This window comes from Cyanistes caeruleus, chromosome 3 (genome assembly GCF_971803275.1).
Source record: "Cyanistes caeruleus chromosome 3, bCyaCae1.hap1.1, whole genome shotgun sequence".
NCBI classification, from domain to species: Eukaryota; Metazoa; Chordata; class Aves; order Passeriformes; family Paridae; genus Cyanistes; species Cyanistes caeruleus.
The window spans coordinates 45377552-45449640 of record NC_141703.1 but is presented as its reverse complement, the minus strand read 5'-3'; the positions used below and the strand labels follow the sequence as shown (position 1 = coordinate 45449640).

Sequence of the window (72089 nt, the reverse complement as noted above, 5' to 3'; positions counted from 1 at the left end):
ACTATCCTCAGAGATACATCTGGAGCTGCCCCACTGCCCCTGGCTGTCTGGAAGATGAGAGTGTAACTGGACTGACCCTTCTGTCAGGGTCTGTCTTTCCCATCCCACTACCCCTCCTTATGTCTCAGAGTGCTTCCTCCACCCCAGGGCTGACTGCTGAGTGAGCCCACCAGCTCTCCTGAACTCATCATGAACAACCTGACACAATCACTTGCAGTTCCAGCACCAAGTGCCCCTGTCACATTATGTTCCAGTTTGTTCTTCCTGCCCTTGTTCCATGTCCCCTGGGAGAGTTGTTCAACAAACCACAGCAATTAAATCTCCCTTCTGACCCAAATCTGTGTGCCCTGACAACATGCTAAGACTTTCAGATAATGTAGGATGTAAATCACCTGATCTCTCTAAGACTCACTATATATATATATATATATATATATATATATATATATGTACATTTATAAATTTAACACTGGTTAAATTCACAACAGGTGACTGGCCTCATCTGTGTTATCACACTCATAAAACCCCAGATTAAGGCTGTCTAATTTACATGCCATGTTGGTAGTGGTAGCTGACTCCTGTTATCTCTCACACTCTGTGTCAGGGACTAAGGAGTTTAGGCAGAGTACAGAGACAGAAGTCAAGGCTGTGAGAGGAGGTCTGGGCAACAATTAATTAATCCCTTAAATCTAGAGAAGTGAAGACTGAGAGGGGGTCTCATTAAAGCATGTAAATATCTCAAATAATAGTGTCAAGATGATGGTGCCAGATTCCTTTCAGAGGCGCCCAGTGACAGGACAAGGAGCAATGGCCATAAACTGAAACAGCAGTTCCAGTTTAACACGAGGAAGAACTTTATATTGAAGGTGGCAGTGCACTGGAAAAGGCTGGCCACAGAGTTCATGGAGTCTCCCTTTCTGGAGACATTCAAAACCCACATGTGCAACCTGCTCTAGGGTGACCCTGCCTTTGCAGGAGTGCTGGACTAGAGAATCTGCAGACGTCCTTTCAAACCCTAACAATTCTGGGTAATCCCCTGGATCCTGTGGGCACAATCCCCGCAGTACCCAGCCAGGAAACCAAGTCCAGCATGTAGATGGTGATAGGTGCCAGTCAGGAGCCTAGATATTGTCAGACAAGTCCATAGTGTCCAGGTAGACCCAAATTTAAGCTGGGAAATCAAGGCTGGTTTCAAGAAGGTGAGCAACATTGCTTAGCATGCTGTCAAGCAGCTCAGGCAAGCTAGGAAGGAGTTTGAGTTCTGAGCAGAGAAAAAAAGACCCTTCTCAGCCTGCTCTTCCTGAGTAGCCTGATCCCAGATGACCCAACTGCACTATACTAGCAAACCCTTGCAGTGAGGAGAGAGTGTATATGCAACTATAAAATATGCTTAGGACCATGAGCCACTGATTGGATATTGCAGAGCAACAACTGAATAGCAGAGAGAGTAATGCTGCAAAGCATGATGTTTTGACATCACTCAATATGGCAGTACAGACAGGTGTTTTAATTCTATGGATCCCCTTATCTCAAGGGGTGTCGCAGGAGAAAAATATTTAATGCTCACACACTTGTGAAAACAACTAAAATTCTCATATTTTCTTCCTTGCTAAAATAAAATCCATGTAATGGCAATAGATCTCCTACAATCCAAGTATAGAGGAAGTTCCCTGGAAGTAGCATAGATACTGCTTATCCAGACAATATGGATGGGTAATCAGCTTCATCTTTGTCTATATTTCTAACTCTATTTGTAGCTTTTTCTATATTTTCTATATTTGTAGTAGTTTGGTTACATGATAATTCTACTCTTTCTCCACAGATAATTTCCTCCTTTTATGTGAAACATGAATTATAAAACAAGACCATAACTGTCCTGGGTTATCTCTTCATGGGTATCTCAGTTAATGAAGACCTATTAAGCTGCCAGCATAAATTGTTCATTTCTTTTCCCATATTCTTCCCATAAAGAATTTCTTCCAGTTTTCTCTTTCATATACTCAATATTCTTGTCCATACAAGTGTTTCTCCCTTCATCCATGATGCTTTGAAGAAAAAAAGTCTTTAAGGTTTCTATTGTGGAGATTATATTTTGGTAACATCCATAACACATTTTCTTCAGAAATCTTGTCTTGCGGTTAATTTCCTTAAGTCTAAAAGTGAAAGTTTTGTGTTGACTGATCTGTTGTAGTTGGGATTCACAAAACCATTTTCACTACTCTTTTAATGAAGAAGCAAAGGTAAATGTCTTGGAGCCGTTTAAGCCACAGAAAAGAATGAAGAGGCATATTTTATAGTTGCACATATATGAACAAGGAAAAATTGATCTGTGTTTATATTGAACTCTTCTTAGATTTTAATACTCAACTCCAGGAAGAAGTAATTTTTTTGCATGTGGTAAAATCAGCTTTATGGAAAAAAATTCTCATGATTTTTTTATAAATTTTCATCTGAACAACATGGGTCAGTCTCTGTATCACATAATATTTTCACTTAATGAAGAAGAAAAGATTAGTATTATGGAATAACTTTTGCTAGAGAGCATTTGTACAGTGAAGAGGAAATTATTCTTATCCCTTTTGTTCACTGAGTGTGAAGGTAAGATGTGCCAATGGGTCAACATTTAGTGAAAGACAGTGACTGTTCTCTCTGAAACCGCTTTCACTACAGCTAAAGGCTAGGGAGTTCAGCATGACACTGTGTGGCCCATGCTTTCTTATACTTGTCCATATTTCAAAGAAGAGCTTAGAATATGTGGGTTTGTCTGGAAAAAAGGAAACTCAGACATAGACAGGATGAAAAAATATTACAAGAAAAAAGATGGCCATGAAGAGGTAAGCTTCCTCCTTCACTCAGAACAGAAAAGTAAATCATTGAAGTGAGACAAAAACCTGTTACTATGGAAAATAGTTGAGAAAATTTTTAATGAATCATATGATTAAAACACAAAATTAGTTTTTTAATAGTTTTGGATGTTCCAACAATAGCGAAGAAATATTTTAAGGAATGGATAGAAAAATACCTGCAAGAAAAAGATTACTTACTTAAACTTATGTGATTCTACTTTCATTGAGAGACAGATTAGCTCTGTCTATCAGACTAGCTGATGCCTTAAGATTCCTTCCCATTCTATTTAAAAACAGTTCTATCATAAATGAAAGGATATTTACAAGGTTTTTTGGTTTTTTGGGTTTTTTTTCAGAGCATGTTCAAAAGATACACTTTGGTTTAATTTTTGGTTTGTGGATTTAGTGTTTATTATTTTTCTTTTGGTTGTGTTATCGCTATTTTTTTTTTAAGATGTTTTTACTTCTTTTTTAGCTTAGTTAAGATATACTCTCGCCAGCCCAATATGAGAACATTGAGTCAGTTGATGCAAGAATAATATCGTCCAACTAGTTCCATAGAAATGCTTGAATATCAGCTTGAGTCATAAAATATTAGATGGACCAGTGCATTTGGTTTCTAGGATGAGCTGTGTGTGGGTTCAGCATGTTCAAGATCTTCATAGTTTTCATTGCACATTTCATTTCATCCCAACAAAATGCCTCTAAGCTAACATCTGCATCAATCTCCTTGCAATCCTTGAATGTTTAAGTAGAAAAATAAATGGGAAAATAAATTCTACTGTGTATAACTTAATAAAGCCTCAGCTAAGGCTCTACTCCTTACATTGTTTATGTAATTTTGCATTTGACAATTCCTGGGAACGAAATCAAAACTAGTTCTGTAGTTGTGCACAGAACCATTTTACTTTTTTTCCCCCATGTAAATAAATCAATTTTTCCCTGTGTATTTTCTTTCCAAGGAAAGATTGCTACACTTTCTGTGCTGCACCATCAAAAAGCATCATATTAATCAAAAACTGCAATTTGTAGTATGCTTGGTGCTCATTCCTGACAGAGATTGAACCCAACATTGTCATTTTAAAGCTCAAATGTGATATTTTTTACCCCTCTAAGAAAGTTCTGGAGTTATATTCGTTTGAGTGTAAATTTTCATCCAAGGTTTAAACCTTACAAATGAGCTAGTGTCAGAAATACACATTTTCCTTAATAGAGCATAGGCCACTACCAGAGGCATTGGATCAGCTAAGAGTAGCTATAGTTCTATCCCAGCAGGCCAACTCTTATGTTATCTGTGTAAAGAATTCTATATAACCTCAAGTGAAAATAAAAATCCTTGTTCTACGCAGAGGGCACCATTATAAAGTTAAATTACTAGGAAAAGATTTTTTGTTCCTTTTTGATTCCCAAAGAGGTATATCAAAATGTTAGTGTATGATTTTGGTGAAGAAAAAGATGATAAAACACTCTAATTTAAATGTCTATGAGAGTCCCACTAGTGCAATCACAGAAAATACAATCGTAACAGGGGAAAACTTATAATTTGCTTTGAAAAACAGAAAATGGAACTGTGTTTGCATTAAGTTTAACCTCAAGTCTATCTGTACACTGATTTAAAATCCTAAAGGATAATATGCTGCTGTTGGCAGAACAAAAAAAACATGGTGTATTGTAACTGAAATTTGCATTTAAAAATTGTTTGGGGTATTTTTTAATAACACAATCAGAGCTGTTCCACTTCACCGAAATAATTCAATATGCATCCAACAATAGAAACAGTATTTCCTAATACAAGTAACCTTCCCAATGCAAATCTACACAATCTCATAAAATTTTACATTGTATTCTTCAAAGCTTTGCAAGGTAAGAGATGTTCAAATGTGACTTTTGTTCTACACCATATTTCTTCATTAATGCAACATTTTTTAGCTTTCTGAATATGAAGGAGTTTTCTTTCATGATATGCTTCTTGGTTTTGTTTGTTTTGGTTTTTTTTCTGGAGGCAGTCCACAATTTTCCTATACTTCCTAAAATGTCCAATAATAACCATACCAAAATAAAGAGTGACATTAGATATCTGAGTTTTTTTTTCTCTGTTATGCTACTGTTGTCAGTCCATATAAAACTGACTGAAAGGGTAGCACTACTATCAGGCTGTTTTAAAAAAGTGTCTAGGATGATGTGGTAAGGAGTATGTATATGATCAGACAGACATATGGCTGTCCATTAAAAGTTTTGAAAGGAATCACTAGAGAGCACTTAGCAGAAGCTACAAACATCCTCAGTATTGAACAGATAAGGTTACCCAAACCCTTTAATGCCATCTCCAGAGACAAGCCTGAGAAAGCTGATTGAGTTCAGAATATTTTAGCTTTTATGTTGACAAAACTGATGTTACTAGAACTGTAAAAATGAAGCTTAGATGACAAAGTTGGCAACAACAGCATTTTTCACAGCAAAGGAAGCATTATCTGCTTACTATAACTAAAAGAATAAGGAGCAAATGGGATATAAAGTAAATCTCAAGCTGCCAAAAATTTAAAAGAACATTTAAATCACACAGTCTGTTCATTCTATCTTGTTTTCAGCAAGAGTTTTTACATTAGTTGTACCTGATTTTCTGAGGTTTTTGTTTTGTTTGCATTAACCTTGATTGAAAACATGACAATACCAGTACTGGAACATATAGAAATTGGTTTAAGATTCTGAAGCATTAGTTTTCACTTTATATTACCATAAACTCTAAGATGTCTAAGACCATTTTTCATTTTTCTTCTTCCTGAAACAAAAACTAGCTGTTCTCCCAAGGAACACCACCAGTGACATAACACCAAAACTATTTTTTTTTGTATGGTGTACAACTCTCTCCCCTCCATAACTGACATTTCAGTATAATTTCAGTATCAGTTTTGGTTTTTTGAATCGTTGCAACAATGAGCTGAAGGGGAAACAATTTAACACATAAACTCACTCTTAGTAAAATACATAATATATTTTATCATTTATGTAATTTTACTTGGGTAGAAGAAAAATTTATTTTTCTAGTAGACCTCTTCATCATGAAAAAAAAAACCTTAATAAATGTTTTATAAAAGTGGAGAATATATGTCTTTCATATTTTTTCCTCTATGACTGTCTATCTATATATGTGTGCATAATATGTGGCAGGAATTTATTCTATGACTAGGCTGTGGAGACATTTGGGAATCCAGTAACATGCAAAAGAACATCTGTCTTGATATCTGTCTTTTTACTTTAAAGTAAAAATTTCAAAAAATTATCCATTTGTGAAGAATTTCAAGAACAATTATCATGAAGTGACAGAGAATTTCTAGTTTCTTCCCAAGAGAGAAAAATTACAAATAACACCTTGTAGCTGTGTAGCTATTTATAGAAATTATATGTCAAGTACCATTATTTGAAATACATCTCTGCCATCTGCTCCAGTCCCAGAATTCAAAATGGGAAGATTCTGCAGTTATGATACACAAGTCTAAGACAAAATGTAAAAATGTGTCTATAATCAAAGCATTCCTGTCCAGCCTAGTCTAAAAAAATTATGTTCTTATTAGTCATAGCCCTTATGTTTGCATCACAGACAGCAAGATTTTTATACCTTCCAAATATCAAAAGTAACTTTATTAAAATGAAAATTTAATGCACCACTCTATTACAGAGTGGGTAAATAAATGCAAGTTTGCTGCAAGGTTCCTAGAAGAGTGATCTCCAGTATTATGTAGTATGAAAAATAAACAAGAAGATTATTTCCTGCAAGAGATTACCATATAATTTGAAAAATCCTTCATCAATTACACTTCCTATTTTTCAAAAAATCCATTTTATGCAAGACATTTTTTAACTCAATATTCTGTCTTAGAACAAATCACTTCATACTGCTTGCTGATTATATGAGTGTTCTGAGCTACAGATACAATATCCACTCCTACAATGACATCATAAGCCACAGGAAATTTGCTGTTTTGTTTGAACCTGTAATGTTTACATCCATTCTGAATCAGAAATTAACAGGTCTAGATCCATAAGTTCCCTCACAAAAGAACAAGAGCACATGAAATCTACTTTTTTTTTTTTTTTCACTTTAAGTACCTTATTGTTAAATATTAAATAGGTTCATGTTTATGCCATAGAAATATTAGATTGAGAGTTTCAATAAAATAGGGTCAAAGCAATAAACAATATAACTGCTAAAAACTACAAAAGAAAAAGAATCTTAAAAAAAAAACGGGGTAGGTAGATCCTTTTGAAAAAATCTGAGCTGCAGCTATATGATTTGACATATAGTGGTGACTGTAAGAAGAAAAATACTGGAGCAAAAATAGAAAAAAACTGTGATATAGAATTTAAATATATATATAGTTTCAACTTCTGTTTAACCTAGGATATTAGGTATTTTCATGTGACCAATGTTTTTTGCTAAAGCTGTAATATCCATAGCTTTTACAGCAGAGAGGGGAGAGCAGTCTTGTTGTTTAGGGGTTTTGGGTTTTTTTCTTAATTAGTCCCATAAAGCTTTAACATTAGGAAGACTTCTCTTGACAGATCTGAGCAGAAAACCAACCATTTGTGGGATAGTTCCCACAAATAAATATATGTCTAATTATATATATGTACATGGTTAAAACACAAGTTCACTGCAATTCCCTAGGAATAAAGTTCAGTTTCGGAAAAATTTTGCTTCTAAGTCACTTTTCTTCTAACTCCTAAACATCACTGCACTTTCCTCATACATCTGTATTAGTGACAGCATCAACAGATCTCAAAATTCCACTACCCTTTTATACACAATTTCCTCAGTGTTGAAGAGCAATTCAACATCATAAATCATACCTGAGTCAGTGCAGAAAACCTGAAAGCTGTAATTCATGCAGTATACCTCACAGTATAGCGGCATGGCAGGGGTTCTTGGTAGTGGGCTGAGTCCTTTCACACAGTAATAGCTAATGAGCAGTGGCTTACTTCTCCCTGTCAAAATGGAGAAGGCTTTCTGCAAGAACAATATTTATTACTACATGTACTATAGCTGCTGTGTTCCCTTCCCCCTTCTTCACCCATTGTGTGAGATCTCAAACCCCCATTTCAATGCTCCTCTCAGTGTGAAGAACTCACCTTCATTATCCCCATGAAAGGGCTCCAGCTGTGCTTTCAAAGAAAAAGGCTGCAACTGCATTTCACTGGGAATTCAATCTTCCTGTGGTTTAAATATTTCAGCAGTGAGAATACCTAAGGGTTCTCTAGTTATATTTTCAGAAAAAAAATAACACCAGTCACTGATTACTGAGAAGGCAATCCCTAAAACACTCAGTTCATAATATAAAACTATTCAGAAACTTTGAAGCTGAACATGAAAGCAACTGCAAATCTATTGACAGGGATAAGCATCAGTACAGCAGGTTTTTCCTCCCCTTATGATTTTTGGAATCTGCACGCTAAAATACCCAGGAGGTTATTATTAAGTACTTAAATCCCTTGATAAATCTAAAAATCATAGAATACAGCAAATCTAAGGTTGCAGCTGCACCTTAATGTTGTTATTACTATGATCCTTCACTTGACTAACATATTTAGTCAGGAAAGAGTCTGGTGTTTTCCATATTACATTTTCTTCCTATGTAACAATACTGCAGCAAATAAAATAAAAAAAAAAATCTCATTTGTTCATCAGCTGGGTTATTGTAGAAAGCTTTGCAGTGGCATGTAATAAACTGTGTATGAACATGGCTCCCTCTACTGACTGCCTTTAGAGGCTCCACGAGTTTGTTTCCCGGGCTTATTTTTTGCCTATAAGTTTATTACAATAACTACAATCTTCACAAAACAAATAGAATTGCTGAAGTTTCTTCTATTCTGAAAAACAAGGATTTTCTTTTCTTTGTTGTTTTTTCTTTGTTGATTTTTTGTCGTTGTTGTTTGTTTGTTTGTTTTTCTTATTTTGATTTTTTTTTTTTTCCTCTTAGTATTACACACTCTTTGGCTAAAACATTTATTCCTCTAAGTCTAAAATTCCATTTTGCTGGTAGGGCACTTCTTCCAATTCATAAGAACTTTTAAGGAGCCTCAAAAGGGTATCTAACAAGTTAGTTAGCAGAATTATATTTCCTACATAGTGTCTGCAATCTCTTTTATTCAAAAATGTTTAAATATAAAGAAGCCAAAGGCTAAAATCTAACAGAAAAAGAGATGGATAAGGAAAATCAGTAATTAAAAGAGTTTTTCTGGAATAGGTCATTAGTTAATACAAAACAACCATCACCAAAATAAAAAAAAAACCAAAAAGCCCCGACACAACCGGCCAACCAATCAAAAACAATGAAAAAAACCCCAAAACACTTGAAAGAAACAAACAAAAAGCCACACCAACAAAACAACAAAACAACAAAAAATCTATTCAGCAAATTAGAGAGAAGATCTTTCATTTCATGCTTAAAGTATCATACATAGTTATGAACAGTTACTTTAGAAGAGGTTTGTACCATTCACAGTTATTATACTCTGGACACACATTCCAGGAATAGTCAAGGCTCCCTTTATAGCTGTTCCAGGCAAATGGTCAAAGTAGCAAGAATGGGCCTCTGACATATTTAAATGTCTTCTTTACAGTAGGAGGAATCAGCCAAGCTGGGTGGGAGTGTCAGTCTGCTCAAGGGTAGGAAGGCTCTGTAGAGGAATGTGGAAAGACTCGATCAATGGGCACCTCCATGAGATTCAACAAGGCCTAATACCAGGTCCTGCCCTTGGGTCACAACAACCCCTTGAAGCTCTGCAGGCTGGGGACAGAGGGGTTTGAGAGCTGTTCAGAAGAAAGGGCTTTGAGAATGCTGGCTGACAGCTGGATATGAGCCAGCAGTGTGCCCAGGTGGCCATGGTGTCTTGGTGTGTATCAAGAATAGTGTGGCCACTAGGAATATAGAAGTGATCTCACCCCTGTACTTGCCACTGGTGAGACCTACCTTGAGTGCTGTCTTCAGTTCTGGATCCCTTACTTTAAAAAGGGCCTTGAGGTGCTAGAGTATGACCAAAGAGGGGCAACAAGGCTTGTGAAGGGTCTAGAAAGCATGTCTTAAGAGGAATGGCTGAGGAGCTTGGTTTGTTTAGGCTCAGGAAGGAGGCTCAGGGGTGACCTCATCTCTCTCTATAACTACCTGACAGGAGGGTGTAGTGAAGTCTCTCCTACTGTGTCTGCAGTGAAATGGAAGAATAGAAGAAACAGCCTTAAACTGAGACAGGGGAGATTCAGATTAGATACTAGAAAACAAAAATAAAAAATCACTGTTAGCTTGGTCAGGCATTTGAATAGGTTACCCAGGGAGGTGAAATAGCTTAGTAGTTTAAGGGTTAATATGGTAGTGCTGGGTTGATGGTTGGACTTGGTGATCATAACGGTCTCTTCCAACCTTGGTGATTCTATGATTCTTTAATTTCTGAATTTTCCCAAAAGTTTCAAATCTTTTCAAAATCTTTGATGTAGATGTAGTAACTCAGCAATTTCTCACCCTAAATTGCAAAGCAAAGCTACGTTCTCTCCTCAGACAGAACAGAAAATTTGCTGTGGTCATTGTATCAATAGTATTACTCATATACTGTTCATTATATTTCTTCAGTCACTATATCTCCTGCCATTACATTGTTTTTAGGGTGTCTGTTACCATAGTGATGCACAATATGTACCTAGCTGTCTCTTTTCCTATCAGTTAAGCCTTGGTTAGTAATACAGATACTGAAAACCTCTCAGCTAAAAATACTTTCAAATTTTCTCTGCACTACATGAAAACCTTGGTTCAGATGATATCTTAGAATTGCTGATCTTTGACCTTCCCATTCCTTGGGTAATTTGTCTGAGTTTTTGCTAGGCAATTGTGTCACTTGAAACACTAGTCTGTAATACCAACAGTGCTGGTAAGCTCTCCTTGTGGTGTTGTCAATTCCAGTCATTCTTTATGCCTGCAGCTCTTTGTGCAGAAGAGAATTTTAAATACCCATCAGATTCTTTCACATCCATGACAGATACAAAACATGTGGAAAAAGACTATCTACAAGAGCCTGTAGTGATAGGACAAGGGGGAATGGGTTTAAACTAAAAGAGATGATTTAGATTAGATATTGGGATGGAATTCTTCATTGTGAGGCCATTAAGGCATTGGAAGGCCTTGCTCAGAAAACTTACTGATGTCCCATCCCTGGAAGTGTTTCAGACTAGGCTGGGTGGAACTCTGAGCAACATGATCCAGTGAAAGGTGTCCCTGCCCACAGCAGGGGGTTTGGAACTAAAGGATATTAAAGGTGTCTTCCAGCCCAAATCATTCTGTGATTCTATTCTAAAATGCAAGAAAACTCCTGTACTGTAGTGTTAATACATAGGGGTTAAAACTGATCAAAAATAACAAAAAACTCTATCCAAGACTATATATTCTTATGAAGGCTTTACACTTGTTTATAATTATTTCATAAAGTCTCAATTACCCCTCCAAGAAAAAGAGATCTTCTGAAAGTTTAAGTTCGAAAGGACCTAGTAAGGTTTAGACTAATAGAAAACACTTCTGGAAAGTAAAATAACCTGCATTAAGGATAAGAAATATCCATTAAGTGTAAGAAAAACCATCTAATATACAGGATTTTTAAAACTAAACATTTACAAAATAGTAAAAATTAAAAACTTATTGATCTGCTCTGTATCCTAATATTATCCTAGATCTCTATTTCCTTAACTATAATATGCATTCTCTTTTGTGACACACAAGTATTTTACAGATTCAGGGATTAATAATTACTATTAGACAAATTCAGAATTAATAACTTAGAATATAAGATAGAAACTACAGTCCTATTTATCTGAGATTCATAACTGAATCTAAGGAAAATAAAGAATGCAACATGAACTCAGTCAACAACAGATACAAGATAATCACATTTTCTCAGTAAAAAAAATGTAGCTCTAAACAAACTAAAATATTCTTGTAAATTGTGAATGCTTTGGTCTGATAAAGGTGTCAGTATCTGAAATTTTATGACATATGCAGAGGAGGCATAGCATTTCATTTGGCAAGCTGGATCTAGATCTTTAGCAGATGTTAGTAAATTCTTCTCTACTTTTAATCTTAAAGAAAAGGAGGAAAAGTTAAATTTAATCCCATAACTGCAATTGTAACTATATATGCACTCTTACTCAAAATAGCATAAATTTAGATGTCCTGATCAGAGGCAACAGAAAAAAATAGGGAAACATGTTTAGCAGTGAGGAAACTTGGAGAATAAGTTGATATAAAGGTAATTATGAAAACAATATAAAAATTATCTTTGTAAATAAACTTCTCAGTCTTAGGAATGGCTATAAAACTAAGTTTACTTGCTTCTTGTCATGTGGTGACAAACACACTAAAACACCAACTATACTCAAGAATAGAATAGCATATAAGGACACTTATGCTACCTTTAAATTATATTTCAAAGAAAGTGATCATTTTTACAGGGCTAAATTAGGTAACTACATAACTGAAAATGAAAATAAATTCATTCTGGTAATATGTTATAAAAGAGTGACAGAGAAGAAATTTTCACAGGGGCTTTTTAATGGATGAAAGAGTCAAGAAATAATGTAACATTCATTTAAAAATGACATGCAGTCTGGACATGAAACCCATTTACTTGGCACATATTCACAAGTTAAATTTTAACTTAGGCATCTGAATTGGAACTAAATTTGAGCATTGATAACATCCAAAGGTTTATTTCAAAAACCTAATTTTACCCAGGACCCACATAAAGTCATAGAAAACTGTTTTGAAGCAGTTCTGAAGTATCTTTTACGATACTTTGTAGGTGATGGTTAAAGATGTAGATTCTACTTCAGGGATAAGCATGAGAACAACTAGGTCTAAATATATCTAATGTAGCTCTTGATAAAGATCTACATTTGGGCTGATCCTTTAAGATCTCCTTTGCAGTGATTGGAAGACAATACTTCAGAAATCACATATTTTGGATCCCTTTTTTGATCCGCAGACAAAGGGAGACTTGGATGATTACTTAAGATGATATCTGCATTATAAGATGACTAGAAAGAGATAAGAATACTGAATAAAAATTAATGTGTTTGATGCTTGTAATGAGATGCTTGTTATGAGAAAATGTGTACAATTGTCAAGGAACCTTCTTTCATTCTACGTAATGGTAAATTTCAAATGTTCTTAATTTCAAAATGTTTTGATGAAAGTTCAGTTTAAAGACCCATTGACAGAAAGCCACTTTTCCAGCGGTGATTTTTCATGTCATGTGTACTACTCATTAAAAAGTGGAAAAACGGAAATAATTTCTCAGTAGTACAGAAGTTAACATTGTTTACATTCAGCATTACAAAGACCAGTAAACCTAGGATATTTGTATTTATCTTACCATTAAGTCAGTATAATATTTAATCAGATTCTTATCCAGCAGTCTTTTCTGTATCTCTGCATTGTCCTACAAAACTCATGAAAAAAAAGAAGGGAAAAAAAGTCACCTTGCTTCATGAAGTGTCATATCTGATGCTATCAGTCACTGTATTGTGCTAAGCAAGATGATTTTATGAGCTGGAGAAAACCCATGGCTCATAAACTCAGCAGAGGTGAGTGAATTATGATAGTCGTTCAAATACGCTAATGAAATTCCTAAAACATCAGTATGGTACATTAGTCTTCCTAACATTTAGCTTTATTAAGCACACATATCAATGGGAAGCTGTCTTGTATGCCAATTGTTTAGCTTCTTTAAAATCCATAAATTTTTAAACTGCTCTTCTGCCCATAGCAGAGGAGAAACTTCGGTGGTCAAATTTCAAACTACAGATGAATCTAAGGATTTTGTAGGTGTACATGGAAGCTAAACCCAATCTGTCAATTTTAAGAAGTTGTCATTGTGAACACATTTGTTCACTAATGGTAATCCTAACGTTATCCCCACATAACGTTAATCTACAGCTCTTGACTTCCATTAAATTTGCAAGTGCTCATGTGTTCCAGAGTCAGTTTTGGAACTGCCTACACACATTTCTCATTTTTACCCTTGTGAAAGTGGAATATGATGTCATGGCACATATTGCCAAAGTAGTGACACTTTCATGATCAAAAAGTAGCAAAAATTTTTGAGAGATAGAAGTATGATTTTCTGAGAGAGATTTGAAATGAATCTTCAGGAAAAAAAGCTCAAGAAATTCATCATATTATAAATAAATTAAATAGTATTTCTCTTCCGAAAGTATCAAATTACAATTTTAAACATGAATAATATTTGTCATGGAAACATGGAACAATTAGAGAATTGTATAATGCTTTGTATTTGAATGTGAAGAAATTGGTTGAAAAAAGAAGCTAGGTCACTGTCCATCAAGGAACAAATTAGTTACTCAATAATGAAGAAAATGCTCACTCTGTATACTGGCTGTAAACAGTACACTATGCTAGTCTGCATTTTGCAACACAAAATATACTTCTCAGTTTGATTCTTTCATGCCTTTCTTTTTTTCCTTGTTTTGTTCTTTTTGATTACTTATCCTGAGTAGAATAAAACCAACAACAGCAGCCACAAGGACAACCCAGAGAGGAGAGAAAATCACTGTTTCCTTAGATGTATATAAAGAGCATGTAAAAATTCCCTGCTTCAGATGCCTACATCCTCTAATTTAAATTTGTATTAGCTGTTCTTAAATGAAGAATATTAAAAAGTTTAGTAAAATTCTGGAATTATGCAAGATCAGTAGTTTAAAAAGATTACCAAGTGACAAACCTGGAACAGTTGCCAGTGATGGAAAATCATTGTTTTATTTTGTCTTGTATTTTTTTAATAATTCAGGAATAACCAGCTTTGACTATTATATAGTAATTGAGAGAGTCAACCAAATCTAACAATGGATAAGACAAAGATTTATGGATCATAAATGGTGCTAATTATACTAATAGTAAAAAATAGATGTAAACAGAAGAGTCAGAAAAATAGTCTGGATCACTTAGTAATTTCAACATAAAGGAACACACTCCAATAAAAGTGCTGAAATTCAAAGAAATGCATTCAAAAGGAATAAAAAAAGACAAAATTGGAAAGTAATGATTCTGAAAAAGATATAAAGATTATTGCAATTTGCTGAGACTATCCGGTCTCAGCAATGTTGGTGGAAAAGAATACTGAAAGACATTGAAAAGAGGATCATAAGAGTAAAAGGGATGATATTATCTCTGCTCAGCTCAGTGAGACCAATATACAAAGTTAGCATCCATATTTTTAAAAGATGTAAAATTGTAAAAGGTACAGAGAAGAGACATTTCCAAGAGCTGTAAAAAATGGCTCATGGTGGAAGATTTAGAGCACAGTCTGTTTGGTTGTTCAAAAAGATTAAGTGATTTGATTGCACTCATAAGTACTTATATGGGGGCAAAATGCCCATTGCTAACGGGCTTCAATCTGGCAGAGAAAGGGCTATCAAGGACTTATGCCTGGAAGCTGAAGCCAGATAGATTCCAATTAGAATTTAGGCACATCTTTTTAACTGCAAGGGCAATTAATCACAGAAACAAGCTACTGAGGGATGAAGTAGTTTTCTCTGTCTGTGGAAACCTTTAAATAAAGAATGGTTGCCTTTCTAGGAGATATACTTCAGTCAAACACAAGTTATTGTCTACTCAAATAAAAGTTATTGAGCTCAGAAGAGCTCAATAAAACTGGGTAAAGTTTAGAGTTTTGTAATTGGAAAGGGCTAAGATTGATGATTTAACAGTGCTGTTTGACCTTACTCTGGAAGACTTTGTGGTGGATATCCTTAGTCATTTCTTTACCTCTCACAATTTGTTTACATATAAAAATCTTGGGCCAGAAAACTCAATCAACTATGTGAAAACCCACATTTTGTCTTTTACACTTGCAGAATAGGTATAGTGTTTACTAATATGGAACTTCGTTGGTTTTATTAAATGAATAAAAAATAATAAAGATAATATTTTGCAATTGTTTCTAAGTATATATGTATATCAAATATATTGATAGCATAAATTAATATTAATTTTAGCAGATCCACATACAGTTCAAGTATTGAAAAAAAAAAATAAAATATTATAGAGCTCAAAGAATCATGGGGATACACGATTAATATTACCAAAAATGAAAAACACCACAATGGCATGGTGGTTGAGTAGAATATAGGTCCAGGCATCAGACAAGTGGGGATGGGAACAGCTGGGATGTGAGTGACAGTGCTGTGGATGATCTGAAGACTGATCCCACTGCAGTGTTGCTGGAGTGGATACAGTGGCCCACACTGTGGCTGAAATGGGTTTCTGGGCATTGGTCAGTGTGGGGGAGACTTAGGGGGGCTGGACAAGGACAATCAGGGCTGGTGGTGCCTGGTTCAAAACACTTGGCAGTTTCATACACAACCCCTCTGGCCCCTGAAAACAGGGCACACCATTCACCTGCAAGTCCTTTGTTTCTGGGTGCCCTTCCTCACTAAGAAACAGGTTAAGGTTTTTCTTGAACCTTTTTTCTTTGGCAATGTACTTAGAGAAACCCTGTGCTTTACTGTTTCTTTTTCCTTGTTAATTTCATCTGCATTGGAGTTTTGGCTTTCCTAGCTCCACACTGCACACATGGGCAATGTCCATTTATTTCCACCATCCCCTCTTCTTCTTCCACCTTCTGTGTGCTTAATTTTTGCATCTGAGCTCAGTCAGGCAATCACTGTCCAGACCTTGCTGGCTTTCTGCCGTATTTTCCTGACCTTCTGCAAGGAACAGCTTGCTTTTGCACTATGAGAATCTTGTTTCCTGAAGATCAATTATCTGTCCTGGGCTCCTTTTCCCCTCCAGAGCAATTTCCCACTGAACCTTTCCAAATAGATCCCTTGCCAAGCCAAAATCGGCTCTTTTGAAGAATGCCTCTAATTCTGCTGCCTTTCTACTTCTCACTCCCCTCAGGGTACACCTCCAATTCTCCAGCATTCACAGCAGCCAGGTCTGCCATTAACCTTCACAACTCTGGCCTGCTCTGGGATCAGTAAATCTAGCGCCACACATCATCCTATTGGTTTGTTGAGCATGTAAGTCAATGAATTGGCTTTTGCATTCTTCAGAAAGCACCTGGGTTGCCTGTATTCAGACACATTGCCTTTGCAGTATGTACTGAAGTAGTTATTTTTCTCCATGAATATAAATGCCTCCAGGTGTGAGAATTCCTTTGCTGTTTGTACAAAGCTTTCTAAACAGACACTATCCTGCTGTTAAATATGAAAACTGGACATTTATTTAATGTAAACAAAAATGTAGAATTAAATGTTTGGTAAATACTAGCTTTTTCAGGAGATTATATGTCAGACCAAATATTAAAAGTTGCTAAAAATTGTAGACTAATGAGGTGATGTAAGCATCAGAGAATTAGTTTATAAAAATTTGAAACAGTATAAATGAAAATTATTATTTATCTAAAAGAATCTGAAGTTTTATTTGAAGTATAAATGAAAACACACACAATTCAAAGAAGTAAATTTAAAAATATTCTTTAAAGAACATACAAATTAGGAAGATAATACAAGAAAAAAATAACTATGTGAAGACTTGCCATAACATGACACTATATCCTGCTTTGAGATATATATTGAGAGAGAGAGAAGTAGACAAACAGTAAGATCCTTAATATATGCTGTCCAATAATAAAGAAAAACCTGTGAAATAACTTTACTTATTTCTGTGTTCTGAAAATTATGACTTAGATTTTTATTTCAGTTTGATTGTTGTACGGAGATGACAGTGTTTGCAACAATTATGCCATTTATTTTCCTGGACTTGCTTTTTGACATCAATTTTATTCATTGATTAACCCAATATTTATGGCAATGTGAGAGCTAAATGAAAAAAAATAAAAGGGATTTAGAATTTTTTCATATATATGGGCCAATACTGTACTATAAATATATGGCTACTATAGATACTTGCGGTTCACATGGCAGGAATTATCTTCCTAGACCTAAACAAAGGTACAAAGGAAGACAGAGGCAATATGACAGACAAAATTGCCCTTGAAGGGGAGGAAAAGAATACAAATAATATCCTCCTTCACAATAGTCTCAGGCTGGTTTAAAGATCTAAAACTTCAAGAGTCTTTTGGTAAATGTCACTAAAGTGGTTCAAGAAATAAAATACATCATATATTGGAAAAGAAATATGTCAAAATTATTTTATATTCAAATTGTTGTAAGACATTTCTAAAAACAGAAATATGATCACAAAGTACAGCAACAGCATTCTTATTTATTAAATATATTTCTAAATACTGAAAAATACCTAGTGAAGTTTTGGGGATTTCTAAATCAGTCAATCCAGTTAGTAATTTAAATACATAAACACGTAATACACATCAATAATACTCTAGATAAAAATGTAGCTTAAATACTGAACACGAATATAATTCTTTCCATTGGAAAAAGATTCCAAATAGCTAATATGTTTAAACAGATTCTTAGTGGCAACATCTTTCTCAAAATATCTTCGCAAAACTGATAAGACTATTTTGAATAATGCATTCCACCTCTAGCTCTGAAAGGAAATTTACATCAGAAGGCACTTATTGTCAGTTCTCACATCCAATTTAAAACCATTCTTATACTCATTTTGCAGAAAAGCAGTTGTTTATGTCACAAAAGATGATACATGCATGCCTGTGCAAACACACAGACAGGTCTTTTCTCAGATGGAATGAAGGCTACATTGCATCTGCTTTTTATATCACAAACCACTATTCATATCTTTATTTCTAAATGAATTCTGAACATAACTTTTAATATTAGGATGAAATGGACTTTTTTTTATTCAACAACCTCTTGCATAGCAAAATAATGCCAGTTTCACCAATGTTGAAAAATGTTTATACAGTTATAATAAGTTCCACTGAATATTGAAGATACTAGAGGTAAAATGTTCAAATACAAAAATAACTAAATTTTGAAAACTATGGAGGGTGGATGGAAAGGTAATTGTCACTAGTTGTATTACAGGATTGCTGCAGTTTAAATATTGCTTCATTATTACAGTATTTTAAGTATAATACAACATAATCTCTCTATCAAACTTTTTACAGTGTGTGAGGGAAAACTTACTGCAGCTGTTAGAACAAGGCATTGAAAAAACATAAGAATTAAATTAAAGAAGAATATAGATTTTTATGTGCCTATATCTCACTTATGACTCATTTTACTGGTTTTACTAATACATGAATGATCAACTAATTGATTCTTACACTTTCCTTATCAATTCAGGAAGTATGTGTGTGATCCTCTAGTATTACTCAAAACAGAAAAAATTCTAAATAAGATATTTTGCAGAGATTAAAAAAATTACTCTCTTTTTTAAATATTTTTTTTTAAAAAATAGCTAGAAGTATCTTACTGCGTTTTACTAGAACAATGCATTTTCTGAACCAAATTTTCAAAGCCTTCTCTTTTAGCCTTTTTCTTTTGGTTTTTTTTCTCCCAATCTTTAGAGCATAGTTATTCTTGTCCTTAGCAGATCTAGGTGAGTACTTTTTCCTGAATAATTAACTTCAATAAGGACAATATAGGTATTATATATTTGTAATGGATTATATGTTTGCTCATGCACACTGCACATTAGCTATTAATTCTTTATTAAATTTTTCAGTTTTACAGTAATACTATTCAGAGAAAACTGAGAAAAAAAAATTGTATTTCTGAAGCAATAAAGCTCTTAGCCTGTGTGGCACCATGACTGAAATAAAGTACAAAGTAGCTGCTAATTGCTGGCTCTTGACTGTTACTTTCAGTAGTTCCAAGTATTCTCAAGAATGTTTAAGAAATACTCCAATGTATGCCAGGAGCTGACTGGGATATCTGATCATAGAAAATACAGTTCTTCCAAAAGTGACTGAAAAACAATTAAGTTATAATATGGAAAATTGGTTTAAACCAAATTAAACCAAACTGAACAATAGAAAGAGAAACAATAAAGGGAAAGTCCATGGTCACTGAAATATTTGTTGTTTTTCATGTGTGAAAGATTGGATTGTAAAGCTGTGGCCAGATGTATAAAAAAGTACTTACATCTAGGCCCAGAATGAAAATTATGTAGCCTGTACTTAGGTATTTGTAAATTTTGGATTGAGAAAACTGTGAATCATAGTAAAAGCATAAACCATTCAACGATTCAGTAAACATATTTTGCTAAAATAAATACTTTATGTGGCATCAAAATTAAATATGTTTGGTATCAAAATTATTAAAACCCAAAATTAATCTAATATTTCCATTAAAATTTTAATAAAACAGCACATAGATTCAATATGTGCAACTCCCTTTTACAGTAAGTTGTCTTCTAACAAAGCAGAACAGAAAAGACTCCCAAAGAGTTTTATATTCAGTGCTTGTCCAATGAATCTTATACTACTTTAGACAGTCTGAAATGTGTTTTTTGGCAGTTGATAAACAAATACTGACAATATTTTTTCATTTTGTCTAACTTATGATTAACTGAAAAGAAATTATTCATTTTGACATACTTTAGGTTCATAGTTATAAATATTCTAAGTGACAACTGTTGCCCTGTTTCTTAAGCATGTCTGCAAAAGTGGTATTTGAATAACAATTATTTTTATGCAATTTGTCTTGTCTATTTAAAAATATTACAATAACTTTTGCAGCTGCTACTAAGTTTCTGTGAAGGATTAGGTCATGTAATTGGGTTATGCTACCACAAAAGCAGTTAACTCTTTTAGCTGCAGAGGGAAGTAAGGGCAACAAAGGTCAACGAGGCCAAATTTTCTGGTTGTCCTGGAATCCAATTTCATGCTCAGATAGTACACAGCACAGCAGGATTGCCGAAGGGTAGCCTTTCTGTAGCCCAGGAAATATGATGTTTTGTCATTACTTGTAAAAAGCCTCAGGCTTTGAATTGACCTGGCAGTGCAGTCTCTCAGGATTCAGTTGCACTTGCCTTGTCCTGAGCTGAGGTTACCTTGCTTTCCCTGTGATAGTAATTGTCTCACTATCTGGTAAATATTGCTAAAATCTGCTTCAAATTATATAGCAGTAACAAATAGCCGTTCTGTGTGAGGGGAATTGCTGGCACCACCGTCATTAAATGTGGTGTTGAAGAGTGTGCATATAGGGTGACATCAGAAGTTCCAGTTTATGAAAACAGAGCACAGTGGTCAAAAGCTGATCAATGCAGGAGTGTACCTGTGTGAGCCACCTAAAACTAACTTCAGACAAAAAAAAGTAGAGAACAGAAAACCTGAAGCCCGAGGTAGCAGAACTCCTCACCATTAACAATACATGTCTTTTGGCGAAAAAGCTCAGGACACTGATGGGTTGTTGTAGCCCTCCACTTCCTACTAAGAAGGCTACTCTTGCCCTTCATACCCAATGAGATGGAAGTGTAACATTACAGCAGAAGACAGGAATAACTCAATAGGGAGCTAATATTTATTAGCTGTTTGTGTTGAGTAAGTGCTCCCTCTCTTAATTTTAGCTTTTATTGAGTGAGCTTTACTGTTTTTGAAATTTTAACTGCAACTCTTTCTTGAATTATTTTCAGAGTTCTGAAATATTACCAGGACATAAATTCTTAACCCATATATAACATGTATGATCTTTTGTCCTGAAGGAAACTTTCACGAGTGTTTCTCATCTCTATTTCTTGAGAGGGTTTTGGATGTCATCTTCCTAGGACTGTGGTGATTCTCACAGCTCCTAGATATCAATTTTTGTATACTGCTGAAACTTGGTAATCTTGTTGACTTAAATTGTTATGTAACTTCTGAACTTAAAAAAACCATACAAGTCAGGCAGGATCCAAGTAGGCATAAGGAGGTCATTACTACCTTGTGCAGAAGACAGCTTTAATTCAGTAAAAATACAGTCCATTTACAAATTAAATGGAACCCAAATTAAAAACTAATTAAAGACTTTCAGTTGAAGGACTCAATAAGAGTAATGCAATTTTCGTTTTTCTCTAGGAAATGCACTCTAGTGATAATCAAGATACACTTCACCATAAAATTGGTTTTTGTAAAGCATATCTTGCTTTTTATCTGGCATGAGTACAGTCCAGTAGTGGCTTTTTCTACACAGAAGAGAACAGATTAGCATGTCCTTCTCCACTGACTGATTAAAAAAAGAAACAAACTTCAATATTAATATCTCAGAGTGAGAACATTTCTACTTGTTCACATTCTTAACTGCTGTAAATTGAGTTAGTTTCAGAATCAATTAGTTATACCACCAGTCTCTAATATATATCTTGGGTAATTTTGTAAGCTATATATGTGTAAAACCCAGAAACTTTTCAAAACCGTGTTTACAGGGTTATTTGGTCTAAACATAAGTTAAACAGATAGTCCAATTAATCAAAAAGTTATTAATCACTCCTTTCTATGCCTGTGTAAACAAAAAAAAATTAATAAAGCTTATATTGGTTTAGCATTTTCTAAAAAAGGGCTTTAAAAGTTGTTTGTTTTAGTTATAATATCACAATGTTTAAATAAAAACAAATTAATTTCCATAGTCTCAGTAATTTTAGTTCTGTGTTTTTTAGAGTAATAGTAGCTTTCTTATACTGTTGAGTAATGCACCAGTTTGTTTGCCACAAAAGAGCATATCCTTATAGGGTACACAAAGCGAGGCAGCTACTCTGCCCCTAAATTCTCTTCCCATTGTTCTGTGGACTTGGCATTGTTCCAGTCTCCCCCTGGAAAAAGTAGATTTCATCATTCAAAGAATTATAAAACCTCAATATAAATACCTCCTTGTCCCAGCTAACTTCAACACTCAAATTTATGCAAAGATGATGGTATATGAAAACCCTTTACCAGCCACACTGAATTCTTCGATTCAGCTGTTGTAATCTGAATATATTTTCTTCATACAGTCTTCTACAGGGTAGAGAAAGACTCTTCACATTCTTGAATAAATAAACCACAAAAATTTGTGTGCAGTAACTAGCCTACAGAATTGAGTTGATATTCATCTCATCTAACTTCAACTAATTAAAAGTTCAATGCATCATCTAAATTATTTTAATGTCCCTTATAAATTAATGTGAATTAAGAATATTCAAAAGGTTACTCACTGTACATAAGCCATCTGAGGATATTCTGGGGGTGATTATCTGTTTTTACTGTCCCTAGAGATAAAGCAAGGACAGAACTTTCAGTTTTTTGATTAATAAGACTGGACTACATGCCTTTTATTGTAACGCACTATCAGATAATGAGATTTGGATACACTGTCAGCTGAGTGAAAAAAACCAAAAAACACTCTTTTCAAAAGTGTAATTTTTTCCAAGACAAAATAAAACAAAGATCACCCAGAATTTCTTCCATTAGATGGAGGTAAAACTCCTGTCCGAAGGAGATGTTGCAATGGTCCTCACTGGAAGATTGTTTTACATCCGAGGGCTCATGACCCACATAAGAGGCATGTGCTGTCTTTTGCTGTGCTAAACTGGATGTACAGCCTGGCCTTCAGGACCTTGCTGTACTGAGCTAATCCCTTGTCTGCAGAATAAAACTGGCCAGTAACAGAGGAGCTGCAAGCAGCACAGCTATGTTACCTCTGTGGCCTTGCCTTTACCTCGTGATGCAGCAAGAAGTTCTCATGTAAACATCCCTTCTGTTTGATAGTAGAAATGATAAATAGCACTGTTTTCTTGGAAGAAAATTCTGTGACAGCTTGAAGAACCAAAAGGAAGTAACCCTTCCACAAATGGGGTCTTCATGGTGTGCTGCCTGTGGATTGGAGATGTTCAGTGATGCACTTCTCAAGGTTCTCACCACTGAAACAGGTAAGTGATTTGCTATATTATTCTCTCTTCCTTTATAATGCTAGCTCTAATAAATACCATTTGAAGTGAGACTTTACAAATTCTAAGTGTCTCTCTTTGCATTATCATAAAGTCCCAGCTTTATGGTGTAAAATAGGCATCATAAGTTTATTGGATAAACACAGAGAAAAAGACATTCTCAAAAAATTTAGAAATCTTCAAGAAAGTATTCAAGACATTTTTATTTCCTAGAAACAAAAGTTTCTTATAATATATCTTACCACTGCATTGTCTGAATATTTTCCAAGTTGTGTGTTAAGTAGGATAATGTAAACTAACAAACTGTTCTTTGTTCTGTGTAAGAAAGAAAAATTGTTCTGCAGATTAATTTTTTCAATATATGCAGTTTTCTATCTGCATAAAAAGGTTATCTTTATGAAAGAATGCCAAAACAAGGATCTCCATATCTGCTGAGGTTTCTGGCAGCTTTTTGACTCCCCGCAGAGGCTCTCCCTCATCATCTGCACAGAGAATTACCCTTCTGGATAAAAAAAATTCTGTTGACTCAAGAAGCAATGCTGACTGCTCTGATTATCTATTGAGACACTTAGCTTGCTATTTTTGAGTAGTGTTTGATCTGTTAATTGAACATAGAACGTTATATTTGATGTATTTGTAATACCATCCACTGCTGAGAATTGCATTGTAAGGGTTTTCAATGACCTGATGGCTTCATTCTCAAAAGCAGTCAGTGGTTTTATTCATACTGCAGGGAAAAAATACACATGCAACCAAATTAACACACATACAAACAAAACAGTGTCGTTTGTCTTTCAAATCTGCTCAGTGAACTGGTGACAGTGGAGGATAAATATGGGAGTCCTCTGTGAGAAAATTACATTTTCTGGTATAAATACCTGGCCTGTTCTGTGTCCCAGCTATGGCCCTTTTTAGGGCAAAAGAATAAAGAATATTGTAGAAGGTAGAGTAATAAGTGAAATGAAGTATAAAATTGCTCAGTATGTTGGCTATAAAGCCTTTAATGCTAATCCTATTATTTCTCTGCTACAGTTGTTAAAAATTTGAGATTTATTTAGCTCATTATCAGAGTTTAGAGTTGCTTTCACTAAAATTGAAGATATTAAAATTTTACTAGCACAAATACTGAATTTTCTTAGGGCTTTCTGTCTATTGAATGGGAAGATAATTTCAGTTGATAATTAGATAATCTCTGTTGAATTTTCAATCTTAATTGCTGAACTAGCCTTGTTTTAGCCTGCTTAATAAGTAGATATTTAGGCACTGATTATCTCAATCTAAACACATAAAGTTCTGACCATTTTTGTCCTTATTTTCAGGAGATGCCGTGACTATTCTAGAGAGAAGCAAAATATAAATTAATTTAGGCCATCTCTTCTTTAACTGCACAATTTTCTCAGCCTTCTGTGAAAGTAGTTTTTAACATCAGATTTAGAACAAAACAGGAGCTGATAGAAGAGCATGTATAGTTGCCATCTCTGAAAGTTTTACCCAAGGGCAAATGGGTTTGCGTGGTTCTAAATTGGTTGGATTAATGCATAGACTGAAGGAGAGTAGGCCTTAGCAAATGGAAAACCAGATCTTAGATACTTGTTGAGACCACAATTCAGTGATCTCTAATAAGAGATAAATAATGGCAGAAAGCTAAAGACTAGCACAGAGAACCTCATTTATTTATCATATTTCATTGAAATAGTGGAAATTTAAAAAAAAAAAGAAAATTATTGTTGCCAAGCCAGAGTGCTCATCTTCGGTACAACTCAGCTCATGGCACCTGAAAACAACGGATATTTGAGACTCTTATTACAGCATGCTTGAATATATTGCTCAAGTAAAAATCTCATTCTGATATTTTATAAATGAACTAAACTTGTCTCCTTAGAACTGCAATTGTAAGTTGAAATATGACCTGGTAAAAGCTAAAATTAAAACAAAATTTTACTGTGTAGTTGCTCAATTGTAATTATAGTATTAAATTGACAATGTAAATTAAAGTTTTTAACAGTTAAATTCCTCTAGATGATGATGATGATGATGATGTTTTTATTACTATTGCTATTATTATTTATTATAGTTTTTATTGTTGTTTTTTTTATGTTTTATGCTTTCCAATCACATTCAGTTTTTCTAAAGAGAAAGAAATGCCACAGCTTTTATTCAACCCCTCCATAATATACTGAATTTAACGACTTTTTGAATTTGAGATGTTGCACATTAGAGGAAGATTCACCTCAAACATAGGTTCCTGCCAAAATATACATGCATACTATTATATATGATTGACCTATATTGTTATACAAATGTGCACAGAAAAAATGCATAATAGAGATAATTTTTTTTTTCACACACTATCATATTTTAGTTTGAAATGATGTAGCAGAACTTCTAATAATGTATATTTATCATAATTATTTAAAGAAGGTGCTGACTTAAAACAGTGAAGCAAACAAATTCACTTTGAGGAGCTAGCTGCTTTTTTTCTAGTTCAAATTTTGAGGACTTTATAGATACCAGAAAAGAGGCAGCATATTATTTTCTTATTGTTATTATCTCTAAATTGATTAAATTGCTGCTGAATAGAGTGAAATGTACAAGCTCTGAAACTGAACATTTTAAGTAGACTTTTATGCAGTGTTGAAACTAGAACACTAAAATTAACAAGGCAGCTGTTTCTATCCATAAACTTTATGCCATGCTTTGTTATTTTTTTTATTTGCTGTTGATAAAGTTGATAAACTATTGAACAATTTTCTTCAGGACAATTACTAAAAGTGGAAAACATTTTGGGGGAAGGGGTGGACTGAAAGGCAGAAAGAGAGAGAGAAATACATGAGGAAAAGGAGATGCAAGTTCCTTTCATGCAATGTTTATCCTCCCTGATTTTTTTTTTATTCTCTAGAAATGCTGAGGTGGGTTGACCCTAGCTAGCAATTTAGTGCCCACCAGCTGCTCACTTTGTCACATTCCTCTTAAGAGGATGCTGGACAGAATGGGAACATGAAAACAAAAAAACTCTTGTAGGTCAAGATAAATTCGATTTAATAAATGGAAGAAGGGGAAAAAACCCCAAAAAAACAGAAAAAAAAAACCCCAAACAGGTAAAACAAAATCAGTCTATCACCACCTTCTGTGAACAGACCATTTCTAGGCCAGTCTTGGAATAAAGCCTGACTGGGAAATGCTCTGGGCCAGCCCTTCCATGTTTTCATTACTGAGCATGACACCATACATCAGAGAATATCCCTTTGGTCAGCTGGGTCAGCTCTTTTGGCCGTCTTTCCTCCCAGTAACTTGCTCACCCCTGGCCTCCTTCTTGGCAGGTAGAGTGAGGAAGCCTTTGATGTTGTGCAGTGCTCAGCAATAACTAAAAGACTGATCTCTTATCAACACTGATGTAGTCACAAATCTGAGCCAGAGATGCATATGGCTGCTATGAATAAAATTTATTGTCTCAAAGCAAGACCCAGTACAAGGCTCGTGTTGACTAACACAATGGCAGCAGCTTGACATCTCATAAAAATAAAATAAAATGGAGGAATGCTGGTGAGATTGGCTGATAACAGGCAGTTAATAGAAGCAGTGTAACAGAAATCTATAAAAAGTGAGGTAAAATATTTATTCAGGACATGGGAAATATAGCAATGATTATTGGTCTCATGAAACAAAGCACAGAAGGAAAAACAGAAAAAAAAAAGCCAAAAAACCAACGGCGCTTAGTTTGTGTGTTCCAAGAAGCAAGTTTTGATTTTCTGCATAGTTTGGTTTAGACAGGACCAGATGAGAATTTTTTGCTTAATTACATTTTTCAAGCCATCTGTTTGCTTTCTTAAACAAATATGTATCTGGTTATTACAAGGATTGTTGACAAAGCTACACTTAGAAGGACCTTCAAGACATTGTTGTCATTGCACCACTGCTTTTTCACACAAGTAACTACAGAACCAGTAGGTGATATCAATGTAACATAGCATTTAAGTCAGATAATCAAAACCAAATCAAATTACCTTTTACAGGGAGAAATAGACACTTCCTGAGGGCAACTCATCTAATCTTAGTTGCATACTACAGGATGTATCAAATGAACCTCTCCCTGAAGGCACAGATAGTAATTGTTCTTTGCTCTTCTCCAGGCAGAGTGACTTCGACTACAACTTGGAACTGATTGGTGATAGGTGTTTACATAAGTTATAGCTCATCCTACTTCATATAGAAATTCATATGCAAATTCTACAGTTAACTTAAATATCAAGATTGATCAAAGTTAATAATATACTTGTCACTTGCAAATCAGCACAGCTCTGTTGCCTCAAAAGGGAGCTATGTTGACTAAATTAAATACAGACATCTAAATCTTGGAGATATAAGTTATGTGAAATCATATGCTTTTAAAGTCAGAAGGATTAACGTGTCATTTCTCATTCTGGGGGCTTCACTGAACAGCTATTACATCAGGCCTCATTTTCAGACCTGACTGTGAGACATATAAAAGAATAACGGAAAAAAAAAAATGAATTCAATTGTATTCTCACTTGTTGCAAATTCCATGGATTCTTTAATTTATTCATGTAGCAGATAATTTGCCATTTAAGACTGACAGACATGCCAAGTTGAGCAAAATTATAATTTACTTTCCCACTATGAAGCTCATTGCAAGGCTAAACAAAAGCCTATTTAAAGGTTTGTGTGGGGACTTGTGCTAGTAGATGGGATTTGCTTATTTCCTCAAGAAGAGTTACAGGGAAAAATTTTAAATTTTGTTGTCAAAAGAATAGTTTTTCCTTCATCTCTGTAGCCTGGGACTGTGTGCACTATTTGTACTGATTCATATACAGTTATATAGGGGTCTTTTCAAATATTTTTTTGAAGTTCTGGACCAAGAAATTAATATGTGTGCCTCATTAATTTTTTAAGCAGATCAATGCATTTCAACAAGATGTCACAGAAAACCCACAATGATTCCAAAGTGAAGATCATCCTGAATGGGGTTATTCTGATTTCACAAGACACAAATGAACTTATTAAGAGTTGCTGGCTTTGAAGGTTCTCAGCTGATTTACCATTTCAGTTGGAAATCGAGGTATGTAAACATAAATTAAAACACTGCATGATTTATTTTTCTGTCTTTTCCAGGCTTAAAAATGAAAGCCTCCTTGCAAGTAAAGGCTTCAGTAAAATTATAAAAGATGCTATAAGCCAGAAAAAAATTTCAGTATGCAGCATCTTGGGTTTTGTGTATTTCATCTTGGGTTTTGTGTATTTTATTAGATTGTAGTATAATATTACTATCTTCATATACACAGTATTTCATTTTATCATGCAGTGAAATTAATATGCAAATATTGATACTTTTTCTGATTGATACAGAGGGTTATAAATATTTTAGCTAATATAAACTTTGTGAAAGGTTTTAATGAAAACAGCTATTTCAGAAATAATAAAAGTGTATGTAAATTTTGCCAATAATGTTCATGAAGTGTAGAACTGCATCAAAACTATTTATCTATAAATGCAAATAAGTTTGAAGATTTGATAACACATATTAAAATGCAAATAACATTTAAAAGTCATTTTTGAAGGTGAAGGTTTGAATTTTCATCTTTCTCCTTTTCTCCCTTTTTTGTCTCCCTCCTGGTAGAACAGAAGAGAAATGATTCATTTTTTCATGGTGACTTCCTTGGAAAGCATTATTACTCACTGGTGTACAGCTTCAGTACATGACTGTCTAAGTGAAGGCATTTCCATCACAGTGTTCTCTCCTTGAAGAGTGACTACCATAGAATATTATTGATTTGCTTAGTGTATGATGATTCAGAGGTTAGACAGCTCAGAGTACAGCTGTTTTAAAAACTTTATGTCAAATAAACTCAAATACGATTCTGTAGCTGAAAAGCTCAGGCATTTTCTGCCCCCTAGTGAAAGTACAATCTTTAAGTTTTGTATTTGATTTGTATAGAAATTATTTCTTTTTGATCACAAACCAATGAAATACAAATCAAGAAAAAGGAACAAATTTTGCAATTGTCACATATAGTATAAAGGTTTCTTTTAAAAAAAAAGAATTGTCAAAAATAATGCACAGGCACATTGTTTTGCATGCTTTAAGTAAATATAAAAATATAGAATAAAAAAAAGCCTTTTTTTTTTTTTGATCCTTCAGCCCAGTGTTTGATAACAGAAGACAAATATTTGCATGATTTCATCATGAAATGTCATTTCTCTTTTGTATTTCATAGAAGCTTCCCAGAGAGAACTAGTACTTTGACTGGAGAGCAGTTTATCCATTAATATCCACACCTAGGATAGGAAGGAGCCCAAAAGTCAAGGAAAATCTTTCTGATTCAGAGACAAGGTGTGTTTCACACCAGCTGGGTAAGTTTTGTGTAGTCTGTCAATTCTGGCTTCACGGGAGTGATGCTGAATCAGGGGCAGCTGCCATCTGTATCGTTATGGTTTGAGCTATAGCACACGGCAAGAACAAGGCCAATGCAAATGCAGGAGTTTGCACCTGCAGCTCAGTGCAGGCACCGCACGTTCTGCGTCAGTGTCTCTCTTGCTTTAGGAATCCATCCACCAGATTTACTTTCTTAGCAGGCTGGCCAGAAGCACCTGGGATAGAAGCACCCTGAGAAAGTAAAGAAACCACAAAACTGGGATGAAAGAAGCTGCATACATTTAGTCAACAAATGTTGGGTTTAGGTTAAAGAAGTCAAAAGGCTCTTGGAACTCCTCCTCGTTCAGTTTAAAATGCCTATTCCTAGTCATGCAAAAAAAGAGACAGAATTCATTATCTTCCATATGCCAGCTAAGTGCTGAAACTTTTGTCCTTTTAACAGCCCATGACTTTGTTTTATAAAGTGTCTTTTGCTTGTAGCACAATTCCAAAATTTTTAATGCGATAATTTTTTTTTTTTGGAAATGGAATTCTTGTTTTCAAGCCAACCCATATTATCATAACAATGTAGATGTTAAAATGAAGTGAAAGCAAAATATTCAAAAGCTTAAGTTTAGAATGTTTGTCACTGTATTTCAAAACCTCCTTAGCATTCAGATTATTAAAGCCTTTGCTTTTACAATGTATTTTCTGTGACTTGGTCACACAATTATAATTATCCAAAAATAGACAGTAATACATAAAGGTGATAGATCTCTGCAAGTCTTTACAGGGCAAACAGCTGAGTTCCATAAAACTTCAATTCAAAAAGGTCAGCAAGGCAAACAGACCAGTTCAGAGCCACACAAATCACCAGTTCTTGCTATCATGCTCCTTGTTCTAGCAGCAAGAGATTAATATAAACCTAAGCCTTTCTGTTACAGTGATAAACAATAGTAAACTCTTCACCTCCTTTCATTACTATTGCAGTGATGCCAAATTTGGTCCCAGAGGAAGCTATGGAAGTATAGGGAGGACTGATGAGAGACCTGTGAGGCTGGAATGCTGATGATGCTGATGGCTCAAAACAATCAAAGAGTAAGCTGATGATGTGCTCTGCTCTCAGGTTCATATGTTGTGGAGGTGGTGCCACCACCTCAGGCTGCAGCTTGATGCTGAATAAGATAAGGAAAGAGGCTGAGGCAGATGTTGGGAGATGGGGTAATGTTTTTTATCATTCCTAAATCCTTGCACAAATGTCTCAGCTCTGGGAAACTCTGGGAAAATACTGTGGCATTTGCCATAGCCTATTCACCCCTTCTCATGGGCCATAATTGACTCAACTTCCATGATATGAGAGGCAGCTGTGAAGTCTTAAATCATCAAAGATTCCTGAAGCATCCTGTGATCCACATCATTACATCATGCAGTGTGAAACTCCATGCCCTGGGGGAGGTACCTGGGGATTCACACCTGAACCTGATCTCTATCACAGTATTTCTGATATTGTCATCACAGATATTAAACACAAAAGTAAACAAAAAGGCCAGTACCACACAAATTGCAATAAACATTCACAAATCTAATAAATAATCTCTTAAAAATGTAATTTCCATTGTCATTCATTGTAGTGCCAGTAAAGAGCCATTGGATTATGCAAGTCCTTTGTACGGGGAACCAAAAATCTGTCAGGTTACTGTAAAATACCTGGACTTCCATTTTATTTTACGCTGTCCTCAGAGAAAAATATTAATTCAATTAAAAAAAAGCTTTTTCTGTAAGTATTTTAAAAACACTGTTGCAATGCTAAACTGTTAAAAGTGTTTAGTAAAATTCCCACAGATCTCAGTGAAAAACAGTAAACATCTCAAAATGATAGTGTAATGTGTTTGCAGATCATAGAGAAGATTTCAGGCTATTAGGTACCTGTAATAGCTAATATATTTTTCCAAGCTTTACTCTAGAATATCTTTCCACAATGTACTAAGGTTTTCTTTCTCTGCTTCTTCTTAAAGAAGGATTTTTTTTTTTTTAAGTGAAAAGCAAGAGAAACCCAACTGTAAAGTAGTAGATAATTCTCATCGATTCTGTTAAAATTGTAGCCGTATATTGGTTTAGACTACATAATTTTCTCTTGTAGATGGATTTGACCCTAATACATACATTGTCAGAGGAGCAGGTTCTGACTGAGCCTTCTGAATAAAATGCATCAGTCCCTAAACAGTGCCTCAGCAATGAGGATTTCCTGTGCCACAGAAGTCTTGGTGACTTCTAAGTACTTAAGTCAACAAATGTTTTGAAATAGCATGGATTTTTTTCACTTCAGACTTTCTCTGTATTCACAAAAAAAGTCCAAATTGAATACAAAGCTTAAGGAGAAGGGGACAGGAAGAGATAAAGAAATGGGATAATGAGGAAGTCTCTTTTTTTTAATCTATATCTTGGAGTACACTTTTCTGATTCCCCTTTGTATTTTTCCTTGCTGGAGATTATAGCAGGGATTCTTTTCCTCACTGTGTACTACCAATGAAATATGGTTTCTGTTGCTTTGGGCAATGTAATGAATAATAGCTTAATACAAATAAAATGGTACTGAAATAAAAGAGAACACAGCATGGACCTAGGATGCAAGAACTACTGGTTATTCTAAGGATAGATTTCTGCTGTTTTTCAATGTATTATTTTACTTCACTGTTCTTGTTCTATTCCTACAGTGTATATATCAGTCCTTTAATGGAATATTTTAATTTTTTTCTCAGCAAGACTAAACTCATCTAGTGTGAAACATCATCTTAAACACAGACTGAATAATGTTAACCAGTGGGAATGCTTCAATTTTGTGTTTGCTCTGTAAATGAAAATTAATGAAATAGTGCCCATTCCTTTCAAATAACAAACTAAAAATGCCACATTCAGATTAAGAGCCAGTGCAGATGGGAACATCTCTCAATCTCTTGTGAAAATGACTCTTCACTTCAATGCATAGCCAAGTGCATAAATTTAAGGGGGGAACAGGAGGGAGTGAAATTGACCTTTACTGTCTCCCTTCCAGAGACTCTGCCTTCATCTACTTCCTTTTCCTTTGCTTTCTAGACTAAAGACTGTATCTCTCTATTTCAGTCTTCTCCTTCATAGTTCAGGATTGGATATGTTTTCATGACACATGATCACTGCAGAATAGTTCAAAGAAATTAAAATCCCCATTGTTACTTTGAGTACAGTTTACTTCCTTGCCTCTGAAACATTCAGGACAAAGCCGAAGTGAATTGACATTGTATTGACCCTTGCTTACTCTCTCAGAAAGACAGTAATAACCAAACCACAAGAAAGACATACTTTTCCAAAGGAATTAAGATCCTTATTTCTAAAAATAAGAAAAAGACATAAGTTTAAAAAGTATAATGTATCAAAATTTAGAGCTATAAAAAAATATGTATGTTCAGGTATTTTTCTGCGTTTTGTAGTATTGGTTTGTAAAGTGGTCCTAGATTATCCTATTGCATCATTAAATCCTGCAAGTCTACAATACATTTATCTTTTTACTTTTGGTAAGATACATAGAAAAAGTGAAGATATGACTTTCTCATCCATATAGAGATACTTTTCAGGCAGGTATCTTTCCCTTAAGTACCCATCAAAGTTTGCAAAGTACTATAAATGTATTCAGGTTAAAAATAAAAATTTGCTTAGTCTGTCTAGCTGCAGTGTCTACGTGACACTCCTTGGAGGTTATTTTCTGATGGGATATATTTCTGTTAGGGTAAAATGTAGAACTATCCATATGGAGACAAAACAGGATGGCTGTGGCCTTTCCATCTTTGCCTGAACAAAACAGAGGCCCAGCAGTAGCACTGAAGATGCCCAGAGGAAGGCTCCTTGTGGTATTATAGTTTCTCTCGACAGGAGAGAAACTGCTTTAGCTGGACAGGCTATTGGGATGTGGGGCTGGCATGCAGGGCAGTGGCCAAGGTGAGAAGCAAAGGTCACAAAATGTGCTTTACTTCCCTGCAGCAGTTCCAGCTGAATTACCAGCTTATATGACAAATTCAAAATGGCAGACTTCATATAGCAAAGTTTTATGTCACTTTTGATACAGATTACTTGGATTTAAAGTGACAATACAAGATACAGGAGATAATAAAACTGACAAAATGTATCACTGAAACACACTGAAAGCACCTATGTTAGTAACTTAAATTTCACTTGTATGAAATCAATAGGCAAACTACCAGAGAAATAAAGAGGAGAAAAATCTTTAATGCTTTAAGTTAAATACTACTTTGGATGGGAAAATAGTGATAAAGTGCCTTTTATGTTTGCCCTTCCCTCACAACCAAAATATGTATGACTCCAATATGCCAGAAGAACAGTTTAGAGAAATAATTAATCTGATCACATCTGGAAAAATGCACAGTGTTTTAAGTAGTCCTCTAAATCTCTATAGTTTTGTGAGGTAAGGAGAAAAAGAAGAAAATATTCTGTTGCTATGCGTGACTCCTACAATTCTCAAAATTGGAGAAGTGATTCAAAGTATTTCTGGATCTTCACTGTTAAAAGAATGTCTTGATTAAATGAAATTTTGCTTTTGGTTTTATTCTTATGGAGGAAGTAAAATAATTATATTCATAATTAAAGTCATATTTCCTTCAAAGAATAGCCATTCTCAACACTGGTGATTCTTTCAGAGTCAATTAAAAAAATCCCTCCCCCTTCCTGCTCTACATTTAATCTTCCTATTTCACAATGAGGTATTACACTGAAGTATCATGCAGAAACAAGCTTGTTGTAAGTGGTAACAAGATTATATGATATTTTTCCTAATTCCAATTATATAGAAACTTCAGAAATTAATCATGGATTTCTACTTAAATGAAAAAAGAAAATAAATCAAACAAAAAAAATCATATTAAAGACTACTAATTTTTTTTTTTTTTTGTAAGGTGAATTTAAAGAATGTAAAATTACTGAATTTGGTAATTTTGAAGATTAGCTTAAAAGTATTTATGTTCATGTCCAGAAACTAGCATTTGTTATTAAGTTCAGAGAAGGGACATGAACCTCTCTGGAGTTAATCTAAATATTTACACACCACTGACATTTGCAGATACATTTTCTTTAACTGCAGTGATACTTTGTCACATTTTCACATAGCAAATTCCTTGTGTATTATCATTCTACAGAGATTTATTTATTTTGCTGTTTAATAGCAAAAGAGATAAATACTGCTGGAAAAATGAAAATGTCAAATGTTATTATATAAGGGATTGAATAAGTATCTAGTAATCTGCTTGGATCTGTTTGTCATCTTCGAATTAACAAAATATTTAGGAACAGCAACTCACTCAGCCTTCCTGTGCCTTTAAACAAAAACAAAAAAATCCAAATGGAATGGCAGGAAATAGCAAAGATTGCTGGCTGTTTCTTGGGCCGGAAATGTTTTCCTACTGCGGCTCTGAGAAAGAGGGAATGGTAAGCATTTGAATGTTGAGATGTTGTCTTGGTTCCAGGTAGGACTGGGTTAATTTTTGTAGTAGCCAGGACAGGCTATGCTCAGGACACAAAGGTTTTTCTGTACCAAACCACAGCTTTGCTGGGAACAGGGTGAAGGGGCTCCTTCTGGTAAGGTAATGCTGGTTCAGAACAACCACATGTGAACTATTTGACTATCTTGTGCACTTTGTTATTAATGTTGTTGATACTACTCATTTCTTTCTCATCTCATCACTGTTTCCAGTAAATTGTTCTTTTCTCACCCCATGAGTTTTACCTTTTGTGCATCCAATTCTTCTCTCCAGCCACCTGTAGGGGAAGGGGGAGGAATTGAGCAGACCATGATTTGGAGAGCCTCGGTGGGAGCGCTGGATTGATCTGAACATTTTCAGATGTGAAAGCTACAATGAAGACATGTCAGGAAAACTGCAATTTCTAATTAGAAGGGTTAGCATGTTACATAAACTGCAGATGAAGTAGATAAATTAGTGTCAGGTGCGTGCATCAGAATGTTTTTAATTTTTAACTGAATTCTGTAAACCCACATTTATCTGCTTGTTTAGATGTTTTTAAAAAAAGGGTGAACCATTGTAATAATGTTCTCTGGTTTCTACATTGATTGGTGAAGTCAACATGAGAGAACACTTCACTAAGTACCACATTTGTCAGAAATAGGTTGATGAATTATTCAGAGCCTTAATCCCCATTTATAAACTTTTGTAAATTATGAGATTGTACCATATTAAACCATAAAAAACCAGCAATTTGTGCCTGCAAGATGACATAGATTTGATATTAAAAGTTTTCTGACTGTTGCTTCATTTTCCCTGCTCATCTTTTTTTTTAAGCAACTTTATTGGCTTTGTGTATTGTAATAAATTCCAGATGGGATCTTTTTTCTCCCTGGGAAAATTCTTCTGTTTTACTTCTGAAGGTGACTCAAGATCCCCTCCCTGGCATTAAAATATTTTTTTTCTTCACAGAAACCTGCAAGCCTCTAGTGAAGTCCTTGTACCGTTTAATACAAAAAATTCTCCCACTTGAGCATGTTGTTTTAATCATAGTGGAGTGTAATTTCTCCCATCCCCAACAGTCATCAAAATACAACTAGGCAGGTTTCTTCCTTAACCCTGTTTTTCCTTCTAACAAAATATTCAAAGTACAAATTGCATGCACATAACTGTGTGCACCCATAATGAGATATATATATATATATGTATTGTATAATTATAAGTTGATCAGTTTTACAGCTCATCCTTATAAATATTATCTTAATGACTGGGTGGCATGGTGAAAAGGGAAAAAACTTAAAGGCTAAATAAAAGAAATACAAATGTCATAACCTAAAAACAAGCAAATTCTTTGGCTGTGTTGTCTAAGATGAATTCTCAGCATTTAGAAATCTAGAAATATCTTCACATTCTTTCTGATATTATAAGGGATAGCAATATACTGTTGTTTAAGAGGAAATTTCTTGAAGAGACAGTTGCTCTTTTCTGCAAGAAAAGAACAACATGAATTTAGTAAGACTTCTGTAAAAAATCACTAGTTTTGACATATGTTGATATTCGAGAATGCTGCAGAGGCATTTGAGCTAAATTTCTGCAGAAGAGTTAAGTTTGCTTACTCAGAGACCTTTGTTGTTTTATCTAACATCACTCACTGGTTTTGGTGGCAAACCTAGCAGGTTAGGAGTTAGACTGAATAACCATTTATTAATTCATTGGAGACTTTAATTTTCCTTTCCACAAAAGGTTAGATTCTTGAGACAGCTGCTGATTTTGACAACTTTGTCTAAAAAAGAGTGTCTAAAAAAGACAGTCTGAATATGTGCTGGGGATTCGGGGTTTAAAAAACCTTCTTTTAAGGCTTCAGTTTTATAGGGATGATGGAGGGCATAAACATAGTGCTGTTATCTGAGCTACTTTCCTTAAAGATTGACTTATCAGTCTGCATTTTTCAGGCCAGATGCCTGAAGGCAGAGGTAGGCAGACCTTTGCCTGCACCATCAAATGTAAATGCCTGTGATTTGTTCAGTCTGATGGTAACTTAACACTGGCTGCTGTTAATGTCGTCACAGGCAGCATTAATCTTTGGAGTGTTTCTGGAAAGTCAGAAAAAGTGGAAAGGTTTCCTGTATTCATCTACCATCAAACTCTTCCAGTTGCAGCCCATTCAGAGAAGCCCAGACCCCTGACAAGTGACCATTTTCTGTGTGTTGGAAGCTGGACCAAGGGACATGGTCTCTCCAGTAAATTTCTTCAGTGGAAACCAAACTACCACATAGAAAAGAACCTGTCTTTCTTTTCCAGGTCTTTGAAAGATCACTGTTTGCTTTTGCTTTCCTGGAAAAAAAAACACCAAAAACCAAAACAAAAACAAATAACTAAAATAATAAAAAAAAACACCTCTAAAGTTAAGATCTTCAAATCATGAGTAAAATATGTCAGATTTTACCATGCGCTTTGTTTCCTGAAAAAAGGCAAATCATCTTCCCTTGCACAATAATCACTTTGGTCCTTCTGGACCTTGCAGAAAGAAAGGGCATTTAGTGCCTGGCCATGAGGGATAAAGGCTGTAGGACATGCCTTCATGTCTCTCTCCTGTAGTCTGAGGAGGACAGAACACGTTCCTGCTCTATGCAGCAACACTTCACAACAGGTGACCTCATTGAAAAAAAATGTCTACATCTCTGCTCCTGTGTGCTCTGGAGTCAGAGTTAAAGCTTACAGGAAGAGCAGGAACAGACTGACATGTGAGAGGTCTGAACCTGAGTCCACTCAATGACTTCATATTTAAGAACTTTCCCCATGCTGTCAATGTAGATAGGGCATGCCAGTGAGGAGCGACATATTTCAAAGCATAATAAAATGGTGTAGCAGGATTGCAAAACACCTATAGTGAATCTTGGGTGAGCAGGACACAGGAAAAATAGAAATCTGCTACCAAGGCTCATGTCCAAGGATATGGAGGGAGAGTTGGAAAACATTAGGCATTTCTCTGCAGCATCTCAGAAAAAAAACCAGCCTACTGGACCGTTTGTGTAAGTAAATTCTCCATAAACAGGGACAATGGCTGTAGCCAGGTGGGAGGGTTGGCCTTTTCCTCCAGGCACCCAGCAACAGGATAAGAAGACACAGTCTCAAGCTTCACCAGGGGAGGTTTAGGTTGGACTTTAGGAAGAATTTCATCACAAAGAGTGATTAGATATCGCAATGGGCTTCCCAGGGTGGAGTCACTGTCCCCGGCGCTATTTAGGATGAGCTGTTTAAGAAAAGAGTGGATGCAGCACTCAGGGCCATGGTCTAGTTGACAGGGTGGTGTTTGGTCAAAGATTGGTCTTGATGATTCCAGAAATCTTTCCCCAGCTGATTCTGCAGTTCCATAAACTCTGCTCAATTCAAGTAATCACAACAATTATGTTAATAATTTTATCTTCTGTATCTGAGTTTTGATTTCCTATGAACATTTTTCCTCCTATTTTTACAAACAAAGCCAAAATTCACTAATTATTGCCACACAGGAGCACATAACTTCATGTTCCCCAAAGGTACACTTCATCTCCCCAAATGTGACAGGTAGTGTGGAAACAGTAGAAGTTATTGCAAGATGCATAAGCATTACTGTTTAATGAACTGGAGTTTTTTTTTTACTTAAATACAGAGCTTTAATACCATAACATTTTCTTCTTCTTACCCTTAGTTTTGTCTCTTTAATTCTGTCACTGCTCTGTTTTGTTTCTTCTCCAGGGGACTCTTTCTCTCATCAGACCATCATTAATTAGTTTGTTTGTGGCATCAGCTGTCACTTATTATGAGATTCTAAGCTCTTGATAAAAGCATTTTCCCTTACTCTCTTTACAGCCTTTCTTTTAAATCCTTAATGTGCCATCCATCCTTTGTTTCTTCCTAAGGAAATGAGGCATTTACAAAAATAGGACTACACTTTTTTTTCCCCCTAATATGTGGATTTTTTACAGTATATATTGTCAGTCCCTCCTTACAGAATCCTGTCATTGCCAAGATGATGTTTCTTATGGAAGCAGATGCAGATATTTTATAGTGCTATATTTTATAGAAGCTAGAGAGAGTATTAGGAGCATGCATGACACGAGACAATATAAACCAAAAGTAAAAAGAGCAGCATAATTCCTCTCCCTAGGTAATAGTGGGTGTGACAGATCATGGGCAAGTTAAAAGTACTATTTTTACAAGTAAACTGTAGAGGTTTTTTTCTATTTTTTTTTTTAATTTATATCTATATTTTAATTAGGGGTTTTATTTTAGATCACAACCTGTTTAAGACAGCAAGAGAAGTCATTGCAAATGATGTAAATCTTGTCAGCTGCAGTACAATTATTCATATTTTGGCCTGAATTACAATGATTTTAGTTCAAGTACTCCTCATCCTCTAAAAATATTCAGTAGGCTAGCTGTCACATAAGAAATAACTGGTGGGAGCATAAGTTAAAGTACTAAGAAAATCAACATTTTTTTTTTTAAAATCTTGACTTCCTTTTGTTAACTGTTAGCTATAATGAACTCAGATTGTGAGTTACTGAAGATATAATTTTTTTTTAAATATCTTCTGCAAAATATATAATGGATTTACAACATGTTGCCAGAATACATGGGAGTTTGAAACAGAAGGGCAGGGCACAGCTGCCAGCCTGGAATATTTCCTGAGGAGCTGATACTGACATGTACTTTAGCACCCGATCTTTTGGCCACAGTGGCATGCTTTTTTTAAAATGTGTTTTCAATCAAACATCACTCCTCTTTCACAGTTCTGCTATGACGTGCAATTGCATTTCAAGAGAATAATGTACAAAAGAGGATCAACTGCAGCAAAAAATGATAGGATTGCTTTGAAGGAAAATATAGTTAATGGTGACACCTATCCTCATATCACATCAGAAATGCTATGTTGATTGTTCCTAACCAAGGCAAATAGATTATTCATTTTACCCTAAGTGTACCTGACACTTGTGTGTGTGTGAGTTGTTGTTTGCTTGCTTGTTTTTTTAATCTGGATTATGTGTCAATGTACTATATCTTTGGAGCCTTTTGGGCCAACAGTGTATGAAAATGCTTCATGGAATTTATGGAGGAACAGCAGGTTTCATTAAAGTCATTAGAAGCAGCCAAAGCCCATTGTCTTTGGAAGTCAACACTGAAAGTCTTCACCACTCTAAATGCTTTGCTGGTCTCAGAGCTCTTTCTGCTTCTGACAAGAGAAAATCCAGAGTACTGAAAAAGTGGCACTCACACTTTCTCTGTAAATATTTTCTGCTGTCTATACAGTCTTTGCATGGGCTTTATTTTGTGAATGCCATAGATGTCTGTTCCTCTTCCAAAGAATATCATTGTCTAAGACATTAGAAACTCTGTACTATGATTGCTACTCCTGAAACTCAGTCCTTCTACTTTAAATACTGCAACTCTGCTCAGTAAAACCTTTTGTTTAAGTCTAGTCACAGAATAAGTTCTACAGGCAACACCATTAAGAGTATCATGAAAGCTGTCAAAACAGCATTTAAGCCTGTTGTGCTTGTATCATCACGGCTGCAGCTGAATCAAATCCTCCAGTCTTTGCAGTTTTATTTAAACCACATTCCTACCAACATGTTGCTGTTGGTCCTGCACAATCTCCTCTCTAGGCACGCAGAGCTATTTCCCACGCTCAGTCCGGGGGGATGCGCGTCTCTAAACGTGCTGCCGGCGGTGTCCTTGTGGCTGCCCAGCAGTGTCCTTGTGGCTGCCCAGCAGTGTCCTTGTGGCTGCCCAGCAGTGTCCTTGTGGCTGCCCAGCGGTGTCCTTGTGGCTGCCCAGCTGTGTCCTTGTGGCTGCCCAGCGGTGTCCTTGTGGCTGCCCAGCAGTGTCCTTGTGGCTGCCCAGCGGTGTCCTTGTGGCTGCCGGCGGTGTCCTTGTGGCTGCCCAGCAGTGTCCTTGTGGCTGCCCAGCAGTGTCCTTCTGGCTGCCCAGCAGTGTCCTTGTGGCTGCCGGCGGTGTCCTTGTGGCTGCCCAGCGGTGTCCTTGTGGCTGCCCAGCGGTGTCCTTGTGGCTGCCCAGCAGTGTCCTTGTGGCTGCCCAGCAGTGCCAGGGCACGGCCGTGCCCGGATCCCCCGGGCTGCAGAGCCCGTCCAGCAGTGCCGCCCAGGGGAGGGCAGGCAGCCCCGCATCGGCCGCTTCCGCTGCGCTTCTGCTTCATCCTGGGCAGAGCCCGGCAGCGGGAGAGCACCGCTCTCACCAGAGGTGACAAGGTAATGATGGAGTGACAGCTCCTTTGAAGGATTTAGGAGCTGTCTAAAAATACAGCTGTGCCAGTTTGGAAAGACGGGTGTAATAAACTTCAGATAGAAAGTATAATCTGGTGTTGTATAATGATGTTATATGAAACATCATATATCATCATGTTGTATAATGATGTATAATGAAAATATAAATGGTGTTGAAATGATGTTCGCCTGTCACAATGTTTTTTCAAAACTGTGACAGGATTAATTTTTTATTTTTTTGAGGATTATATTTTACGTGGGGTTTTTGTTGTTTTTTGTTTGTTTGGCTGGTTTGGATTTTTTAAGAATAAAAAATTGATACTTAAAATTTCATCCTTTCTCTGAAAAAAAAAATTGAAAACCTTAAGGAGCACTCACCTTGCCACCTCTTCTAGTTTTATCTAAATGTCTCTGACATAACAGCCTCTCTTTTTAGCCAACATTTATTGGCATTTTGATAAAAATCTTTGTTGGGAACAACTGGGGAGGGGGTGAGGGGTGGGGGGGGGAAGCAAAAAAACCCAAAACCCAAACTAGCAAAACCAAAACTGAAACACATCAAAACAAAAATATTTTCAATCATAAAGCCTTCTTCTTCGCTTGTTCTTTTCCTCATAAGCAATTCTACACACTTTTAAGTACTGTGGTTTCATGATCATGTTTGGTACTCTTCCACAAACCTTTCTGCTGGAAAGTATGATGTCAGCCTTCTTCTATCATATAAACTCAGTGCCTACTTATGCAGCTGATGACATCAATTTTCACAGCTGTATTGTGAAAGAAAGTTCATTACTGTTCAGTGTTTTACAGAAAAGCATGTCAGCTAGTTTCTGTTCTTGGGCTCACTCACAGTGTGGCCTGGATCCCATTCTGTGCAGTTTGTTTCTGCTCTATTTGCCCATTTTTCTAGTCTGTTAAATGGAGATAGATCCTGGACCGAACTGACTGGACTTTTCATATCTTAGTGATGTCCAAGATGCTACCAGTGCACACCCTTTCAATGAGAAGCTCAAGAGTTTCAACAAATTCAACTAGACATGTGCCCAGTGACTCCCTCTTAGCAAGCAATGTGCCCCATGGAAACATCTGGCAGCCTGACCAACCTGATCACCCTCTACAACAAAGTAGGGTTTTCTGTGGATATGGGGCAAGGAGTGCATTCTGTTTAGCTGGTGTTAGGAACTGGACACTGGTGCCCACCGCCTCCTCCTAAACAAACCAGCGAGAGTTGGATAGCTGGTCTGTGAGACAGAGTATTGGTTAACAGACCACAGAGAAAGGGTGCCCATCTCTGGCTTTTACAGGGGAGATGCCCAAAGGGCGGATACTGGGCCTGACACTGTTCAACTTCTCCAAAAATTATCTGGAGAATGGGACTGAAAGTACTCTCATCTGATCTGCTGATGCAAACAAACTGAGTAGTGAGGTGGACATGTCAGAAGCGAGAGTCATCTTACAGAGAGACCTGGACTTGATGAAAAGGTGGGTTAGCAAAAACAGTGTGAAGTTTAATGAAGTGTCATCTCCTGCCCCTGGATGATAATCACAGAGACCAGTACAGGATAGGATCTGTGTGGCCATAGAGCATCCTTATGGAAAGGGATCTGGGAGTGCTGGTGGACAACAAGCAGACCATGAGTCAGTAGTGAACATCCGCAGCAAAAACAAAAGAATAAATTTATATGCTCAGCTGTATCCATGGCACTGTTACTAACAGAGATAGAGACATGATCATCCCACTAAGCACTTGCAAGGCCATACCTGGAGTACTGTGTCTGTTTCTGGCCCCCAAAATTTAACCAAGATGCAGACGGCATTCAAAAGAAGTCCACAAGGGTGATCAAAGGGCTTAAGAACCTGCCCTATGTGGAAAGATCAGAGAAGCAAATTCTTTTGACACAGTAGAAGAGAAAGCTCAGGGATATCTCATCGCAGTTTTCCAGTACTTTAAGAGTGGCTATGGAGAGAACAATTTCTCTCCTTTAAGGAGCCACATAAGAAGGTTATGAAGCAATGGGTGCAAGTTATGCTAGAAGAGTTTCATATTGATGTGAAAAAAAACCAAAACCACACCGTGAGGAAAATCTGTTACTACAGCAATCTCCTCAAGGACATGATGGGGTGCTTATCCCTGGAGGTTTTCGAGGTAAGACTGGACTTGGTTCTAGATAATCTCATTTAATTTCCCTTTTCCATAAAATTTTTGGACCAAATGATTTTTAAAGGTCCCATCCAGCCTGTTTGATAATGTTTTGTGATTTACTGAGTCTATGATCTGGAGGATTAGGCCTCACCTTGCAATGTAAGGGAGGATGCTCCAGAGGAAATGATGATAAGACTTCAGGGCATAAAAATGCGAAAACTAAGGGAGTTACTGTGCGGGGACAGAGTCTGTTTTCAAGACAAGGTTGTGTGAGCATTGGAGGACAGAGGGGAGACCACAAATTGCCTGGCCATGAGGACTGTAAGGAAGAACATCTCAGATACTGGAGACAACAAAGCTCAGATTTCTGCAACCACAATGGAAACAAAACAAAGCCACACAAACCCAAGAGACCATGCTAGCAGAAACTGACAAATAGAGGTCAAAGAGAAGAGGGGGAGAGTTGATAGTTAGTTCCTTACCTTAATGCTAAGTAAACCCTTTAGGCTTTCTCTAAATGCAAAAAGGAAAAAAAAAAAAACCAAAAACAAAAGCCAAACAACAAACCAAACAAGAAACCAAACAAAACAAGAATTTTAAATTTTAGTGAAACATATTTATGTGGTGCTTCACAACTCTCTGTGTCTGGTGGTTCTTTCTGAGGCATGAACATGCACACACTCACAGACTGAACTACACAGTGGCACTTGGCTTTCCAGATTCCTGGTTATGTCTGTTCTGCTTCAGATTTGACCTCAGGCAATGGCACAGCAGGAAAGATTGTGAAGCAAAGAACAAAGTCCTGTGGGTGGATTTGGTTTATAACCTTCCATTTGGCCCTGTTCATAGTGAAAAAATGAACCATTTTGTAGTATGACTTGCTACACTCTTTTTCGATACCAAATGGCTTAGAACATGTGTCTAGCAACATGTTAAACATGCACTAATCCAATCTCCAGGGGGAAAGAAAATAAAATAATAAAGTCTAAAATTTTATAGGGAAGCAGATGAAGCTCAAGGCATGCCATGAAAAGCATTATCTGCTTGTGACAAAAATTTGTACAAAATCTCTCATGAGACAGCTAAGATTCAGTGTGCATCTGTAGTGGTTTTTTGCCTCTGAAACATGAGAGGTTTCATTGGTTTGGCCCAGAAATTACATGACTTAGAGAAATAAAAACAGTAAATAAATATTTATGAAATATCAGCTATTCCATATTATCTTCTATAGTTAATAATTTATGCCTCTGATTTCTGTGCTCCAATAGCTGTGCAAATGAACAATATCCCTTTTGCCAGTACTGAATTAATTTCTTTTGTAATATAGTAAGTATTGCTTTAGTTTTTTATATGTTATGAAATAAAACATATGTTTTATTCCATTTATTTATTTTATTTATTTATTTTATTCTGTATTCCCTATATGATTTGTGATTTTTTACATATCTTTCTTATTTATTTTCACATGAAGTAAAATATAACTTAAACTTCTGGTAAAATCTATTTATAATCTAGTTGCTAGTATTCTAGTTTAACTGTCTGTGAATCTGGTTTTCTTTTCCTTATTCTCACACAGAAAAACTGATATTAATCAGAAACTAAGGGAAGATGATGAACAACCTACATGAAAATATTAATGAAAAAATGCAATGGCTATTTTTCAAACATCTGTATCTTGATTTTTTTATTTAAACTACACAGCTTGCAGAAATACTTATGGAAATGCCTACGATGAGAAAACTTTTTAATCATTAAGTAATGTAAAAATAATTGCAATATTCTTCATTGCAAAGAGAAACATTCTGGATTAGCATTTTGATGTACAGAAAATTAACTTGTTTTTTCCTCTTTCCCATATTTCAGCTAGATTACAATCTCTATTATTAGCCTTTCGCTATATGATCTAGCTTTAAGGGATCTTTTTCCTGAATTACTCTATCAATAGTCTTTTGAAAGTCTTATGCCATTCATTTCTCTTTTATCTACTCCTTTATTCTGAGCTGAATATAAAAGATATGATAAAAAATTCTAATATATTAGAAAAATATAGTCTCCTTTTGAGATACTGTTAGTGCATATATAGTCCTGCTGGTTTACTAGTTTGTAATTTTAATGATTTTTCCAATTCCCACATAAACCCTGGTGATCTTTTATCCCTCAATTGATACCTAAGATGTATCCTTTTATTGTTTTACCTTTTAATTCTCTAGTGTAATAACTATGTGTGGAGAAGAGAGAAAATCTTTACTGACATCTCACTTCACGAGTGCTCAGAATTATATGGTCCTCAGGCAAGAATTATGAAAGTGGTATTTTAAACAAAGGCCATTTGAGACATTTAGGCTCCCCTGTAATTCTGTGCCATACAGTTCCATAGAGGTTTTCTAGTAAAACCCAGTGCCTTTCAATTTTTAATGACTTTTTTGGATTTATCATATAAGTTGAGTTTATCAGGAGACTAATACATTTATAAGAGAGGAAATTTGTCACTCAGAAACGCTGTGTTATCACATCAGAAGTAGCAGTTTTGTGTGAAAGTTGGTGGAGCTGCATGAAAAGTATCTGAGTTGAAAGTAAAAACTCACAACTACACCCATTTCAGTAAATTATTAGTGCCACAATACTTTCCTGGGCAGAAACAACTATTTCTACGGTTCATGTCGCGGTCCCTGGTATGGTTTCATTCTAAGGTAACTCGGCCTTTCCCAAAGACTATCTCAGAACAGTTCAGGAGTGAGAATGTGCAAAACATTGTTCCCTAAAGTCTTTCTGGAGGTGACTCTCTCTGTCACTCAGTCTCAGGACCAGAGGACAGTCATAGTCTTACTGATCTGGATGGAGAGTCGTGCTCTCATTCAGAGATAAACAGGTGTCTCCCCAAGACTATTCACCTTCTTCTTAGGTAGATGCACAGGACTGCTTTATTCAACCTGCTTCAAAACCAGCCTGTTTTCCCCCATAGACAATAAGGATAGGTCAGATGTACATGATTTTTAGGTGACTAAAATAAGGTAGAAGAAATCTTACATCATTACAAAGCCTTATAAAAGTATTGTATTAATGCATACATTAAATAAAGCTTATATGTTTTCCTTTTCAACAGGAAAAGATAGCAGTGCATTAGATAGCAGTACATCTAATCACAAACCTTTTAACAGACCAAGTAATAGTAAATTTAGGGGCTGTAGGAATTTCAGTAGATGATTGAAAAAAGATAGTTATGCTGAAGTTTGGCCATTAAACAGATTTCCTTGGGTGTTTGTTTTTTTTTTTCTTTCTGAGTTATCCATTTTAAAATTCTCCATTGACTCATACTAAAACTCTTAACACCCATTGGTCAGGAATTCTGAAAAATCCTATATGGAATAAACATGATTGAGAGAATTTATAGAAAATTTTTTTACCTGACTTTTCCAAACTTTAGTTTTCTAAGAATTGCATAGAATATCTCATTAAAAAAAAACCAGTAAATGTCCAAAAGAAAGTAACAGTAAAATTTTGCTTGACCATGAAAAATAATATGAAGAAAAATTAAAACCAGCAGTAGAAGCAACAGGGATTCACAGTTTAGGATATCTTTTATCCTCATAAATGCAGGTTTTTAGAGATTCTCCTTTAAGCAAAATCGCAGAAACACATAATCACAGAATTGTTGGTTTGGGAGACACCTCTGGAGAACATCTGGTCCAACCACCCTGCAGAAGTAGATTTGTTTAAATCTTACTTGCTCAGGATTAAGTCCAGCAGGCTTTTGAAAATCTTCAAAGACAGAAACTCCACACCTTCTCTGGGCAATGTGTACAAAAGCTTGGTCACCTGCAGAACAAAAAAGATTTTCCCCCCATGTTTCAGTTTGTGCCCACTGACTATTTATAAATACAAATAAAGCACTATGGACATGATTTGTCTATGTGTCTTCATTTAGAAGATAACCAGACATGGAAGTTACTGGAGAGTATCAGGAGACATGCTATTAAGGGTGTGATTATTTTGTTCCAACTTTCTGTCATGAAAGTTTATGATGAGCTGGAAGGAGTTAAATGATACCAAAACTATTGTATTGAATGAGAAAGAATATTTTCTCATTGATAATTTCCCAGTGAACAAACTTTTTTTGTAAAACAGAGAAGTAAATATTATTTTATTTGTTTATACTTATAAATATAATCTGAAAATTTTATCAAGTGCAGATTTCATTAGATGGGGAAATACTGACATACTCTGTAGCTATCTGACACAAAAAAAACCATAGACTTTTAATAAATTAACTGCACATTAGATATGAAACATAAATAATTTTCTTTTACTTTTCTTTCCTACCCAAAAGATTTAAGCATCCCAGAATAAAGTCAAAATCACTTCTCTTTATCACTGTGTGAAATGTTTTCAGTTCCTGTGTTATCTGCTCTATACCTGTCAAACACAAATACGATTATTTCGCTATACTATTTGAAAATCAGTGAGATAAATCAGTGAGATTTGTTTTGTCAGCATTTGCTTTAAGGAGCAGTGTATTTCCATCTTTAAAAAAATTAAGTAAAGTACTCTTATTAGCTTATAGTAAAATCAAGGTACACATTACTTAGTGTTGGGGTTATTTTTTTATTATTAATTTATATTATGAAAATATCATTAAGTATACTTGCAATTCTTTTTTAAATGAGGTTAATTACAATCTTACATGTTGTCCTATTGACCACCAAGGGGAGCTCTAACCTAGGAAAAGAATGAATCATTTTATAACAAGTGCAGGTACCAGCAGCACTTCTCCATAAAGCAAGCTAAAGCAGAAAAAAAATAAAATAAATTAAAACCAGTCAGCCCCGTGCTGTGTCAACTACACCTGTGCCAGTTCATGTCTTCAGGACCTGTTTGTCTGTACCTCACAGTGACAGTCAAGTGCTGTACAAATAAAGCTCATTGCAGGAAAGCAGAACAGTGTTTAAATTAACATGGAATTATATTGCAAAAGACTGAAGATTTTACTTCAAAGAAAGTACAGTTAATGAAAATGATGCTCGATCCCTCAAGTGCTCTGTGTTCAAGGATCCAAGTTACAGATAAAAGAAACTAACTTATAAATTGTGTAATGATTAAAAGAACGGAATAAACCCTTAATAATACACATTTAATTGCCCTGATTAGATAGACTTCTACTTATATTTGAATGCTGAATGACCTATTTTAGAGGCCCATCTAATGTTTAAATAAACTAGGCCAAATACTAATGACTGACATTTATAAAAATAATTTGTTATGTTTCAGTTGGTTGATTGTCTTTATAATATAGTATTGTGATTATTTAAAATCATATTTGGAACTGAATTACTAAATTATTATATGTAACACAATACATTGTATTTGATGATTTGATTTCATGATATTTCTTTTTTTCTATTTTCCCAGAAAACTTCTGTGTACTTGGCAGATATAAACACTTCGAATATTTTGTGCAATTCCTTTTGTATTCTGAATATACTATGCTAATAGTAAATATGAAAAAAGCTGTTCCTAATTTAACCTTGCTGATTTCAGTGGCTTCATATATTAATGAGTTATTGCAGTTTATATACATATTGTAACTTATTACTCCTAAGTAAATTCACATGCTTGATATTAGCCATAACATATGAATAACAACAAAAATTTTGCATTAAGAATCATCTAAGAAGAAATATAACTATGACACCTTCCTCTCTATAATCTGATAACTATGACACCTTCCTCTCTATAATCTGAATATTGGCCTGAGCAAAGTCTGAGTATTTTAATAGCAATTCAACACAGATCTTACATTTTAACATGCATTTGAAAAAAACTACTTGTATCTAAACTGAGCCTATAGAACTGACAACTAAATAGCCAAATTTCTATTTCCATTCACTCTGATGTAGAGATAAACCCTGAACATCCAAATATGTTTATCTGCTTTAGTTTACAGATTTGAAAACTGATATTGAAGAGCTGATGTGCTCTACAGGGACAGAATGAAAGGAGGCAGTGTTCTTCATCAAAATTTTACCTCAGACTACACCTTATTCTAGAAAGAGTATATCTTGTAAAATGTTTTGATGATTATGTCAATAACCTTTACTTAATTAAGTGTTCTCTTGGACTAGAACTACATTGCTTCCCTAGAGTGTTATGCTCCCTGACTGTTTGACTCTGTATTAGGTAATCTAAAATTATACTAAGAAGCTTGTTTCTGGGTTCTCAGTATGAAAAAGCCACAGAAGAAGCCTGAGACCCACAAGCTGTGCAGCCTGTGTTAGACAGTCCAGGACCTGTGGCATTGTTCACTGCCTCAAATCTGTGTATTGAAGAAAAATCATGATGCACAGCAGCACCCTGAACCCAGTCAGAGATTTTCTGAACTCTGCTTTCAATCTTCTAATGACTTCTGGGAAAATACTTCAAGTAAGATACTGTAGTCTATGGAAAGAAATGTTTAATATTAAAATTCTCTTTCATCGTGTTTCCACAAATAGCTGTAGTTGGCAGATCTCCACTTTGTCTCTGTCCTCCATTTGGATTTTATTTCCAATCACTTTTTGATGTGTAGATTACAATCAGATTTTTCTTTCAAAATCTCTTGGTTAGCTTTTTAGTTATGCATGGACTCATATGCACTCATATATATAATAGATAAAGACAGTTTAAATTAACTGATGTCATCACCACCAGAGAAAATTTAAATGGCACAAGGCCATCTACTTTCCTATTGTCTTTACCCTGAATAAGGCAATGGCTGAGGCTGGTGGTTATAAAACTCTGTTACAGATGCCAGGTAGATGTAAAAAGAGGAGATGACACTTCAAACAGATTTCAAGGAAGTGAAGGACCTTTTGAAGGATCTACTGAACCAATTTATAGCCAGGAGATGCTGCAAATATCAGATTTCATTATAGTACTGCATCTCAGATGGTGCCATGCATCATCAGTTCAAGCAATACTCCCTGATGTCCTACCCTTTAATTTGCTGTGAAATCATGCACACGCTCAATGAACTCAAAAGAAAATTATCAGCATAAGATCTAACGAGTTCATATAAATACAGAAGTGACTCCATTCTATGACTGAGTAAAAATGATGCTGCTGTGTGTTTCCATCAACACTCTCAAAATGGTTCTGCAGGGACTACAAAAGAATAGATAGGACTTCTGTATGACACAGACTCACATACTTGCATCCTTCCAATGATACTGAATTTTAAAGTGATTCCCAAATTATTATCCTCCAGAGGTGCAATGTCTTAATGGTTCCGTGGCTGTTACTTCTCCTACGAAATCTTATTCCCATGATTTCCCAAATGTAAATCAATAGAATGTATTTGTTGTTAATTTAGAATGATATGAGTATATATTGCAAATTAACCAATGATAAAAAAGACTGATAAAAAAGCACAAATTTCCAACATTAAAAATTAGGTACTATTATAAAAAAAAAGCATTTATATTTAAGCAAAATACAAAATGTTTAAATAATTGATGGTATTGGAACATAAAGAAAATAACCTTAGACTTTGTTCCTTTGGAGTCTATGTCCCTTTATGGATTTTTTTTTCATTACTGAAGCATAAAATTTGTGGGTTTTTTTAATTATTTTTCTTTTCTTAAAAGTTTTAACTTTTTTTTTAGTATGTTTCTGCCCATCTGTGATCTAGCACCAGTGATTTCCCTACTCATACTGATTCTATTTGAAACCACAAGACTTGCTCAAGGCTTTACTGAATATGCTAAGGGCTAGACAAGATCCAATAGACTCCACTTCCCATCAGAGAATGGGAAGTGGAAGTCTTTTAAAGTTTCCGAAACATTGAAAAGTAGTACATTATTCAGATTTTCAAAGCCATCTGAAATTCACAGCTGACTGTACTTTTTTAGTTCCTAATCAAAACTCCAAGCCTTTTTTTTTTTCTTGGAAAATTTTCAACCAGAAAAGAGATAATTTTCAAACATAAAGAGATAATTTGAACTTCAAATTATTTTAATTTTGTGGAGATGTAGTCAGAAGCTATGATAAAATGGTCCAGTGTAAAATAGTGTGAAATGCAACGCTAATCCTTTCATTAGAGACCAGCCTGCCTAATCATTTAAACTATACTTTTAGACAGCGTAAATTATTGCTAGTAGATTCTAGTAGATCTACTATAGATCTATTCTATTATTCTATCATATCTATTTTAGTAGATATGGCCCTGAGCAAGGATGTGCTTTATAAACTCACTCAGCTGTAGCAATACAGTGAGAGACATTTTATCTGTCTGTGCTGTTTGACTGCCCTTGAGAGCACATTCGGTTTGTCCAGTCAGCAGCCTGCAGGTACAGAGGAAGGTCATTCCTAAAATATGTGGGCTTCTACATGCCTTGGGGTTTTCACCATGTTCACAAAACACATTCACCTTAATATGCCTGCATGCATGTGCTGGCAGAGCGTCTGTGAGGCTGCTTGCAAAGCCAAGGGTCATTACGAATGGTATTGACATTACAATTTTTTCTTCTTCCCCCTTGTACTTTGCAAGGTTATGTGTTTGTGCTGATGCCTTTCTCTGCTGCCTCTGCTCTCTTTCTCCTCATTAATCTCTGCTACTTTACTTTCTCTGGCAAACATGGAAGAGTGTGAGAAGGAAGATACATGAGATTTCTATTTTTAGAGGTGAATTATTTCAGAGAGTAAAATAACATTCTTTATGGGGTTACATACCCCATATTTACACTTGAAATTTAAATTCATATTGCTTCTTACTTCTTACCCAAGTCACAATTTCAAAATAAAAGAAAAAAAGAGAGATGAGAAAAAGAGAATGCTAACACTATCTACTCTTCCTATTTCACTGTTTTTCTATAAGCATGAAGTTCCTGCAGACCAAGATCTGCTTACTGGGGCACTAAATCTGTTTGACTTGTTCCTGTTTCTGCAATATGTACTTTTTGTAAACATTGAGATGCAATGAAAAAATAAGTGTTACTTAAATAACCTCATGTATTTTGGGACTGTTTTAAACCTAGAGTATATTAAATAAAATCAGAACTATTGCAGTAGTGATTTTGCATCACAAAACTGAGGGCATGTTAAGGGTATTTAAGGTTGTGGCATGTGACTACATTCAACCACAAGGATGCCTGAGTTAATAAACTGTGTGAGGCAGTATGAGCCCTGATGGCAGCTTTCAGATTCTGCACCTGGGTTGGGGAAATCCCAAGAAGTAGTACAAGTTGTGTATGGATACTAGCCCTAGGAAGAAAGACTTGGGAGTGTTTGTGAACAGAAGTTCAACAGGGCTCAGCGATGTGTGCTTGCAGCCCTAAAGGCCAGCTGCAGTCTGGGCTGCATCAAGCGAGGTGTGAAACCACCTGGAGTGCTGCATCCAGCTCCGGGGGCCCTGACAGGAGACAGAGATTGTCCTGCTGGATCGAGTCCAGAGGAGAGTCACTAAGCTGACCACAGGGCTGGAACCCCTCTTCTAGGAAAACAGGATGAGTCTGTTCAGCAGTGGGAAGACAAACCTTCAGGGAAACCACACAGCAGCCTTCAAATTCCTAAAGGGCATCTTCAAGAAGGCTGGAGAGGGACATTTTGCAAGGACATGTAGTGATAGGACCAGGATAATGGTCTTAAGATGAAGGTTAGGTTAGATATTAGGAAGATATTCTTTACTGTGAGGTTGGTGAGGTACTAGAATGGGTTGCTGAAAAAAGGGTGGTTTCCCCATTCCTGGAGGCAATCAAAACAAGTTTGGATGGGGCTCTAAGCAACATAGTCTAGCAGAAAGTTCCCTGCCCATGGCAAGGGGGTTGGAGTTAGATGATTTTTAAGGTCCCCTTTCAACAATAACCATTTTTTCATTTTATATTGTAAACCTTTTCATTTTATGTTATAAACCTTGTAAGTTACAGGAGATGTGTTTTATTTATAAGTAACTATTCTCGCCAGCACATCTCATAATACTTTGTTTTAAGCTGTAATGTGAAGTATGAATAAGTATGTATAAGTAATAATGAAAACGTATTAAATTACTCAGAAGTGTCAGAAATTTATTTGAAATATACAGTAACCTTTTAAGGAAAGTAAAAGTGACCTATAGAGAAAGTATACGTTTTTTAAATTATATCATGTACACACATACACACAGAGATTTCAAAACTAGTCATAAAATTGAAAGAAAGAGAAACTTAATAATGAAAACCATGTAATCAGTTGTTATTATTGTTCTGCCAGCTTTCCCTTAAATAATAAAAACACCATTATATAATTGCTATTTCTTTTGTCCTGGGTAATTGGTGACTGTCACTTTCATGTTTAAATTAAAACTCAAAGAAAGAGCCACAAAAAACCAAGGCCGCTAGCAGCTGGAAGCCCTGTTTTCATTTTCATTTTCTAAAATGGTAAGACTCACTGCTACTTCCCATTTTAAAATATTAAAAGAGGTGACTGGTGCAGGCTGAGTTCATGCTTTCTTCTGTGAGAAAAAAATGTTCAGCAGCATTCTTCAGCACATTTCTCTCCCTTTTACCTTTCCGTACAAGATTGATATTACCTCTAAATGAAATATATTCTTGCTGAAATATGTTAAAATAGGCAGTAAGAACGAAATTTATCAAAACACACCTAAATCATATTAGTCTTTCTCATTCCTTCTTTCTTTTTTTTTTTTATTTCCTTGCAAATTATTTTTGTGAGAACAGTCATTTTTATCATATATAGGATACAAAAGATGATTAATGATTGTTTTCTTTTCTGAAGAAAGTTTTAACAACCATTTTTTCCATAGCTAGTTCCCTTCAGAAGTACAGATAAAATTTCTCTGTACATAACTACAAGGACTGAGGTGTGTTTATTTAATAATGAAGTTGCCTTAGGTGCAAAACAGGAGTTAGATTTCCAAAGTTAATCAGAACATGTGGAATTGCTTCTTTAAAAAGAGATTATAGCACTTTTTGAAAAAATATGATGTCTTACTAGATAGGTTCATAAACACAGCATTTTAAGGGATATTATTCTGAAAATCATCAGCTTTCCCAAGAAGTCAAAACAATAAGTCCTTAGTATCTACTTTCACTTACTGAAATAAAAGTGATGTGAAAAATAGAGACCATAAATTTGAAACTCACAGCTTCAATAGTCTTTACCTGTTTTTAAGGATTAATGAGATTATTGGATTAGAGGTTTGTAAATATATCAGCAAAAAGGAAGAAAGCATATTCTGTCAGTGATCTTTGTGCTTTTTTAAACATACCTTTTGTCTTGGTAAAAAGGGGAGGGTGGAAATCTTTCTGTCTGTGGAATCTAGGATATACCACTGGTTTCAGCCTTTCAAACTCAGCCTTCTATCAACACATAAATGTTAATGGTGTAAGTCTGTTTCAGGATGCTCTCCTTGTGCTGTGTTGAAGGAAAGGAACTGTAGCTCTTTTGGTGGGAAACAGCTGCACAGGCTTCACCACCTTTGTGCCAGAAAAAAATTTTGAATGAACTGCAAGTTCACTGTTGACTGCCAAACAACATTTGATTCCCAGTGAAGGAAAGAAATTAACCATAACAGCTGTGTACGATTTCCTACTCATCAGTTCATTTGTATTTGACCTTATCTGAAAACTAACACTCTTGTAAACTACGTGACTAAATGAATTTTTAATAATTTTTTTTACTTTATTATGCCTCTTTGTTAAGCTGGAAAGGTCAGATATAGGATTATCAAATAGGAGAAATATATTGTCGTTTCGTCTCTCCAAAAAAAATAGAAAATTAAATTTTACGTGACTGTCAGTGACAAGAAATCATGGTAACAGATTCTTTCCAGTAGATTCTGTGGGAGAAAAATATTCAGATTTAGAAAACTCATTCTTATTTTGTGTAACATTTCACAGATTAGGAAAAGAAATATTAACTAATTAATTTTTACTCTGTAGCATAAAAAAATGAGGTTTTATTATCAAACATAAAATGAATAGCATGCTTGTTTCACATCCTATTTGTCAACACATATTATTCAATATGCGATAGTATTTTGTTTGTAATGTCCCTCCTAAAAGTTCAGCTGAATCAGTAAGCAAATATCTCATGTGAGTAAGAGTTATTTCTTGCTGGGGATATGGGAAAGTATGCAATGTCTGGAAAGAATTCATGAATAGCAGATTTCAGGCTTTCTATCATGCTGACAATACCGATATGGCAGGAAAAGTTTCACAAATATCTAAGCATATACTCTGATAAAATACTATAGAATATAAAGGAAAAACAAAAGAACCTGAAAACAGATTGCTATTTCCTAAGAATCAATAATTTTGTTCAGAGTCAGACACAGTTTGTACATATGCTGCAGGTATTACAGACTGATTAATGATTTAGGAGATGAACTATGTGGAGATATAGAAGCTAAAAAACCCTCAAAACCCCCCACAAAAACCCTTCAGAGAACAAAAACCCACAATAAATATATTTTGATATTTTTTTTGAATTTGAATTAAAGAATCCTTTCTCCCCCATGTGACAATCTTACCTGCATATTTCAGGAATATTTCTTTTTGATCCATGTAAATTACTGATACTGTATATAGTGATAGCATACAATATTTCCTTAGGCTGTACCAGACTTAACTAATAAATGTGGCTGCTGAAAAGTTTTAAAGGTTTACCCCTGGACAACAGAGACACTTTGAAACCTCTTTTTTTGTTGCAGTTTTTAGTAAAGATTACATGGAATAAAACTTTCTTGGTCTAGATGAACTCATCTCATTAGAACATCCACGTTTTGGTATTCTGCTTTATTCAATGTAGGTCAGTTACAAGGAAATTAAGAATTTGTTTTCAAACAATTAGCAACTGAAAAAAAACTAATAAAAAAGTTTCCTTATAGACATTCAGGAGAGTGCTTTCAAAATTTCAGGATTTCTGTTCCTGAAGTGCTCTTTCACAACTTCTTTTATCAATTATTTTCATTTTAAAAAAAAATTAATTATCTTTAATTCAAATAGTTGTTGAATCCTGTAGCACAATGTTGATGAAATTCACACATTAGGAAGAAAAATAATCTGCCTTAAGTATCAGTGAAAATGCATGTCTGATAGAACTCAGTGTTAATCCCCAAGTTAAATTAAGGATTTAGAGCAGTGTGTTCCCAGGTCAGGTGAATTCATCAACTAGACAGCTTCGCATTGAAAAAAGTCCTCACACATATCCTGCTAATGGTATTTTAATTTATATAAACCATCAAGTATTTGCTAGATCGAAAAAGAAACATCAACCAGAGATTAATATATCCACTCAGAAACTAAGATATTTCAGATTGTTTGATATCCTGACTCTGAGCACAGACTAGAATAACCATGAGAGAAAAAAAAATTAATAAATAACTTTTAAAAGTGCCTTTTGGAAAAGAAAAAAAGTTATCCTACGCTGAGTCTGTTTTGATCAGAACAGTTTTGATAAGACAGCAATATTTTGGAACTGCAGAGCGCTATTTCTGCAGCATCAAGGCCTTTCCTGTTTTTCACACTGCTGTCCCTCCCACCAAAGAGCAGCAGACTGGGAGTGCAGAAGAGGGTGGGAGGGGACACAGTTAGGGCAGCTGACCCCAGCTGACCAAAGGGATACACCATAGGATGTGCTCAGGAGTAAAAGCTGGGGGAGAGCTTTCCTATGGTTACCATTGCTCAGGAAGTGTCTGGGCAGGAGTTTGCGAGTGGTGAACTACTGTATTTGCATCAGATTTTTTTTTCTGTTTTTTTTTAAATTTCATTTTTAATTTCTTCTCCTTCATCTTTTTCTTGAACTTATTAAATTGTCTTTATCTTCCCCTTTCTCCCATGTGGCAACAAGTTAAGTGGCTGTGTGAGGCTTAGCTCATTTCTCAATTAAACCACAGCAAGCATCACTTCATTTTATTGCTATTGATTTAATCTGTTATTTTATTGAACTTCATCGTCACCAAGACTAGACAATCTATTTAAAGTTCATCCAAGAATGCCAGACTGAGTATTGAGAGTTTAACTAATAATTATCATGTATTCTTCTTTGCTATTAATTAGAGGCTTTCTAACTGCTCTCAAAGACCTGATTTTTATCTGAGTTTTTCTTCCAGTAAAAAAAAAAGTCCTTCTTCAGGTCAAACTTACATACAGTAAAAGCCTGTGGTAACACTGAAACATAGTGTTGAATCATTTTACCAGTTCTGTATTCAAATACACAAAATTTTCTCATTATGGAGTAATGCACTAACAGGGTTTTTGATTAGTGTGCTTTTTTGTTTATATTAGAACAGCTCTGCCTCCAGAGTTTTATTGAAATGTTACAGACTCTTCAGTTCTGTTCTCAGGCCCAATTAGAACAATCATAATTGTTTCTAATTTTTTTTCCTCGGTAGAGGCAAAATGAGCAAAGCACCACTGATTACAAAATAGCAATTTTGAAAATTCTCACAAAAGATGGATTTTGCCTCTGAAGTCATCTGGAAACAATAAAAACATTTATAAAGAATTTATAACTGTAGGAAGAACCGTTAGAAATTATTTGTTCAGGATTCAGGAGTGGACTTTGAAGTAGTATAACTCACTTTCACAGAATGATGCTAATTGATATATGTCAAGAAGCTGGGCCCACTAGTGTTTAAAATTTCAATATTGGACAAATCAGTTTAAAACATTGGGAATATTTTGAAATAAAATATAGCTGTGACTTCACATTTTAATTAAATATTTGATAATTATCCCATTGTAACTGCCAGATACCCTTAAAGCTGAATATAGAGAGCAATCAGAAAAAACAGTATGGAAAGAAGATTAAATATGAAGGGACAGGTCCTAAGTCTACGTAAATTTACTTACTTCTGCTGGTTTTAATGAATCTGTGTTGCATTACACATCCTGAGCTTCCAGCCCTAAGAATTTATCAGCTCAGGGATTCAAAGGAAATCCTTGGCTCCTACAAGTTATCATTTATTATAACTAGAATTTTTAGCAGAATTGAAATTATTTTTGAGATCAGATTATGTATTTATCATGTGTTTGTTGACAAAAAACTTAAACTTGAAAAAGTCACAACTGGATCTGTTGCAGGAATGAGTTCATGGATTTCTGAGAGTTGTATTGTACCATGGGACACAATAAGCAGTCTCTGAACACAGTTAGAAGTTTAACAAGAATTTTAACTGATATGGAAAAAGTCAAGGATGAGCATGTTTTATTCTGACCAGTTAAACAGAGCAAACTGCAACTCCACATGGATTGGTGTCTAAGTTTTTTTCTATCCAGATCAAATAAACTCATTGATTTCTAAATTAAAATATGAACATTAATTTATTAGTTTATTACTATTATTATTAATTCCTCACTGAATCAGTATTTTGTTAGAAATTTACTTAATTTTAAATATAGTTTAATTTTGAGTGTATTGATGAGAAAGCAATGTCATGTAGCATGAAAAAAAAATGGAAATATGATCACAGAAGGATCCTCTGAAAATATGAATATTAAAACAACCATATTCTTATTCCCAAATAATGACTTGAAGAGAACAATAGCATTGGTTGTAACTGGAAGAAATATGCTGACAGGAAAATGATTCCTTTTAGTCTTCATTTAGAACACACATTATTCTAAAAATATTTTGCCCTCCAACAGAGTTCAGAGACAATGTCATTTTTTTTTTCTGTAACCTTTGACATATAATTTAAGAAACATAAACTAATCATTAAGTGATTTCATTATCCAGTTAATCCACATGAAATATTAAAAGCCATTAGAAGAGATAATGAGGAGTTCAATTTCATAACTGTCACTTGAAAAAGGCATTAAATTTAATCAAACTTCTTTTTTATGAAGTAGTCTTTGACATAAACTTTACAAACTACTTCTGGGATGTAATGGACACAAGCTGAGTGATTTTAAAATACCTCTAAGGCAAAAGAGAGCATGTTAGAGCACTGTCCTTAAAGTCAAGTCACTCTTATCTATTTTTCATCTTTCACCTGACTGTCTGCAAATTGTTTGGGTTCTGTAATTCTTCTCACTAAATGTATAAATTTCTTCGATTTATTTAACTTTCTTGGACAGGGACTGTCCCCTATAATACACAAAATTTGGCCTGATAGTATTGTCTAGAGACTTACCACAATCCTTTAAAATGTCTTCCTACATGTAAAACTAATTGCTAAGTGCCTAAATAGCACTAATAAAAACATGGATTTTTAAAATAAGATAGTCTGCTTGCTCTGTGAATTATTTTATACTAGTAAATTTCAAATTCAAATTTAAGTCACAGATTTACTGATTTTTGTGTAGTGATTATGAAATTCAAAATATGTAGTAGCTGAATTCTGCTTTTAATTCCTATAGGATACATCATGTCCATCCCAACTAAAATAAGTAGACCTGGTCTTCAACTGGATTTTAATTAGATTGATTAAATTAGATTTAACTTAATTAACCTGCCTACAGAAAGTTTGTGTGGATTTGGTATTTTATGTCCATTAAATTAACAAGGTATAAAGAGAAAAATAAAACAAAAAAACCCGAAGAAAAACAAATAACAACAAACAAAACCTTTCAAATCATCATCATCATCCTCCTCATCCTCATCATATCCTCAAGCCAAAACAACCCCCCAAATACTGAAGGAGTGCACAGAGTCTAGGTGATGTGAGTGTGAGAACACAAAATCCCTTGGAGTCCATGACATTATTATCTTTCTTAGAAGGACACAGAGTGATTGAGTGAGGCATTACTTACCCATCCTCATAAGTGCTCATTGAGATGACCATTTTAACATTTTCTTTTATATCATTTGTTTTGCACAAAATGTGCAAAATGTGCCTGAGACTGTACATTAACCTGTAGATTTTTCAAAAGTTATGCTGTTCTGTTCCAATAGAATAGAACAAAATAGAATAGAATTTAAGTAGAAAAAAAAAATTGCAAGCAATTTTTATTTTTTCTGTCTTAGTAGATGTACTGAAAGTGAAAAAAAATTATTAAAACTTGAAAATTTGATGAAATTGTAAACAATTTGTAATTTTAAACTGCAATTTTTCTCAAAATGAAGAGTTTGCTCATTCAAAGTATAAGAACTCAAATGAATAGACTACACTTTTGTGTCACCTGAAATAAGAGTTAATGATATAATAAGTACAATATTGTTGTATTGCGTTATGTTACAATAAGTGGTATAAATATTGTGCTATGTCTTACTTCTGTCAATTTTCATATCTTTTCTTTAAAGAAAGATTGCTCTTCAATTTTATATTTTCTTCCAAATGTGAAAAATTAGTTACTAATGCATTCTATTAATATACCTCTTTAAAGTTTTGATTAAAATGTATTAGTATAGGGGCTGTATGCTTTGGGGTCTTTTCAAGAAAAAAAGAAAAAATGTTTGTTTCTACTTCTCTGTTTCTGCCTCTAACTCTTCTCTAAATGCATTCTGCATGGTAGAATCACAGAACAGTTTGATTTGGAAGAGACCTTAAACATCATCTAGTACATGGACAGAGACATCTTCCACTCAGCCAGATTTTTCAGGGCCCCTTCCAACTTGGTCTTGAACACTTCCAGGAATGGAGCACCTTCCACCTCTTCGGACAACCTGTTCTAATGTCTCACCACCCTAAAAGATGTCTTTACGTCCAGTCTAAATCTATCCTCTTTCAGTTTCAAACCACTGTGCCTTGTCCTGTCACTACAGGCCTTGGTAGAAAGTGTCTCAGGAGCTTGTTCATAAGCCTACTTTGTACACCAAAAGGCCTCAATCAGGATTCCCCAGAGTCTTCTTCTCCAGGCTGAACAAATCCAGCTCTCTCAGCCTGTCTTCATATGCACTATTCCACACAGTTCAGGGTTGCTGTGATATTTTAAAGTGAAAACTAAAGTCAGAGGATGTGCAGTGGGAAGCTGGAAGAGACTGGAGTGTTCATACATACTAAGTGTCTTAGTACAAAGCAGAATGTGGTTCAGTCCTTAATTCCCTGAGAATTTATGAGAAGATAAATGCCCTCCAGGATATCAAATCCATTGACCAGAAGGTGGCAAAAGTGGCTTCATCCTTAATGAAGCCTGTGTTCAAGATTTATGGATACTGTAAAACACCTCGCTTAGTGAATAGACAGTCCATCTTTTGGGCTCACAGAATATCTTGGAAAGATTAACTCTCCGTATCTCCTAAACCTTCTGTTTCTCCCTTAGCGGGTATGGCATTTGATTCCTAAATTTGCCTTTTAAAATGGAAATGCTTTCTCCATTCATATATTCCTCCTCTTTTCCTTCCCCATTTTTCTTCCCCCTGTGTAAAGCTTAACAGGACTCAGCAAGTTGGAAATTAATTAAATAAATTTAAAGCATAATCCCTGAGGTTTGACCTGAGGGAGGAAATTGCTCTGACCGCTCAGTGACACAGAATGTGTTTACTGAAAGATTAACAATGGGAAAGACAGCCAAAGAAACCACCTAAATAGATAGTCACAAGATCCATTTCCCCTCTATTAGACCAAGAGCCATCCAGCTGGACCTTAACAGATGGTTTCGGTCTCCTGTAAAATATTGAAGTATGCCTTAATTCTGTTTTAGGATTTCTGCTGAAGAAAGAGCCTCGATTTATTGTATTTTTACTGCTGACAGCAATGGTCCATTGAAGTGGCAGTGAAAGCACAGGGAGACACTGGGGTTACTCTGTCTTTCTGGCAGACTGCCCACAGAGGCAAGGAAGTCACTACTATTGTAATGCAGATGACAGAAGGCAAGGCACACACTGCAGCTGAGCTAATTGAAAGGAGCTCGCTGCACATCCAAATATAATTTCAACTTTAAAAATACATTTTGGCATAATAAGTAGCATCACATGTTTCTGAGAGATGAAAACCCAACTTAATTATTAAACTGTGCAGCTCAGTAGTGTAGCAGTTCAAAACAATCACAAAGATCCCAGTCTGGAAAACCTTCCTTTCATTGGGTGGGTTTTTTGTTTTGGTTTGGTTTTTTGTTTGTTTTTGGTTGGTGTTTTTTCATGGGTATGGTTTAGGAAGAGAAAGGGGGAGGGTAGAAGGACTAAATATGGAAATTTTAGTCATTGCATTTTCTAAACTCTGGTTCCAAAGACGACTCTGTCACCAGAGGATTTTTCTAAGTAAATAAACTGCAATGATTTAGATACAAAATCCTCTTAAAGACATGGTGTGAGACTCTTAACTGCATGCCAGCTTTATGAAGAAATAATCTTACTGACTTCAGTAGAATTATTTCTCACTTGCATCAGCTTAACACAGAATTGCCTCAAAATTATGCTAAAATTAAAAAAAAAATGTATTCTTGCTTCCATTTCCACCTTTGCTTTGCAGACATTACTGCACCCTTTCAATAATTAAGAGACTATAAGAGGAACATAAGGAAGAAATATTTTTTACAATTAGGGTGGTGAGACACTGGGACATGTTTCCCAGAGAAGCTTTGGACAGATGTCCCATCTCTGGAGGTGCTCAAGAACAGATTGGTGGGACTTTGATACCAGCAAAATGGTTTAGTGGAAGGTGTCCCCTGCTTACAGCAGAGGATTTGGAACTAGATGACTTCTAAAGCTGCTTTCCAAAACAAACCATTCCATGACCCTTATCCTCTCCTGGGAAAAAACAGAAGAAGAAAAAAAGAATAAAATAACATGTATTATAAATGTGACCCTCATGATTTACTGTATTGTTATAAATTATTTATTCTGTTATTGTGAAAGGCTCAATATAAGATGGAGAATTTCAATCAATGCAACCTAAAAACAAATAATAGCTATTTCTGAAAGTGAAATAGAGTGCATATTATCTGAAAAATATATTGAAGAACAGATGAAATATTATATGAAGTTCTGTAACAATGACAGTGAATAATTAAAAATTTCTTTGATTTATGCTTTCATTAAATATTTGTCTCATTGTTGTTTTTTTCTTTTTTCTTTTTTTTGGGCAAAAATGAATGCCTCACTATTAATTTACAAACAAAACGTGATCAAAATATTAAAACGATTTGCTCTTTACTTTTGTCCATGCTGGGAAGATCTACAGTGACACACTGCAGCAAAGTACTGAGCTCCTTAGAATAACCTAAGAGAAAAAAAGTGCTTTGTATAATTATTTAAATGTGTTTGAATGGAACCAGATGTGCATACAGCTGATCATTTACCTACCTTTACATCCCTCTGTAATTTTTATCTACAAATCCTGTACACAATTTTTGTTCCAAATCATCCCCTTTGGAGTATTATGTGATTTTTTTTAAAAAAAAACTTCCATTACTTACTTCAAATATTATGAATAAAAATTGTATAAAACTCCTTTTTATTTTCTACAAGGAAAAATTTTGTTGTTTCCTTTTAAATAAAATTATCTTTTTAAGAAGAATTTTAGATAAAAGATGCAGCAGCGAAGCATTTATTGATGAATTAGAAATAAGATATCAACAGATTATTTGAAACCAGCTGTTCAGAGTTACGAGCCAGTTGTGGTTTTAAGAGCCATAGGAGAGAAAAAGAAAGTCAATAGTCCTTGCCCAGGAAAACTGTGCAAAGCAGTAAGGCAGGTTTTTTGCAATGGGAAGCTATGAGAAACCTGTATTACAAAAATTTGCAGGCCCAGACAAATTCAAAGCTTAGTCTTCAAAGTGCACTAATTTCTATTACAAAAACCTTTTTAGATAAAATTTTATTATGTAAAAAAAAAAAAAAGCTTCACAATCAAATCAAAAGCTATAAGAATCTATTCAATATTTACTTTAAAAAATTCCAATAGAAAAAATAAGTTTCTCAAAATGAATATTAAATGCTCAACAGATTTCCTAGGAATTTATTCTTCTTGATAGTTGTAGCCACTTGTATCTTTCAGTTAAGAACTATATAATCATAAGAAACAAGATCTCAGGGTGTGGAGGAAACTGAATATTAAATGTCAGAACTTTATTTCTAGAAAGCATTTTTCACATTTTGGCTGCAGATGGCAGCAAATATCCAGTGAACAGCAGATTTTCCATGATTCATTACATTATACATTACTAGACGATACCTATGGGCAGATCAAATTAACTATCATGTATTTTATTAAGAAAATTATAAAAGTATTTAGATAATAATAAAAATATGCATTCAAAAGTATTAATTTAGTTAATATGTTTTCCTGAGAAAAATTGTTTTACATCATATATAGGATGGAGCTTCACAATTGGAGTTTCAAGCAGTAAAACAAGAAGGATTTTCCTTGAAGAGAGAAATTTAAAATGCAGCAGTGAATTTAATAGCTGGTTAAATGTCTTGTGTCATATATGCCAGTATTTCTTGTATCTGCCATTTATAATCCCATATTTAGAAATTCTCCTTGGTCATAAAGCCATTCCAAATGCAAAAGCAACAAAAAGATCCTACAGTTCATTCAAGAGAGAAATGTATTTCTGAATCAGTTGAGACACTTCTGCTCTTGCAAAGATTTTTTTCTTCAGTGGAAATTGGATATAACTTCCAAAGAGAAGGTCAATAAGTAGGTAAAATATTTATTTTATAACCCTTTAGACATAAACTGTTGACCACATCTGAGACTAAGTAGACCAAGTTGCACCTAGACCTCTCTGAGATATTCAGAAAGAGGTTCTCACTCAATTTCATGATTCAACAGCAGGGAACAAGACCTGGTGACACAATAATCCATTGTAATAGATGACAGAGCTGTTATTTAGATACTGCATTGGCAATATTTAGCTACAGATCGGCAGATTATGATTAATCAACCATATAAGCAAGGTGCCCAATTTCTTGTACCCAACTGAGAATATTGTCTTTACTACTCTGCTGCACTGATGGAAAAAAAAAAAAAATTAAAAGTTGGACTTTAATATGCATAGGGACAATTTTTTCTCTTCATACAAAATGCATTGTAGGATGTACCATGATCCCATCTGGCATCTAAGCACATTAATGCTAAGCGTTTGTAGCTGCTGAGATAACTGGACATGGTGGAGGTAGAAAATCCCCTCTGGGTTTTTTAAATCTCATCTCTACTGTGGAAGTTTGGACCAGGCATTCTTTCAAAGTCCCTTCCAGTATATAGGCTGTTTTATGCTTCTGTGAACATCAATAAACAGATGTGCAATATTTATTTTATTTTATTTTCTGGGCCTCCTTTGTGTATTAGGTCCTTTCTTGCTCTTGTTTTCACACATCTGCTGCATCACAATAACTGAGATCTCTGATCCCATGCTGTTACAAAAATGTTGAAATAATGTACATGAAATCTGTAGGGGGTAAAATCTTCCACAGCACAAAAATTCTTGACCTATGCTTGATTCTTACAGAGCTTCCCATCTGTCAGTTGATCTGTAAAAAGAAATATCAGTTTTAAAAAGCTATGTGGATGAAAAACAGGTAAAACAATTAGTTCTGTTATACTGAAGTCCGAGAATAATGAATTGTGCTGATGTTTGACCTAAAATTCTCAGTGAAATATTGCCTTTATGTACATGTTAAAATCTTTAATTTATCCTTTTTTTCCTTTCCATTTAGAATCATTGTTTTCTTGTATCAGCATCCTTGTATAGATCCTCCTAGAAACTATGCTAAGGCACATGGAGAATAGGAAAATAATTTGAGGCAGCCAGCATAGAAACATCAAGGGAAAACCCTGTTTGTCCAACCTAGTGGCTCTCTATGATGGAGTAACTACATGTAGAAATTAAAGTTACAAATGTCTTTCATCCAGATTTCTGTAAACCTTTGACACAGTCGTCCACAGCATCCTTCTCTCCAAACTGGTGAGTGGTGGATTTGATGGGTGGACTGTTAGATGGATTAGGAATTAATTGGATGGTTACATCCAGAGCATAGTGGTCAATGGCTGAGAGTCCTGATGGGCAGCGGTGACAAGTGGACTATTTACAGGGGCATGTAGTGGCAGGACAAGGGAGGATGGGTTCAAACTGAAATAGAGTGAGTTTAGGTTAGATATTAGGAGAGAATTCTTGGTTGTGGGGCACTGGAGCAGATTGCCCAGGGAACCTGTGAGTGCCCCATGCCTGGGAGTGTTCAAGGCCAGGCTGGATGGGGCTCTGAGCAGCCTAGTTTAATTGAAGGTGTCCCTGCCCACATGGAGCTAGGTTATTGTTAAGGTCTCCTTCCAACCCAAACCATTTTATGATTCTATGATTCTACCAAATTCTTAATTATGCATTCTGAAAAAATTGATGACTTTAAGGAATATCCAATCAGATTGTATATCTTTCATTTGCACTTCATAATGCATTTCAAAGCTACTTTTTCCTTCTTATTTGTTGATACAAAAAGTTATTTCAAGTCACTTTGCTAATAGCTTTATCTGAAATCTTTTATTAATGCACTTGTTCCAGAGTTTTTTTGATTTCATATTAAAAATTTAGGCTATTCAGCCTAAAACACAGAAAAAATAATGCAATCATATGATATTAATCTACATAATATTCTCTGCTTTCCTTGTCCTTTGATTACTGTGCCTGTTGAGCCTTAGTTGATATTTCTAGTTCCATTGCAGTAGCAAACAATCAAGAGTTCATACAATTCTCATGTGGCACTGATTCCGATTTCAGTTCTAGTTTTCTTTTAAAAAGCTCTTTATTTCGGGTGAGATACTGTACATCTAATTAATTACTAATGATGTTTCCCAGTATCTTTTTTTCCTAATGTTTATTTATAATAAATTCAGAGGAGTAAAAAATGGCTGGCATATATTACTGTCGTATAATGAGCAGAGTGAAGCTGAGTACAGACAATTAGAACATCATTGCCTGAACAGATGTGCATACTAATGCTACAATCTAAGCAAACAAAAAATCCTTTAGGTAGCTGCCAGAAAATCCTGGAAATGCTTAGACTTCTTACACTTTTCCCCATTGAATTAAAGATTTCCTGGTTCTTGAGACAATTCTACCTCTGACCATGCATGAGTTTGGCCAAGCCTGAGCACCTTAACACCTCTATCATCTAATTCAAATTTGAACCCAGCAGTGAGTATTCCTCACTTTGCTGCCCTTATGTTTTACATTGCCCTTGCATTTACATTGCAATAGGAGAGGCTGTCTTAAAAGAATTGCTGTCTGGAATATTTACTTTTGTCAATAAAAGCTCCTTATATCACAAGTTTTTCAATGTTTTTTATGAGGCTCTTGGAGAAGAGTGTGTGTGTGAGGTGAAAACAAACTTACGAGGGATTCATTAGAAACTTTCCTCTGTCTAACCACACTGCTGTTTATAAGGAGATTCCTGTCTACAAGTCAGTTGATGAGGATGATAAATTACCTGATATGAATGATGCAAGGAGGGAGTGTTTGTCACTCAGAGAAGGAAGTTAGCTTGCTCAGACTGAAGATGGATTTCATGCTATCTGTGTCTAAACTGAAAGATGTGATATATTTTACTAATCTGGCAGCTGGGTAGGTCGGACTCTTAGAAAGGCCCAAGCTTAGAGGATTCCAGGTTTCAGATTTTAAAACAATGTCTCAAATTATAAATACACACAAAGAAATACAGTGAAAAAAACCCCACACAAAACTTTTAAATTTTTACTATTTGCATATGCATGAGCCTTCAGACAATGAAAAGTTGGCTCTTATACACATTCAATATTTTAATATATATCAAATAAAAAGAATATTTTAACAAAAATATTACCATTCTTTCTAATAACTTTAAAATCCAGGGTTTTAATTCTAAAAGAAATATATGAAGCAAGGGACGCTTTATTTATGATTATTGTTTGTTATTTTTCTCAATAAAAATACAGAAATCATGAAAACAAATGCATTTATTTGCTTGCCTAGGAGGTTCCTTAAGATTTTCTTTTCAATTTGACATTATCTGCAGCTGTGCTGCTTTGCAGTTGCTGCACATATATCCAAAGACTCAACTATTAGAAAATGAAACAAAATTAATCTGTCATAGGCCCTTCCTGCTAACTCTGCAATGGTCTGTGGAGCCTATATGTCATGCAAGTTGCTGTGAATGATGGATTCAAACATAATGATTCTGGAACATGGGAATAAGAATGTTGAGATTCAGGCTTCCCATATGAATACAAGAACTTTTCTGTCATGTTTGCGTACTTAAATTCTCTTTGTGCGGACCAGCCTTTGTGAGATTTACTCACACCATAGGAGTTCTTATTTCATATTGACTTTCCCTGAGGATTTAATTAGATAACATTTTATGTTACAGAAGAGTTTGGCATTAAGGAAACAATATATCCCAAACTCCCTAAAAATAGATAGTAAAGCTTACAGAGATATAAAGAGTTTGCATGTGACATGATGAAAATTGTCTAGAACACTTAAACTCACGTGTAACAGAAAAATAAGAAACTGGCATTCTTCAAGGCAAGAGTAGCAATACTATGAATTTCCATATATTATTTTTTCATTACCTAATACAGAAGAATACAATCCATTACCTGACAAAAAAGAGTAATCAGTGCTTGATGGTTCACTTTGTTCATGTTAAAACATAATCACAAAACTGTTTCACCAAAAAAGCCCACCAATCCTCTCATGGTTCCCTGAATAATGGGTTGCATTTGTTGGTTTTCCAATGGAAAGCAACTTATTTATGCTATCTTATTGTAAAAGCCCAAAGTCATTTTGGTAATTTATAAAATAAAAGGAAGAAAAAAGAGCAAGTAATAGTGTATTTTTCTTACCTATCACTGATTGTATTCAACAATAAAATTTCTAGTATTTCATCTGCTCTTTTTGATGAAGACCACAAGCTTCTTTTATTCTGTTCAAATCTCTCCATACTTTTTTGGGTGTGTGTTGTGGATTTTTCTTTATTTAATTTCATATCTGCTTTCAATAGTTATATATATACACTTACAACCATTTTTATTATGACTTTTATTGCTTTGGGGATTTCATAAATTTTTGCAGTTTAGGTTAATACACATTTAGTAAGACACTTGCTATGTTATAGTAGATATTAAGGAAGATTTATGCCTGTCCTGAACACCTGTTCAATTTTTTCAGTTTATTGAGATCCTCATTTTAATATTTTATCCAGAAAAAAAACAAGTGTGTAAGAAGTATGGAGAAAAACTTGGATAAACAGAAACATAGTCCATGGAAATACAAATCTTAACAGTAAGAGGGATGGCAGACATTTCTAGTGTTTTGTATAATCAGATTAATAGTCCTATTTTTCCTATTCTCTAAGAAATTTATTTTTTTAATTAATATAGCAGAGTGATTTGAATATCCTAGAATTTAATTATTTATTAAAAAATAAAAAAAAAATCAGACAATATTCTTAATGACTGGTCAAGTTATACTGATTATATTTTAAAATTTTATTTTTACAAAATGTAGATATCATGCAATAAATTTATGCTAATTTGAAAGCAAACATTGTAATGTCAGTAAGTGATTTACTCCTATAACAGGTCAGTCAAGTCAATATCACCTGTTATTCGTCCTTCCTTTTCTCCTGAGGTCCCCATAGTGGCCTTCTGAGGTTAAGGAGAAGTTTGTTAGGTTTTTTCCATTCAAAACATCTGAACCAGTGGAAGGCAGTATCTCAGTTTATCAGAGAAATATATTTATACCAGGAAACAGGACACATTATGTGGCCTGGAGTGCAACAAGAGGACACATGAAAAAATTGCCTCCTAGGAATTTCCAGGGGAGTCCTGAATGAGAATAAATGGCAGTGTTTGGGGAAAGTTTGAGTATTTGGGTTCAGCTGTTTGTTTAGTTTGTTTCTTTTTCTAGCGATCTGTTATCACTCGTAAAAGTATTGATCTATTAAGATGGTCAAAAACCTTTTAGCAATTGTACAAGCATTTTTGACTTTATGTTATTTACTTCCTAAAGTATGTGAAACAGTAAATTTACACAGGCACTGTTTTGTTTTTTTTTTTTGAAAATACTAAGAATGGGATTCCTCCTCTCTAATCCTTCAGAAGATGATTCATGGTACTGGAAAGAGATCTGTACTCAGTCATCTGTCCTCATGCCAGAAGCTTTAAAACACCAGTAGTTCCTCACAGCAAAGTGTTGAGGGAGCAACAGGAATTGTTTAACCCTATTGCACACTGTCCAAATAAATGTAATTCTGTTTTTGAGGCTTCTTGTAATTTTGCCAATAACTACTCACAACTAGACTCTGTAATTATGTGTAGATGACAAATAAACTGTAATTTAGGCATACAAGGAAGATTAAATTTGTCTTTTTTTTTCCTCAGTAAGATATTCTTTAAAATTCTATACAGAAGAATATTGCAGCATGATCTCAGAGTAGGGATGACATGTCTGCTCTGAGTTTCTAATTCATTTGAAGGAAAGAGTGACATTTTATAAATCTCTGCTTTAATCCAGATTCATCATGAAGCACTGAATCTAGAGCTTCAATTTAGGCCTCTATATTTACAACAGAAGGAAAAAGCAAAGTAAATCTAATGTTTTGTCCCTACAATGTTGGAAAAAAAAGGAAGTATTATATATGTAACTGATATTGCCTAAAGGAAAGTTTGCCCCACAAATTTCAAGATTAAATTTATCAAAATCTCCATTAAATTTATTTTCTAAGATCAAATGATTAGTCAGAATCAGACTTTTGAGATCAGAATTGCACTCCTGCAATGCTAGAGAAAATATTATTTCATATTCCTCTGGCTGATTGTTAATCACTGTATCAGAACATTTCAAGGTTAATTTAATATATAGAGAGAAAGAACTTGAAACTAAAGGGGAAGAAAAAAGAATCTCTCCAATCAAATATTAGTTACACTTAACAATATGGCAGGTGTTGGCAACAGAAAGCTTTCCTTTTCCTATAACTAGACTGTCTCAGTTGCACAAACATAGGTGCCTGTGCCCATGTAGAATCCATTACATGTGTACATTGCTAAATAGAAAAGTCTGGAGCTATGAGGTCAAGCAATGTTCTCACATGTCCTACACTTAGAGGGACATATGCAGTAAATCTGTGTTCCAAGCCCCTTGGACCTGTTCTGACCACAGGGCCATGCTTTGCAGAACACATTGATCTGCACAAAACTAATTAAACTCAGCAGAACAAATTCTTAATGATATCCGAAAGTCCTTCAAAATATTCAGACCAAATATTATTTAAAGTGGTTCTAGCACTCCTACTC

At 35.0% G+C, this 72089-nt stretch overlaps 2 long non-coding RNA genes across 2 annotated transcripts; one reads left to right on the top strand and one right to left on the bottom strand.

Annotated features, from left to right (window-relative positions):
• The first annotated feature begins 23208 nt into the window (after positions 1-23208).
• LOC111926163 (uncharacterized) lies at positions 23209-33439 on the top strand. Its single transcript, XR_002862725.2, has 3 exons — positions 23209-23671; positions 28604-28766; positions 29330-33439. It is a non-coding gene; the product is annotated as an uncharacterized LOC111926163 (long non-coding RNA).
• Positions 27452-31409, bottom strand: LOC147654124 (uncharacterized). The gene is made up of 2 exons (XR_015284498.1): positions 31109-31409; positions 27452-30311 (listed from the first exon to the last, which is right to left on the bottom strand). It is a non-coding gene; the product is annotated as an uncharacterized LOC147654124 (long non-coding RNA).
• Positions 33440-72089: the final 38650 nt, after the last annotated feature.